Source organism: Leptodactylus fuscus, chromosome 5, assembly GCF_031893055.1.
Source record: "Leptodactylus fuscus isolate aLepFus1 chromosome 5, aLepFus1.hap2, whole genome shotgun sequence".
Classification (NCBI taxonomy): Eukaryota; Metazoa; Chordata; class Amphibia; order Anura; family Leptodactylidae; genus Leptodactylus; species Leptodactylus fuscus.
The window spans coordinates 205,261,883-205,333,971 of record NC_134269.1 but is presented as its reverse complement, the minus strand read 5'-3'; positions in this window follow the sequence as shown (position 1 = coordinate 205,333,971).

The window sequence follows — 72,089 nt, the reverse complement described above, 5'->3', positions numbered from 1 at the left end:
ATGTAAGAATCATAACATATAGACGATGTTGCGCAAACCTTGTCAGACTAATTTAGTGAATATTTTCCGGATTCTGTGATGGAGCCCAGGAGAGGTGAGTAAGACTGGTACTCACCTCTCCCGGGCCTGTGCTTATAAACCCCATAGACAGTAATAAGCTCAGCTCTCCCATATGAAAGGGATGGATAGTAGGTATCAGCAAAGCAGTCCTAAATGTTATGGTTCGGTGCTTGGAGAAACCCTCTTTGGACAGCAGGTTATAACTGGATCTACATCACTGCTATGTGTTTCGAGGCACTCGACAATGTCCACCAATGATAACCTAGATATCTAACTGGACTAACTTTATTAAAAAGAAACCCACAAATCCAAGCAGTGTCTTAAAGGCCTGATCTAGTGATCTAGATTTCTAGAATTCTGGGGTCTGAAGAGACCTCGCAATAAAATGATGTCACTTCCGATTCTGTCCAAACAAGTTAGGTCCTAAACTAACTGGAGGAGTCATTTGTCCGAACCCAAGATGAAACAAATCTCTAGAGGTTCACCCAGCTCTACAACATCCCTATACCCCACCTCTGAGGCTCCTTTAAGAGGGAGTTACCCCACCCCCGCCTGCCCTGAGTTGCTAGTTACACCCATGCTTATAGTTACTATTCCTAAAACTGATGGCAATTCAGGTACAGAGGTGATATGAGGGAATTCCTTATCAAGCTATCATCCATGTAGGTTTCCAAAAAAAAAAAAAAAAAATCTGATTATAAAAGGTGTTTAAGGGGTTAATAATCAATCCCCTAATTATTGTCACAAGTACTTCATCTATAAGAAGCCAAGTGCACACGAGGGTAATGCTATAAACCCTGCACATATGTAGTAGGAGGGGCCCCCCGGGTCCCTGAAATAATTAGTACAGACAACATCCGAGCCTCCAGCACCTAATAATACCCTATGAGGATATTATATAGAAGCCGAGGTACCAACGTGCCTGTAAATTATACATAACTAGAAGTATTAAACAGAATCCTATAATATGAGGCTGAGCCGGGGGGATATTCGCCCTATTAGGATCCATTACATGATGGCTATAATGAAGTTATCCTGAATTAATGAGTGGGATTCTATATTAGAATACATTATTATTACATGGATTGCCCTTCCTCGCTGGTTCGGGAGCAGAGGAGTAAGGTTTATGCTGGTAAAGAGGAACAGGAGACTAATGCCCCCCATTATACAGATCTGGGGGGGGGGGGAATCTTGTCATTGGGGTCCCCAGCCAAGTAACTAGTATCACTTAGTTGGGACATGATTGATGACCTATCCAATGATAAAGGAGGGGATAGACCCCCCCCCCATCCCCACACCCTTCTCCAGCCAAACTTTACCAGGTACAGTGCCATACATTTTGCATTGGCTGAGCTTGGTCTAAGGTGTAATACCAGGCATAACCAATACAAGATGTATGGCGCTGTATCTGGTTTATAGTGAAGAGGACAGCACTTTCAGGAGTTATGGATTGTGTCCTAAGGGTTGTTGGAGGGTGGGCATTCATTTTATTTGGTGGGCCGAAGGAACCTGAGTCTCACACTGCCTGTATATCTGAATATGGATAAATTCTACCAGCCCTGACCTTGGCCTGTTCCTTGACTACCCTCTTACCTGTTCTCTTGGTGCCATGCTCGGTCACCTACACAAAAACTACTCCTAAAGAAACAATATGGTGGTCCCTTGCAGGGAAGAGCGGATTCTTGTATAGGAGTTAAGGATGGAAAACATGGGGACCACTTAGACAACACCCTCAGGAATATCCAACTGTGAAGCCAGTCGGATAGCCACCACTATGCACAAGACATTTCTGTAGGTCTACATCAAAGACTGTCCTCAATCCCAGCCTTGTCTGGTAGACCTTAACCCTTTTGCTGTCTAAGGCAGGGGGTTTCTAAATGCTTCTCCTCGCCATTTCCTAAAGTTTACCCTGACCACAAACTGTCATCCATGACTTGCCACCAGAGCAACAATGGAGGCCAAATGGATTGTCATTATGGATGGGAAAACCATGCAATATTCATTTCTTGAATATTTGAGAAGTTCATCTATCCATTTTGTCTTGGGTCCAACTCTTCAGACCCCAAAGTATAATCTTTGGGTCCTCTTTAGTCGTCTTCAGTTGTGGCCTTTTCCAACCACCTGAGTGACCCAGGGGACCATTATGGACTGTGACTTGGTATCAGTGGTTGTGTGAAGCATGCATTTTAATACATGACATCCTATGGAACCACTGAGTACCCCGGAGCCTGTGACATCACGCAGGAGGCCAGTAGATTACTTAAGGGTGCATGGGATGCCATAGGGGAGCCCAGGAGAGGTGAGGGAAGATGAACCCTAAAAGTTAAAGGTTTACGTCAAATCCAAAGATTTTGTAAAATTTAGGTCAAATCCAGAATTGGATGGCTTAGTTCTAGGTATCAGTGTAAATATATACTGTATATAGAGTGTAATATTGTATATTTCGGCACCATCACGAGTCACTCTCGAGGTCCCATCTACCTGCACATATTCCAGCTGTATTAACTCACATCCACAGTACTTATATCGTAAGCCCCTTCTATAATTTTATTTCTCTGGCAGGAGGGGAGAGCCCACTGGGGTATATTTTGACTCTTGGTCCAAAGCCAAATTTTATTTTCCATCTGAAGTAATAGTCAGAGAAACAGGTGGCAAAAAGATTTAATATGAAAAGGGATTTTAAAAACTGGGGCTAAACACCTGTCTGAAACCAGATCCTTCCTGCACAAATCTGCCGATGAAATGGAGAAAATGCTGCGTGATTTCCCAGGGTTGTTCAAGGCTTGTCACAAATTGTAGCTGTGATAGAATAATTCGGCTGTAATATGGTGCACAAAATAGAGACATGAATGTAATGCTAATATAATATACCGTATGTATCCAGGGGTGGGCAGACCACTGGGGCAATCGGGTACAGCCCAAGGACCCCTGATATTTAAAGGATCCATGTCCTGCACTTAGAGAACACAACACACATCTTTACAGAGGTTGGGGTTTTATGGTTCTTATAAGGGGTGTTGAAATTTGTGTCTTCTGTATTAAAGGGGTTGTTCCAAGATTGACAATTCTCGCCATGCACAGGACAGGTCACACGTCTGGGAGTATTGGGAGAACCTTGCGAGATTTGGCCACCAGATTTGTATCAGGCCAAACTTGTTCAGTACAAAATGGATCTTCTGTTATATTTGGGGGTTCTCCTGGCATACAGTGTGGAGCCTCTTAAAGGGGTATTTCGTCGCATACTCACCAGTCTTCACTGCTGTAAAATCTTCTTTCTTCCTGGTTTCTTGCATCATTTGGTGGGCGGGGTTTCACATGCAACCTGCCGTTTAGCTCCGCCCACCGCATAGTCTGAAGGGCCTGTGATGTCATCAAAGGTCCTTAAACACTATATGCACAATATTGGACTATGAAATACAGGCAGCAGCAACTCCATTCTGTGTTACATACAGAGACTGCCTGTCTCTGCCATAATGAACACAATTGAATTAGCTAGCCTGATAACTGGGAGAACAGAAGACGAGTTCAGAAATGAATGCAGCTCCTCTCCCCTATCTGATAGCAGGGAGGTAGGCCATGTGGTGTAGACACAGGAATAGCTAGAAACACAGGCTCGCTCCCGTGCACTTAGCCCCTCCTCCCTCCCCTGAGAGCAGGCAGCTACATCACTTGACTTTTGAGCAGAAAAGTCAAGGGCTGTGTCAACAATGAATTGAATAACGTAAGATAGTGGACAAACAAAGAAGTGTTGCTGAAGCAATGTATTTAGGAAAAGTCTTACATCCACATTAACAAGCAGTATAGATAGGATCCTTGTGATGGGACAACCCCTTTAAGGCCTCTCCTGGTCTCATGGATGATGATGATGATAATGACTACGTCAGTGGCCACTGTGGACAGTGATTGAACCTCAGGTAGATCACTGTAGGAGTAAATACTAAAACATAACTTATACTAATATTTGTTTAAAATTGGCCTAAATAAAATGATAACACAATTGCAGTATGACTTCACTATTATCAGGCAACAATTAGTATTTTTATTGCCTTTCCTATACAGTCATCTACAAAATAACTTTTTCCCATATGTAGCTCTCAGATAGTTTGTTGAGAACCACACAGTTTACCCCTTGATATCTGGGTACTAACAAATGCAGAGACCAGAGACCCAGTTGATCAGGTAGCAATCAACATCTCCCACCAGGTGAATGAAAGCTCTGTGGTCTATTTACTACATATGCAAGGCTGGCTGTGGCACAACAGGTCCCAGCCAGACCTTAAATAGCTCCATTCATCACAACGTTTTGCAGTGATGTTCACATATGCTGCTAGGTATTTCTATATTGTGGAGCCTAGATTTAGCATTGCATCCACATTATACCAGTCACAACGTTTTGCAGTGATGTTCACATATGCTGCTAGGTATTTCTATATTGTGGAGCCTGTATTTAGCATTGCATCCACAGTATACCAATAATAAGGTCTGGAGCACTTCCTAGCACTGCAGCCTAGCCACAAGCCGTAGTTTCATCTCTCCCTGTGTAGTGTTAGTCAAACTGTCTACCTTACAGCCTCATAGGAGCCCAGATGCGGCACGGCCCCAGAGTTATTTAGTCTCCAATTACTCTGCTATACTAAGTTACCAGGTCCTCCCCATTTGCTTTAGAGGTCCCTGGTTTCCCCTCTACGCAGCGTTTCGCTAGGGTAACTAGCTCATCAGGAGGATATTGATATGGGAAACGATGTCTCTGCAGTTAAAACTGCAATTCCCGTGCCCCTGATGGTGGGACACGGTACCTCTGTACTGCCAGCGTGCGCGCCGACTAGCTCAAGGATTTAAGGCAAAGGCCTAGTTTAGTACCTTGAGTAAATTACCCGTCAGTGACTCAGTGATTGAACCTCAGTAGTCATGTGGGCACACTGACCTCATGATGCTTAGATGCAAGCCAACACTGCATGGGCCCTTATTCAACGTAATTTTCGATAAGTTGAGCAAATTGGATTTGACCCCAATATTCCAAATTGGTAGATTTTTAACAAACCTGTTACGAACTAAAAACCAGCCACCGTGAGTAGATGCCTGGACCACCGCTGCAATATATCAGCGGTGGTCCTGCTATGACAGAAGATAGTGGGACCACCGCCAATAATAGTGAATAAGAGACTCGAACCCGAAACTAAACTAATTTTCAAGGGTTCGCCCATCTCTAACTATCATTATAAGATCTATAATGGCTGAAATGACCATATTAAAAGTAGCATCACCCATGATGTGGCTGAATATGGGACAGCACAAGGACCCGTAAATGGTGATATTCCTTAAGTTAAATATAACTCGCTGTCCTAATACCAAATGTCCAGTCGCAGTGATTGATCTCTCTTACGTCTCCTGTCTAGGTTTCATTTCCGTAAGGCCCTGGACATACAGTAGTCTATCAGATATCTTGATATTAAAATAGATAAAAGCCAAAGCAGTATTTGAGAGACTAAATATAAGGTAAAAGTAATAGATATTTATTATGGCCCGAGCACAGTCACCGCAGTTTAACCATAACTCCAATGATCCACTTCCAAATCTGTTAGAGAATGCAAGTTTTTAATAGCAAATTGAGATCTAATATTCTGTTTATAGACGTCATTCACTTGCAGACTGACACAACTTATTTTAGCATGGGTCAGGGCTTGAATTCCAGTAGTGCAGACCTTTACTTTCTCCCTGCTCGTGCCAGCAGGAGGACCAGAGAACAGCAAATGAGAATGAGACAGACAGAAGGAGATACATGAGAAGAAAATAAGAAGACAAGATTGTTTCACTTTTTGTACATCCACAAAAGAGTGTGAGTTAAGGTTGTGAGATTACAGCAGCATAGGCAAGCAACATGTAGGAGAAGGGAGTGTTTAGTCTTATACAAGCTTGACTGGGTTGCAGCTCTAATGCATCTATAACATGCAAGACAATCTACACAAAATCTTGTTTTATGACTGACTAGCCTCTGCCCATGACTTCGTCTGCATTTTGTTGGCATTGATGATCCACCTATATTCAGCAAATTGCTGCCCTTGATGGTTCGCCTGCTCCAGCGTTTCAGCAGTTCTCAAGCTGTCCTGTTGCTGAACTTGTTCCTGACATTGTGTCTGTGATTGTTCCGGCATCTCAGCAGCTCACTGGGACGCCATATAATGAGCATGTTGTTGATGTTGACGATCTGGCTGCTCTAAGAGCCGATTGACGCCTACTTTGCTCAATCCTCCTGATCTCTGCTTGAGGAGAACTCTGTGACTTCTGGCTACCTTCATAGCTCTCATGGTATTAGAATTTTGCAACAAATTAGATTTTCTTTTTCCAGCATGTTTAAAATTGGCAAACTGCCAAATTGGATTAAATGTGTTTTCCCATCCAGTGTGTCAGCACTGGAGCAGATCAGATAATATGCAAATTTTGGACACAATGGACTTAGTGTTATCTGTGAGTTTACATAGAGAGATAACAGACCTGGCTTTATCCAATTAGCTGAGATTCCTGCAGGCAAGAGCAGTGTAATATAGTATATGAACATAAATTCATAACAGTCATGAAGCCATGTCATTTCCTTGGATAAAAAGTAGCTTATGTGCTAATCGAGGTTACAAACTATCTATGTGCCAAATTTCATCCAAATCCGTTCAGCCGTTTTTGAGTGATTGAGTAACAAACATCCAAACTTTCACATTATGAACATGAACATGAACATAAATTCATAACAGTCGTGAAGCCATGTCATTTCCTTGGATAAAAAGTAGCCTATGTGTTAATCGAGGTTACAAACTATCTATGTGCCAAATTTCATCCAAATCCGTTCAACCGTTTTTGAGTGATCGAGTAACAAACATCCAAACTTTCACATTTATAATATTAGTAGAGTAGATAGATAAATAGATAGATGAATAGAATAGAATAGAATAGAATAGAATAGAATAGAATAGAATAGAATAGAATAGAATAGAATATTAGTAGGATATTAGTAGGATGCTCCAGGGACAGAATCCAGACTGATAAAAAGATGTGTTGGAGAAAGTTCGTTAGAATTGTCTGTCTATCTATAAAGGAAAGTACAAGCTATTTGTGCACCCACAAAAATGTGAGCTAATAAGGTTGTGTGATTCCAGCAGCATAGGCAACCGCTTGTACCGGCAGAGGAGACGGGAGTCCTGGTCACTGCAATGTGAGCTCCAATGTATCTGTAACCTAGAAGGAAAACGTAACACTGATGTTCCATGGAGAGAATCCAGACTGGCAAGAACAATGTGCGGGAGAGGTTATTAGCATGAGGAACTTTGTACGTTTGCCAAGTGGCAATTTTCTCCAAATTGCTAGCCCCACAGCATGTCCATGTGCAAGGATGGTGCTGCGTCTAGTCTCCAGGCTGTATAAGAATCTTTAGGGACTATACTTTGACTCTACATTTTATCTGTATAAGCTTTTGTCAAGGAAATTACTGCAGGTTCTGTATTAACGGCTCTGCTGGACTATTTGCAATGCCCTGGAGATGGCAGGGATTTGGCTGGGATCCTATGATGAACATCTATGGTAGGACTAATTGACTATTGTGTCATGTATTAGAATTTGTTAGTATTAAATATTTATGTCGCTCATGTCCTTTTTTTCCCTGATTCTTTATGTATCATGTCAATAGGGTTAAATAATTAATTTACTCAACTGGTTCCTGCAGGTTAATGAAGTACGTGCATGGTAAATATCAGGACCTGCGGCGGATCGTGCATACCAAGTACATGTATACGCTGGGTTTGGCCTGCAGATGGTAAAATGAGGATATATTGGTAAATTGTCCAACTGTGTATAATGTAAACTAGACAAACCCACCACGTCTATGTGGAACCGTGAGCAACAGACTTAGAGTGGGCCCCGTAGCGCCCCCCAGTCGCAACTCTTAACAAGTATTTGTCCAGGATTTCGTGGACCCTTCTAACCTCGAGTCCTAGCATTACAGTATCTCAAATTGTATGCCCCGTCTTATTTAACCCAACAACACCCCAAAATCTACCATCAGCTCTAAAGGGAACTGTGGGGAGAACTGATTGTAAAAGGTTGAAACTCCGAGACTGTCAAGTTATCCGCCATCTGTTTTTGACTGTTGCTATAAGTTATGGTCGGGTCCCTTCATACTTCATACTGTATATCCAGTACTAGGCTAAAGTTTAGTATAGAACTATACAATACAATACAACAGTACAAAGAAGCTTTATTGGCACGTCTGAATAGGTATTTGGCATTGCCAAAGCAAGTAGAGTGGGTAGGGTTGGGGTAAGGCAGGGGGTGGAGGTGTTTGTGGATGGGTGGGAAGGTTGGTGGTTTGGGGTATTATAGTCCTTGGGGTCTCATCGTTCTCCTTGTTTGGTGGCAAGTGGACAATGAACATGTGATGGGTATGGGCGGGCGTAGAGCGGGTGGGTGATTTGGGGTATTATAGTCCTTGGGGTCTCATCTTCCCCTCATTTGATGGTAGGCAGACACATATTGGGCAGCCATCTCAACAATGGACTCCTCTTCTCCTAGTAGGATGTAGAGTTTCCTCTTCTCGTCTGCTGATGTGAAGTCTGGGATGTGGGCTGAGAGCCCTTGGTAGTAGGTGACCCTGACAGCTGAGTATTTGGTGCTGTGTAGCAGGAAATGAGCCTCGACTGGAAGTGTCCTGGAAGTGGTGATATGGCTTCTTTGCAGATGTCTTCAGTCCTCTTCCAAACTGCATGATGTCAGTGGCCCCAGGGGACCACTAAGATCTGTTATTGGGTCAAAGTGTCACAATGTTGGCTTTCCCCATGTGACCGCTAAGTCCCCATCATAGACTTCAGCAGCCCCCCAGGCTAATGACATCACCCAATAGGCTGGAAGAGGACTAAAAGACACTTGAAGGAGCACCAGATTCCTCAAGGTAGCTCAGGAGATGGGAGGGAGGGTGAGTATTTTTACCATATATCTGGTGCTCCCCTTATCATACTCTGTGGTCCAGAGAGACCCTTTTAGATTTGGCCCATACAAATTTGGTCCAAAACAAAAAATTTAGATTATTCATGAAACAAATCTTGCAAGGTTCGCCCATTTCTAGTGACCACTCTTCTGTAACCATCTTGTTGGCTGCCTGAAATCTCAAGGCACACCTGTAATATGCTGTATGTGCTGCACCGTCCTCAAGTGGGGTCCCAAAAAAGACCACTCATTGCACCAAAAACCTTGATGAGGACTATCCTCTTTACATTGTCTATTTTTCTGGAGATTGTCCACATTTTGGCTCTAGTTGGGAAATGTATCTCTTCGTCTCAAACTACAAGTACAAGAAGGAGTGATGGACATGTGTCGAGAGCAAACATCTACTTCATGCGGGGCCCGGAAATTTTTGCACCCTCCCAATGATTTCCATCAGAGATTCTACCGTGCACATACCTTCTGCCCTATGGAGAGACCATCTGCCTGGACGATAGTTATCGCTCAGGAGCCATAATACTTGCTTATATGGTTGAGTCTCTTGCAATGTATTTCATGTGAGTGAGTCGTCTCTCCATAACTAGAGCTGACATTGATGGATTACTGCACACCCAACTGCGCCAAAGGTTTTTCCCAGAACCCTGTACTTGTACCTTGAGCAGAACCTTGTTTTGACACAGTGCACTGGTTAATGTCCCCAGACAACAAAAAATGACTAGAAATCTATAGACTTCGACAAAACCCGAAGAACATGGACGGGAAAACAAAGTTACTAGATGAAAAACAGAAAAAAAAGGCTATTCCGAAAAAGAGATGGGTGGCAGATAAGTAATAGCCTTGCAGCTGCTAATAAATCATGCTTTGTACTTGTGGTCTTAAAGGGAATGTCTCATATATTCAATGTTAGTCTGGAGAAGAGAAAAATTGCAGAGAACGTGTTAAGATTGGTGTTCTGTCTGCCGCTCTTCGTCCATTCCCCCATTGGTGCCCATGGGTCAGAATGGAAGTGAATGGGGGGGCAACACGGTGACTCAGTAGTTAGCACTGCAGCTTTGCAACGCTGGGGTCCTGGGTTCTAATAATTACATTGTGATCCCTATATGGGGCTCACAATCTACAAACAAAAGAAAAAAGAATGGAAATGAATGGCAGTCTGGAACAGGCATAGATCACCAGTTCTCTGGTGTGAGTCATATTAAATTTGGCGTTCCAATCTCGGCCAGCCTTGGTCTCTGCCCACTTTCATAACAAGTGGCATGCAGGACAGAGCAAGAGAGGAAAGTGACACATCTTTGGAGTCCGAAAGGATCATGAGCCAAAGATCGATCACATCTATTGCCATCATGGATACTGCAGCCATGACCCTCTTCACCATGGCGATCTAGGGCGACCCCTAGTCATAATTTCCAACCAATATGTTCAAGACATTTAATAATCAGGGGGCTTCTAACAAACACTAGGCTCCTCCCATCTTCTAGAAACCCAAAGTGTAATCCAATCCTGTTCACACATCTGGGTTTTTTTTTCAACCGTACTATGTAACTCCAAAATGTCCTAGGAGCCCTGACAGTGTTCTACACTATGTTTTATAGATAGGTTCCTAGGAGCCCTGACAGTGTTATACATAATGTTTTATAGATAGGTTCCTAGGAGCCCTGACAGTGTTATACACTATGTTTTATAGATAGGTTCCTAGGAGCTCTGACAGTGTTATACACTATGTTTTATAGATAGGTTCCTAGGAGCCCTGACAGTGTTATACACTATGTTTTATAGATAGGTTCCTAGGAGCCCTGACAGTGTCATACACTATGTCTTATAGATAGGTTCCTAGGAGCCCTGACAGTGTTATACACTATGTTTTATAGATAGGTTCCTAGGAGCCCTGACAGTGTTATACACTATGTTTTATAGATAGGTCCCTAGGAGCCCTGACAGTGTCATACACTATGTTTTATAGATAGGTTCCTAGGAGCCCTGACAGTGTCATACACTATGTTTTATAGATAGGTTCCTAGGAGCCCTGACAGTGTCATACACTATGTTTTATAGATAGGTTCCTAGGAGCCCTGACAGTGTTATACACTATGTTTTATAGATAGGTTCCTAGGAGCCCTGACAGTGTTATACATAATGTTTTATAGATAGGTTCCTAGGAGCCCTGACAGTGTCATACACTATGTTTTATAGATAGGTTCCTAGGAGCCCTGACAGTGTCATACACTATGTCTTATAGATAGGTTCCTAGGAGCCCTGACAGTGTTATACACTATGTTTTATAGATAGGTTCTTAGGAGCCCTGACAGTGTTATACACTATGTTTTATAGATAGGTTCCTAGGAGCCCTGACAGTGTTATACACTATGTTTTATAGATAGGTTCCTAGGAGCCCTGACAGTGTCATACACTATGTTTTATAGATAGGTTCCTAGGAGCCCTGACAGTGTCATACACTATGGTTTATAGATAGGTTCCTAGGAGCCCTGACAGTGTTATACACTATGTTTTATAGATAGGTTCCTAGGAGCCCTGACAGTGTCATACACTATGTTTTATAGATAGGTTCCTAGGAGCCCTGACAGTGTTATACACTATGTTTTATAGATAGGTTCCTAGGAGCCCTGACAGTGTTATACATAATGTTTTATAGATAGGTTCCTAGGAGCCCTGACAGTGTCATACACTATGTTTTATAGATAGGTTCCTAGGAGCCCTGACAGTGTCATACACTATGTTTTATAGATAGGTTCCTAGGAGCCCTGACAGTGTCATACACTATGTTTTATAGATAGATTCCTAGGAGCCCTGACAGTGTCATACACTATGTTTTATAGATAGGTACCTAGGAGCCCTGACAGTGTTCTACACTATGTTTTAAGCCAGTGTAAAGTGGTTTGTACAGAACTTGTTCATCCCGAAAGGAACCAGAGTCCCAAGCCCGAACATAAAACCAATCTTGAGAGATTCGACCATCTCTAATAGTAGTAACTACAGGTAACTAGTACTAATATAATCCGTCTATGGAGACAAATTGCAGAGGCTGCGATATCCACGGCTTCATGTAACACATTATCAACACATTTTCAGACATGGCCTTTTTGTCACAGTAAATGTGTTGGCGTCAGCCATGCATGTGGTGACCATTAGCCCTGTAGCCCTAAAAAATCTATAGTTTCCATGATGTATGCTCCTTCAGCAGGAAGTATCACTGAGGGCTGACATATCTTCCAGTGACAAGCGACCTCGTGGCTGGAGGCCATACCATTTAGTACTGGGGAGTGATGACATTAGGCACCATGTCAATACAGAATGTGCAGGGCATTATTGGAAAGAAATGCTGGGAAAGCAAATTCTAAAAACCCTGAGCCTGCTAAACAGTCAGCATAAAACATTACCATGAAATATTTTTCTAATCAAGAACTAAGATTTCCAGAGACTTCCACCAGTTTTGGGTTTCTCGTAGAGACCTGAATTTTCCAAAAGTTTGAGGTTCCTGGCGCCCACTACCGTTACGCACAGTATAATGTCCCATAGCAGCCTCTTCAGCACGTATAATATCCCATAGTGGCCCCTCCACACTGTGTAATGGGTTTGGTAGAACCCAATTTTTTGGAGGTTTACCACCCACAAACTAGGAGGACTCTGGACCACAAGGTTGAAGAACATTTTAACTTTCCTTTGTCGATTACTCAATAACATTGCTAAAAGGGTTAACCATAATTTAAGATTATTACATTTATTCGCCTTGTGGTTTCATCCTGCCCATTCGCAGCATCCAATATTGTTAACACTGTTTAATTTAAAAGTTTCACAAGTCGCGATTGATGTGTCGCATTCTAAAAATATCACCAGGTTGATCACACTCGAGCAGGTGAACAGAACCGGGGGGCGATCCGTCATTCATTAGAGTTTTCAGTGTCTTCTCTTTAGGCTTTTGCTTCTAGATCAATAATTTCAGCCAAGCTTTGGAAATGGTTTCTCGCGTTCGAATGCAATAATAGGAAGACGTAAAAACATTCTGCAAATAATTAACTAGTGCAGTGCAAATAGATAGAAAGACCGGTGTAGGTCTACTTCTCCATGATATGGGGGCAGCAAAAATATCAATTTCCTCGGGATAATATACAGCAACCTGTTGAGGTTGGGAGTAGTAAGTGAAATGGCTTGAGAGTTAGTCATGTCCTCCTGGGCTGGTGCAATGTTGAGGGGGTCTATAGGGGGGCCTGATGGTTGAAGTCCTAGTTGTTGTTAGCCTTCTTGAGCCTGATGGAATTGGAGTGCCCATGATGGTCACACCTTGCACAATTCTCTTGGCACAAGTTGAGCTAGCATTATTCCCATCTCATGACATGAGTCTGATCTAGCTGGAGCTTCTACACACTACCTTGGGCTATGACTCTCCTCATGCTCCAAACTTGCTTCCTGCTCCAGAGAAGACTCCTGTCACCTCCCCTTGTTAAAACTTGCTTTTTCCATCTCTTAGGTCCATGATGGTCACACCTTGCACAATTCTCTTGGCACAAGTTGAGCAGGCATTATTCCCATCTCCTGACATGGTTCTGATCTAACTTAAGCTTCTCCAGGCTACCTTGGGCTCTGACTCTTCTCACGTTCCAAACAAGTTTCCTCCTCCAGAGAAGACTCCTGTTGCCTCCCGTTCTCAAATTTTGTTTGTTCCATCTCTTAGCTCCCTTTCAGCCCATTGAGGTAGCAGTGGATACAGTTTACTTAAGGTACACATTAGGGATACTCTATTGTGAAGTGCGACCAGTGGGACACTACAAATATTCCAATAACGACACTTCATCAATATGAACTTGACTTTGTCAAGTCAACATGACGCCACCTGGAAGTCAAAAGGAAACATTTAGAATTCCACTCTACAAGAAATGAGTCTTGTTGTAAATGACTAACCTTGTATATCAAGTGCCAAGAAAACTTTGGAGTTCAAGAACCTCAATGAAACCTGAAGTTTCCCATAGGTTTTATATTCTCCATACCTATATATACACCACGTCGTTGAACCCTTCTTGAGTGTTCCTGTTACCTCCTCGGGAAGTGACATCTCGGTTCACACTCTTCTCCAAATGAGCTAATTAGTGTGACTTGATAACGTTTTTATTTTACAAGTTGTTCTTAAGATGTCACATACTAAGCGCTAATGCTTTATCTGACGCAATTAACAACATTTTTGGTATACAACTTTTTTAGATCCTTCCGGAATGTCACATACTGACTATAAATACTTCCTCTGAATGTTATACCCTCTTCAATGGTAAACACTACCTTCTAAGGAGGTGACATTCGTAGGTTATGTTTTTGAAGGAGACCAAAATGCTCAATTTTCCAGCATTGTCTACAGACAACCACAAAGCAAGCAGAAGGTGAAAATGTTAATGGTGGCTAATGGATTGGTAGAAAATCTGGCCAATCTGTCCCATCCCTTGTGCGTTTGTAGGTTGATTTGCGTATCCATATGTTGTACAGACTTGGTTGATGATCGATATCCTGAGATGTCTACAGAAAGCCTCGGTCTGGACTGGTACATGGATTAAGACTGGGCCTTGTGACATGGGAGGGATGCAGAGAAAGGAAAGGGTTAATGGTTCTTTGAAGGGAAGTATTTTCGGCTGGAGGTTTAAGACATGGGTGCAAAATGTGGGAGGTATGGTGGCTCAGTGGTGTTTCCTTGGAGAGCTGAGGTCCTAGGTTTAAATTCAGCCAAGGACAACATCTGCAAGGAGTTTTTATGTTCTCCTCATGTTTGGTGGGTTTCTTCTGGGAACTCCATTTTTCTCCCACACTCCAAAGGCCTACTGTTAGGGAAGTTAGATTGTGAACCCTATATGGGACAGTGTTTACTATATTGTAGTTCAAGAATAGTTAGCCATGGCCAACACTTTATTTTGGACGTAGCTAGTGGGCGAAGGGGAAGGATGGTGGTTACTTGTTGGGGGTAGCCAACGAATAGTTGGTCATGGTCAAGAACAGACAACAGGATGTCAATGTAGAACACCATCGGGTGCTGGAAGTAATTATATCCATGCAGTTGATTGAGAAGGTATAGATGATCTAAGAAGGTATATAAGGTATAGATATCTGTTGTGCCATTGTGGTTTTGCAGTATCCATTTTCATGGTGTCAAGGGTTGTCTCCAATAATATCCATCCCTCACACCAAGACTCTTTGTAGATCATATGATGGAAGGTAAGAATCTGGAGACAACATCTTGAAAATTTTCCATTGAGTCTGTGCCCTAGTGGTGATGTCATGCTCTACTTTTGTGATGGGACATGACCCATTTTTGTTTGCGCTATGCCCATTTGTAACATAGAGATCCAATGTGCTGGCCATTCCCCTTTTTCCATGACGTGAGTGACGCATTACTTGCCAACATCACAAATAAAATGGCAGGGAATCTGGTGGATGGAAGGAGATGTGTTCGCTCTTCCATGATTCTGGAGGTGATCTCTTTAGGGGAACCTCCTGGGTTGGAATGTATGGTCTATATACAGTCGTAGTCGTAGAGGACAGCAGTCTTTAATCTACTTTCTAAAAATTCATCATAGTCCCAAATTTCATTGCCTTTAGAGTCCTTTTATTTTTATTTGGCTTCTAATGAGGGTCAGACTTACCCGTGAATATACCAAGTTATTCTCCAGCGAGCACAGGCTTTAATAGTCCTACTGGGACGGAGCAGAGGACAATCTATTTGGAGGTCAATCCCTTTCCTCCAGGGGCTTTCTCTTTTGAGAGGATTCACAAATAACCTATTAGATGTGATGGATGATTCGTCCTATGTATACAATCATCGCACAGTCTGCATAGATGGCGGCTAGCCTCTCAGGATCACTGCCTATGGCGTAAGTGCCCTCGTTCCTCATCGGCTCTAATGCTATTCATGTATGGATAGTTAGTATAATTTTATTACCGTATGACGGGATTTCTCATAACTTCAGGCTCCTGGGGACACATTGCTGTAAACCCTGCCAGTTACGGCCTGACATGTACAATCTATGAGACTTTTATGTTCAGTTTGTCAGAGATATAGACTTTTGGCCCTGTGGTGGGATTGTTTCCAACCTCATTGGGCCTTGTTAGTGTACTTGGAAGACGCTAACTTATCCGGACAGATGCGGCTCATCTGTAGTCATCCCCTGTCCACACGCTACAAACATGTGCAATAAAATCAATTTTAATGGATCATTATACGGCATCATGGTCCATTTTGGACCCTGCAAGCTGTGATGGGGCCAGTTGGCGGCCTTCAGCTGTGATTTGCAGCATTTATAACCATAATGTTATTGGGCCGGCTGCCTCCTATCCTTGGCATGTACCCATTTTATATAGTCAGCTTCGCCCTTCATTGCATAGACAACCACCATCAGTATGTCTTAGGGTAAAACGATAAGAAACTGCCTTGGATACAAGAATACGGTTATAGATTTAGTTCCACTCGTGTATTAATTCTCTTTAGTGCCGAATGTTTTATTTCTCACAAGTTTAGTGCAACATTAAAGAGGGAAAAAAAAAAAAACTTGTATAACTCTTCATGGCCTCTGAGCACAAAGCAATAAAAAAATCTTGAGACGTGTGTGTTAAATGATGCACAACGCGTTTCTGTTTTTTTATTCCATGTAAAGAAGTTACTTTGAATTAAGAGACTCCTTTGGTGGTTCCTTCAGCCATTGCGATAACTTTGATATCAATATTATGGCTCTTTTCACATCTGCATTAACTTCTGGATATAACAGATACCATAACCCGAGGTCCACCGAGGTTCCTGACATCTTGACGGGAGAAGATGGAGGAGAATCTTAGGTTAACCTAAACCTTATATGACCTTGCTCACCTTAGAAAAGGAAGGGCATCCTGAGTATCGCTAATTCAGCTGTACAGAGAGAGTGATAGTAGAAGTGAAGTTAGACTCATCTGACCCTAGTTATATTTCTGGACATACCCAGCTGAGAACAATAATCAGCCTCATCCCCATCCTACAGTAGAACTTCCATTGAGAACTTATGCTCAACTGCAATCGATTACTACACTTACAACCAAGGGCCTTCCGACTACCACTAGTCTCAGTAAACTGAAGACCACCATTGCAACTACCACCACCATCAAGTACCCTGGAAGCCTCCTCAGCACTGCACCAACGCAGGAGGCGGGTTGGAGGAAACGGTTTAGAGTTTTTGCCAATGTTGACGACAACTACTAATTCCATCCTCCAAATTGCTGCCCATAATGTGACCTTTCTATGGCTGATGTTATGTCTATAAAGATAACACTTTATTAGTAATTGTGGTGTCCCTCCTGATATCAAGTCATGTTGTCCTTGGTATTGTCATGTTATTTTCTTATAGGTCTAGTTTACGCTCCTGATAACCCACCATGATGTCCTTATTGTGGTTGAGTTATCTTCTCATACATGTAGTATCCTCCTGATAACCAGCCATGGTGTCCTTATTGTGGTCGGGTTATCTTCTCATACATGTAGTGTCCTCCTGATAACCAGCCATGATGTCCTTATTGTGATCGGGTTATCTTCTCATACATGTAGTGTTCCCTCCTAATAACCAGCCATGATGTCCTTATTGTGGTTGGATTATCTTCTCCATACATCTAGTATCCCTCCTGATAACCCACCATGATGTCCTTATTGTGGTCAGGTTATCTTTTCATACATGTAGTGTCGTCCTGATAACCAGCCATGATGTCCTTATTGTGGTATGGTTATCTTCTCATACTTGTAGTGTCCTCCTGATAACCAGCCATGATGTCCTTATTGTGGTCGGGTTATCTTCTCCATACATCTAGTATCCCTCCTGAAAACCCACCATGATGTCCTTATTGTGGTCAGGTTATCTTCTCATACATGTAGTGTCGTCCTGATAACCAGCCATGATGTCCTTATTGTGGTCTGGTTATCTTCTCATACATGTAGTGTCCTCCTGATAACCAGCCATGATGTCCTTAGTGTGTCCGGGTTATCTTCTCATACATGTAGTGTCCTCCTGATAACCCGCCATGATGTCCTTATTGTGGTCAGGTTATCTTCTCCATACATGTAGTGTCCTCCTGATAACCAGCCATGATATCCTTATTGTGGTCAGGTTATCTTCTCCATACATCTAGTATCCCTCCTGATAACCAGCCATGATGTCCTTATTGTGGTCGGGTTATCTTCTCATACATGTAGTGTCCTCCTGATAACCAGCCATGATGTCCTTATTGTGGTCGGGTTATCTTCTCATACATGTAGTGTCCTCCTGATAACCAGCCATGATGTCCTTATTGTGGTCAGGTTATCTTCTCATCCATGTAGTGTCCTCCTGATAACCAAGCATGATGTCCTTATTGGGGTTGGGTTATCTTCTCTTACATGTAGTGTCCCTTCCTGATAACCAGCCATGATGTTCTTATTTGGGTCGGGTTATCTTCTCTTACATGTAGTGTCCCTTCCTGATAACCAGCCATGATGTCCTTATTATGGTCAGGTTATCTTCTCATATATGTAGTGTCTGGTTGTGTTTTTCAACCATTCCTATAGTCATGATTCATGGTCTTATCCATTGGCAACCGATCAAGAAAAGATGTCACCATGAGAATGGTTAGAGGAAATGTTTAAAATTTTTACCTCACTTGTCTAGAATTTTAAACATAGTTATGTTCATGGGAAAAACCAGTTTATGATTGGTGGTGGTACTGGACACAAGATTAAGTGTTGATCCCCATCCTACTTATGGGATCTAGACCACACCTGACATGTATAGGAGAGACATATGGACTTCTATGGAAGTTTTGAGCCCAACCAAACAAGCAATTTACTTAGAAGTCAAAACTGCCATCCATATGCTTGTTTGGCCACCTTTACACTTCTTCTTGACCAAATATGGCCATCAACCCATCATCAGAAATATTAGGTACTGGAAGTCAGCATAGGCCCCAAAGTGTTGAAGGACCCATGTGGATCTACCTATAATCTGGTCCTTAGCACAACTACATACCAAATCTATTGGAATTTGAAGGGGTTTTAAGAAACTAGGGTTATGTAAATGTGACCCAAAAGTGGTTGTTCCCACCAGACCCGGGACACTCGTAGATGTCCAGATTTTGACAAATGATATGTTGGTATAACTATGAGCTGGTAATGATCTATGATATATTTTTGCACAGTTTATGCTTCTATAAAAGGTCACCGAGGCCGAATCTGAATGACGGCAGCCATAAATTGCTGCAGGTGCAAGCCCGTAGTCATTTCGCTGCCAAGGGTCCACTTTACATCGAACACCGCACCATAACGCCAACACACCGTGCTTAACCCTTGCAGAGTCAGTAACGTGCGGCTAATTTTAACCCGAGTCTCAAGTGCGTACTAATTGTGCTTTACTGACAAGACAAATAAAGTTAAGTTAATAATATGTTCAGATGGTGTTAGGCCTAGGTGATAAAACTGGTCGTCATGGTTACCCGCAAGCGCTGCGATGGCTAAATAATTCTAAATCAAATTAATAAGTGGAAAAAAAAAAAGAAACAATACACAAAAGCCATTTCCTCCGCCGTGATATTTCATCTCCGAAAGCTGGCGGGGTAATGAAAGAGCAATAAATACATTAGTCCCTCTAAATCCTCCAGATGTGGGATGAGGAGCGCAAACGCTTTCCTATAAGGAACGTCGCACACAGCAAAGAGCAGAAGAATAGTAATCGCCGCCATGGTCGGAGGGGGCTCGAGAAATAGCCGCTTCAGCAGGAAAAAAAGCATTACGTGACAGATGTGGCAACACGCGATGTGACAGATCCACAGGAAACGCTGCATGGATACATGGAGGAGCGACAAATGACCGGCGAAATATAGTACAAGATAGAACCGAGAATGATTGTCTGTAGTATAGTCTGTATTGTGTCTCAGAGAGATAGATAGATAGATAGATAGATAGATAGATAGATAGATAGATAGATAGATAGATAGATAGATAGATAGGAGATAGATAGATAGATAGGAGATAGATAGATAGATAGATAGATAGATAGATAGATAGGAGATAGATAGATAGATAGATAGATAGATAGATAGATAGATAGATAGATAGGAGATAGATAGATAGATAGATAGATAGATAGATAGATAGGAGATAGATAGATAGATAGATAGATAGATAGATAGATAGATAGGAGATAGATAGATAGATAGATAGATAGATAGATAGATAGATAGGAGATAGATAGATAGATAGATAGGAGATAGATAGATAGATAGATAGATAGATAGATAGATAGATAGATAGGAGATAGATAGATAGATAGATAGATAGGAGATAGATAGATAGATAGATAGATAGATAGATAGATAGGAGATAGATAGATAGATAGATAGGAGATAGATAGATAGATAGATAGATAGATAGATAGATAGGAGATAGATAGATAGATAGATAGATAGATAGATAGATAGGAGATAGATAGATAGATAGATAGATAGATAGATAGATAGATAGATAGGAGATAGATAGATAGATAGATAGATAGATAGATAGATAGATAGGAGATAGATAGATAGATAGATAGATAGATAGGAGATAGATAGATAGATAGATAGATAGATAGATAGATAGATAGGAGATAGATAGATAGATAGATAGATAGATAGGAGATAGATAGATAGATAGATAGATAGATAGATAGATAGGAGATAGATAGATAGATAGATAGATAGATAGATAGGAGATAGATAGATAGATAGATAGATAGATAGATAGGAGATAGATAGATAGATAGATAGATAGATAGATAGATAGGAGATAGATAGATAGATAGATAGATAGATAGATAGATAGGAGATAGATAGATAGATAGATAGATAGATAGATGATAGATAGATAGATAGATAGATAGATAGATAGATAGATAGATATAAGATAGATAGATAGATAGATAGATAGGAGATAGATAGATAGATAGATAGATAGATAGATGGATGGATAGATAGATAGATAGATAGGAGATAGATAGATAGATAGATAGATAGATAGATAGATAGATAGGAGATAGATAGATAGATAGATAGATAGATAGATAGATAGATAGATGGATGGATGGATAGATAGATAGATAGATAGATAGATAGATAGATAGATAAATGGATGATAGATGGATAAATAGAGAGACAGAGAGATTGAAGAGATAGATATAGAGATAATAGATTAGATAGAAGGATAGAGAGGGATGAATGGATGGATAGATAGATAAAGAGAGAGATAGAGAGTTAGAATAGATAGATATAGAGATAGAAGATAGATAGATAGATAGATAGATAGATAGATAGATAGATAGATAGATAGATAGATAGTAGACAAAACAGGCAGCACTGAAAAAAAAACAAAAAAACAACTCCTTTAAAATCAGGTGAATTTATCCCATATGTGACATCTTGGTCCCCAATAAATGGGACCTTTCTCAGGTACGTGTATAATGGACTAAAATATTGCACTTGAAATAAATCCACTTGATTTTTAAGAATTTTTTTGCAGGGCTTCCTGTTTTGTCCTTTATCTACCTGGGATTAGTCAGGTCTTTGAGGCTTGCACCATTACCTATAGGTAGATATGGGGGTGATAGATACTTTAGAAGATGGCAACATATTGCAGGATTTAGTTTTGTGTGGGCGCTATAGGGGGCACTGTCTACGTGACCACTCTGTAGCGAAGCTCTGTGTGAACACTGCCTGGCACTGCATGACCACTCTATAGTCGTCTGTTCACACTGCTGGGCACTACGTGACCACTCTATAGCTCTGTGTGAACACTGCCTGGCACTACATGACCACTCTGTTGCTCTCTGCGGACACTTCCGGGTACTATATGACCACTCTATAGCCCTCTGCATACACCGCTTGGCACTATATGGGCGTCTTGTGGTATAACTGAAAATACGTAAAATCTTCGCCTTTTGTTGAAAACCTGAATACAAGTCTGATTTACAATCCTTCTGCTTTCTGTAAAATTTTTGCTAAGTTTTTTGTGCCCTTACACTATTTATACGTATTGTCACATCACTTAGTGTACGGTTAGATGGCCGGCCCACTACTATTAAAGACAATGCGCAGAATTCCCCGGATTTGGCGATTTATCCGGCCACCTGTAAATAACATCATGGCTCCGCTACAGGGCTAAACACTGCCTGCTCTTAGAAATGAATCAATATAGACGGATTTGTCTTCCACTGCAGATAAGCACCGTGGGGCAAGTCAGCGCCTTCTTCAGCCCCCGTCGGGGTTAACCCCATGTGAACCATCCTACAAATCAGAGACTAATCTTTGTAAGTTGGAAAGCAGGCGCTGGCATAATCAATTTCCGCTGATTCTGCGACCTGTTGGATGTGTCAGATACACAGATTTGCAAGCTGCTGCCTAACAGAACTACATTATGGATCCTCGGAGAACTGACATCCACATAGTAATAGCAATTTCCTAATATAAACCTGTTAGCAGAATGAAGCGGGGATTTACAGATACCTTACGTTTCCTATAGGACTGGAATGTCACAATTTTCACACTTGGTGCTGATCCTGCTCTTTGTACAACAGGGGTTAGGGTATCTTCACTTGGCAAGATCACAATGGAAGTTAACACCTCCAGTAAAAATCAGGAGTCAGATAACCCAAAGGATAACAATAACGGCTCCAATTTTTGATGTCAACATTTTGGTGACAGATTTACAGTGGGGCCCCTTATGCTTCAACCTTATCCCCCCCCCCCCCCCCTTATAAAGCAGGGGCTACATGGGAATTTCAGTATCAACACGTCGTTGCTCAGATCTTCTTCCTCTACTGAAAATGTGCGAGTATATACAGATGTACCGGTATATACCAGACTGTAAAAAAGAATACAGTTGAAGGGTAGGCTGAGATAATCCTCCCATAGATAACAGTTGAACCTGTAGCTTGATAGGGCCCAAAGGGTGGCGGACCCAGAGGATGGCGGACCCAAAGGATGGCGGACCCAGAGGATGGCGGACCCAGAGGATGGCGGACGCAGAGGATGGCGGACCCAAAGGATGGCGGAACCAAAGGATGACGGACCCAGAGGATGGCGGTCCCAAAGGATGGTGGACCCAAAGGATGGCGGACCCAAAAGATGGCGGACTCAGAGGATGGCGGACCCAGAGGATGGCGGACCAGAAGGATGGCGGACCCAAAGGATGGCGGACTCAGAGGATGGCGGACCCAGAGGATGGCGGACCCAGAGGATGGCGGACCCAAAGGATGACGGACTCAGAGGATGGCGGACCCAAAGGATGGCGGAGCCAGAGGATGGTGGACCCAAAGGATGGAAACCCAAACTCTACTGTGAACCTAGTGTTGCCAATATACATGCTGTCTTGCCAATTCTGGGCATTTTCTAGACCTACCTGTGGGTCCGAAATCTTCTCGGCCAGTTCCTGTAAAGCTGTACCAACACTGGATCACGTGACCAACCCCACTTTACTCCACCTGCCTATAGAGTAGAGCAGGGTTGATCACATGATTCAGAGTCGGTACATCATTACTAGGGATGGAAGAACCTCCCAAGATTTGGGCCAAAACAGTTTGGATAGAACTGAAAATGAAATTATACTCTGGGATCTATAGAGACCCTAGAGTATAAAAAGTGGAGGTCCAGGGGAGGTGTAAAAAAAATAAAGTATTCTCCCCTTCACTCTTTTAGACCCCATGTGGTCCAATCATAGGCTTTAGCGTTGACGCTGGGTGCATGACATCACGAAGGATCTGCCACCCCCCTACGCTCCGCCCCCTCCTCCCGGGGGGGGGGGCGGCTTTCTGTAGTTCGCTTCGGGCGGCGAAAGGGGTAGGTTCACTCCTGCGACCATGGACCCTGGATCCTTAACATGACTGGATGAGAATCCCTGAGTCCTGTCCTCCGTGTGCCCTAATATACAGGTACAGTATAGGTCCATAGATTTCCATTACAGGCTGTGTGCAGGAGCCCATAGAAGTCTATGGGGCACGGTAACATCTCAGGCTTAGATAACATCAGGGCTCATTTACAACGATCATTTCGCGCTGTAATTACCTAATGAATTGAACAGAACAAACTCATTCATTTGGCTTTAATGATTTTTTTGTTTTACACTGATGAGTCTGAAAATCTCTGCACAAAGCTTCTGTGTAAAGACCTTCCCAAAATTAATTTAATGAGCTAAAATTAATACTAATGTTATCATCGCAAAGACCGAAGAACATTCTAACCGTATGCTGGAAAATATTAGGAGAATTTAAAGGGGTATGCGGGGATTTGGTTTGTAGATGACTCAGTGGGCATTCGATGAATAGGCTGCAAAACTCCAGCCCTAGGTTATATTATTTACTTAGGAACAGCGCCATACTGGAGAGCGTGGCTGTGTCTGGTACTGCAGCAAAGTCGCAGTCACAGCTTTATTCACCAGCATTCTGCTCAGTAGGAGAGGATCAGGACATGAGATCTAGAATGAATGAATACGGGCCTTATATTGATAAAGGATATAATCGTGGCCTCATGGAGGTATCACTATGGGGATCTGGATATGAATGTAGGTATACAGATAACAATGTGCATTCTTCACCCTTAACGGGAACCTGTCAGGGTGATTTGGGTCCTCATGGACTGGAACCTTTATATTTGCCTAAGGAGTCTCATCTCTGGTGCTCCAGACACCTTAGCAATTCTGTACACCCAATCTTCACTACGCATGCGCCCAAGATTGGGCGCATGCGCACTGAAGCTGAGATGTACTCTTCCAGCTTCACTGCGCCATTGCTGGGAGTACAAATAACAGGTTTTTATTTTTAGTGGCAAAATTTGCCATTTTTTTATGTTAAGTGGCCCAAATTGCCTTGACCCTTTAAAAGGCTCTCCCAGTCAAACTGGAAAACTATGGGAGAATCAGAGGTGGAGTAAAATTTAAAAAAGGGGATACGGGATATCCACTGGCCCCTAGTCCTCTATTTCTGTGTCAGATCTCTCGTAATATCCTATGCCTGTACTTGCCGATCGGTACGTGAAAAAGCTCAGATTTCAGCAGGCAATCCCTACCTTCAGCAGTCACTTGTCGGATACCAGTGATGTATTAGTGATGTCATCGGTACTCTACATGGGAGTGCTGAGCCCAGTGATTGGCTGAGCCACCACCATCCCGGATCACCAATGTGAGCATAGGATGGGCACCTGCTGCCACAGCAGAGGGCTAGGAGTAGGTAAGTATCCCTTCTTTGCTTATTTTACCCTTCCCCTGGCCTTCCCTGGGTTATCTAGTTTGACTACACCCTAAAATAGGAACCCAGAGTGAATGTATGGTCTGCCTACATTCTGGGCAAGCCACTCAAAATTTAAAGAGGACCTCTCACCACCTCCATCAACTGAATCACTTTTCATCCATTAGTGTATCATTACGCAAGGAAAGCATTTCAGTGCTGGTACTTCCCATGAGGATCCCTACAACAGATAAGTGCTCCTCCCACTAGGAGCCCTATAATAGATAATTGCCCCTCCCACTAGGAGCCCTATAATAGATAAGTGCCTCTCCCACAGGAGGCCTATAAAAGATAAGTGCCTCTCCCACAGGAGGCCTATAATAGATAAGTGCCCCTCCCACTAGGAGCCCTATAACAGATAAGTGCCCCTCCCACTAGGAGCTCTATAATTAAAGGCACCTCCCACTAGGAGCCTTATAGCTAAGTGCCCGGTCACTGGCAACAATTTACAGCTATTTGGTCATCGAGGCATCACAGGAGATGGTCAATACATATCACAGGGGGTCCCTTCTACCCTTTCAGCTTCCTTATCCTATATACAGTGCCGTCTTATGTATGGTATAGATGCTACTCTCGTCTAAGCAGGACTCTCATCGATAGGCAGTTGCTTCATATGGAGGATATAGCATATAGGATAAGAAATGCTTTTGCATGTATATACCTAGCACATATATTTTATTATAATTCCCCCCATCTCATGTTTTGTTACTGGATGAGAAGAACAATAAATATATTTCCAGATAAAATCATAGAAATAAATCATTTATATAGGACACAAGCTGCCCATAGATACATTGAATCTATCTATATACTGCCCATACAGCCTAGCTGTTGTAAACAAGCGGAGTGTCCCAAAAGGATATTCCACGGGGTAAATAGTTGTGTTTGTGTGAACTGATAAGGGTAACTATGGGGGGCTTTATACTGCGTGAAGGTCTCTGGGGTGGGCATTACATTGTTTGGGGGCCACTGAGGAGGTATTATGCTGTGTTGGAGCCACTAAGGGGGCATAATACTGTGGTGTTATACCATGTGGGGGGCAGTGCAGTGTGCGGGAGCCACTGAGGAAACATTATACTGTGTGGGGCCACTAAGGGGGCATTATACTGTATGTTGGCATGATAGATTGTGGGGCTATTAAGAATGCATTATAGTTTGTGTGTGGGAGGGGAGCACTAAGGAAGGATTATACTGTGTGGGGACCACTGATGAGGCATTATACTGTAGGACCACAAAGGGGGCATTAGTGTATATGGCCACTAAAGGGGCATTATATTGTATGTTGGCATAATAGTGTGTGGGAGCCATTAAGGAGGCATTATAGTATGTGGGGACCACTGATGAGGCATTATACTGTAGATCCACTAGGGGGGCATTATAATGTGTGGGGCCACTAAGAGGGCTTTATACTGTGTTTTTCCACTTATATTGTTTTGGTGATTCTATTTGCGGCTACTTCAGTTTTGTAAAATGGATGTGGTCTCGGACCCTTGAAGGTGTGAGAAGATAGATGGCACCCTCACAACCCCTTCCGGCCAGTTTAGGCCTGTTAGTTAGCACCTTTATAGGTGTATGGACATAATGTCTCCCCAGAAACTAGTGATTGGCGAGTGGTCATGTGAGCCAGCAACATGACATCATCACTTCCAGATGTGTGGGATTTGAAGTTTTTGGGGACCATTAAGGCGGGTCCATGACATCATCATGTCTGGTTGGGAAGGACATGACGCCTGGGGGAACGCTTGAGAAGGTGAGATGTTTATTGAGCCATCAATGTGACCTCATCGCTTTTGGTTGGGGTAGGACAGGAAGACTCAGGCAAATCTACAATGGGGGAACGTGTGTGTTAATCCATCAACATGACCACTTCTGGTTGGGTGGGACTGCACATATAGTCATTGGGCCATACCTATTCTTCTTAGGTACCCCTTTTTTTTAACCATTCGAACCCCCAATTAATATTTTTCCTTCTTGCTGTGCTCCAATCTATATATAAAAAAGCTTTTTCCGTTGCTTCCTTCCATTCTGCATCTGCAATATTTATACAGGGAGATTTCATGAAAGTGAACCATATATTTGCTGTTTTATTAATGCAAATAACTTTTGGAAGTGTGCAATGAAGCCGGAGGCGTGCGGGTTTGCCTACGACCGCGGCGATCACTGAACCCTTCAGAGCTAAATGTGTTCTTGTGCATAACAATTCTCTCACCTCCGTATTCATTCCAGGCAATGGACTGGATTATGTATTCTCCAATACAGTAAAAGGTAAGACGCCATTAATATCATGCAAACACATTTCTTCAGCTTCAGGGAGCCGTGTTTGCCATTTTTTATGAATGAGATGAGCAGAGTATTTAGCCGCCTGGTAAAGGATACGTCTGTGAGAAAGATGCTTTGTGCACGCAACGGCGGATACTTCATTAAACCGGCGAATAAATAGATGGTGTCTTTTTATTCTTCACATATACAATAGAATATACTATAGAGGGGGGAGATCAAGAGCAGCTCTAGAACATCCACAAGTGCAGTAATAAAAGGTCCACTGTTGGTAAGCTCTTCATCCATTACGAGTGCGGGTTTTCTATTAGAAGCATGAAAAAAAATTGTGTGATTATCCATAAAGAAAAAAAATCATGACATCCTGCAGTTTTCTGCAGCTCATTTGTCAGCTTTGCTGTACAGACTGAGAGAGGTCAGCAGAGTCATCTCATAGAGAGCAGGGAATTTCAGGACACATGACAGCGCTATTGTACCGCTGGATAGTAACAGTATTACAGAGAAGTCACATATTTTCCAAAATCTTGAGTTTGGTCAAATTGAATATTTTTGGAGTTTGCCCCCCATAGACCCCTATGATACTCCATGGTCTCTTTAGACCCTCAAGTATAATAAGTTTGACCCAGAGGAGTTGTGTTAACATAATAAACACTGATATTTACCCTCCCTCACTTCTCATGGGCTCCCTTGCAGTGTCAAGATGCGAACTCTGGGACCTCCGGTGATCCAAACAATGGACAGGGCTGGGGTGATATGCTGGTTCTGGTGACAGTAACCTATCTATCTGCATGGCTGGGGTGATATGCTGGTTCTGGTGACACTATCCTATCTATCAGCAGGGCTGGGGTGATATGCTGGTTCTGGTGACACTAACCTATCTATCTGCAGGGCTGGGGTGATATGCTGGTTCTGGTGACAGTAACCTATCTATCTGTAGGGCTGGGGTGATATGCTGGTTCTGGTGACACTAACCTATCTATCTGCAGGGGTGGGGTGATATGCTGGTTCTGGTGACACTAATCTATCTATCTGCAGGGCTGGGGTGGTATGCTGGTTCTGGTGACACTAACCTATCTATCTGCAGGGCTGGGGTGATATGCTGGTTCTGGTGACACTAACCTATCTATCTGCAGGGCTGGGGTGATATTCTGGTTCTGGTGACAGTAACCTATTTATCTGCAGGGCTGGGGTGATATGCTGGTTCTGGTGACACTAACCTATCTATCTGCAGGGCTGGGGTGATATGCTGGTTCTGGTGACACTATCCTATCTATCAGCAGGGCTGGGGTGATATGCTGGTTCTGGTGACACTAACCTATCTATCTGCAGGGCTGGGGTGATATGCTGGTTCTGGTGACAGTAACCTATCTATCTGCAGGGCTGGGGTGATATGCTGGTTCTGGTGACACTAACCTATCTATCTGCAGGGGTGGGGTGATATGCTGGTTCTGGTGACAGTAACCTATTTATCTGCAGGGCTGGGGTGATATGCTGGTTCTGGTGACACTAACCTATCTATCTGCAGGGCTGGGGTGATATTCTGGTTCTGGTGACAGTAACCTATTTATCTGCAGGGCTGGGGTGATATGCTGGTTCTGGTGACACTAACCTATCTATCTGCAGGGCTGGGGTGATATGCTGGTTCTGGTGACACTAACCTATCTATCTGCAGGGCTGGGGTGATATGCTGGATCTGGTGACAGTAACCTATCTATCTGCAGGGCTGGGGTGATATGCTGGTTCTGGTGACACTAATCTATCTATCTGCAGGGCTGGGGTGGTATGCTGGTTCTGGTGACACTAACCTATCTATCTGCAGGGCTGGGGTGATATGCTGGTTCTGGTGACACTAACCTATCTATCTGCAGGACTGGGGTGATATGCTGGTTCTGGTGACAGTAACCTATCTATCTGCAGGGCTGGGGTGATATGCTGGTTCTGGTGACAGTAACCTATCTATCTGCAGGGCTGGGGTGATATGCTGGGTCTGGTGACACTAACCTATCTATCTGCAGGACTGGAGTGATATGCTGGTTCTGGTGACAGTAACCTATCTATCTGCAGGGCTGGGGTGATATGCTGGATCTGGTGACAGTAAACTATCTATCTGCAGGGCTGGGGTGATATGCTGGGTCTGGTGACAGTAACCTATCTATCTGCAGGGCTGGGGTGATATGCTGGGTCTGGTGACAGTAACCTATCTATCTGCAGGGCTGGGGTGATATGCTGGTTCTGGTGACAGTAACCTATCTATCTGCAGGGCTGGGGTGATATGCTGAGGTCTGGTGACAGTAACCTATCTATCTGCAGGGCTGGGGTGATATGCTGGGTCTGGTGACAGTAACCTATCTATCTGCAGGGCTGGGGTGATATGCTGGGTCTGGTGACAGTAACCTATCTATCTGCAGGGCTGGGGTGATATGCTGGGTCTGGTGACAGTAACCTATCTATCTGCAGGGCTGGGGTGATATGCTGGGTCTGGTGACAGTAACCTATCTATCTGCAGGGCTGGGGTGATATGCTGGGTCTGGTGACAGTAACCTATCTATCTGCAGGGCTGGGGTGATATGCTGGGTCTGGTGACACTAACCTATCTATCTGCAGGGCTCTCTTTAAGCTAAGGTATTGATAGAACCTTCAACTACTTTGTCAGTCCAACAACCCAACAGTCATGCCTGCACAGATCTTGGCATTGAAGGATCTCAGGGTGCTTGCCCATAGATGCCCATTCACTTTAGTTGGTGCCAGGTCATCTACCAACAGTTGGGTGCTACCAGTCAAGCAACTAGACATCCTTTTTTTTAATGTTCTTGTGTCTTTATCCTCACAGACTCATATCTGGGTTACACATTTGGCAAAGGCAGACTCTCTTTGGACCCCACCAAAATAATATTGCCATGCCAACACATCAGCAGAATTTGTAGCATGGATCATAAAATTTGCATACGGTTTACAGCATTCATGCATGTATTTTTAATAGGGAAAGTTTTTTTTTTTTTCAAGACTGAACTTTCATCATTTTGCCGGAGACACTGCTGAGAATGAGAAATCTCCGCTTCAGAGACAACTATCTTGGGACTCTGAATATCTGAGAATAATTTAATCAAAAACATCCCCTCGCGCAGGAGAGAGCTGTGATTCTGCACAATGTACATACCTTTAAGGTTACCAATGCATTTTCCCATTAACAATTAAACCTTAACTGGATGTTTAGGGTGAAATCTGGAGAATCCAATTTTTTGCCCCCTGAGCTACAGTCCTATGAAAAAGTTTGGGCACCCCTATTAATCTTAATCATTTTTAGTTCTAAATATTTTGGTGTTTGCAGCAGCCATTTCAGTTTGATATATCTAATAACTGATGGACACAGTAATATTTCAGGAGTGAAATGAGGTTTATTGTACTAACAGAAAATGTGCAACATGCATTAAACCATACTTTTGCACTGGTCAAATTTTGATTTAATGCATATTGCACATTTTCTGTTAGTACAATAAACCTCATTTCAATCCTGAAATATTACTGTGTCCATCAGTTATTAGATATATCAAACTGAAATGGCTGCTGCAAACACCAAAATATTTAGAACTAAAAATGATTAAGATTAATAGGGGTGCCCAAACTTTTTCATAGGACTGTATTTATATGGTTAAATTGCAGGAACCCCCATTTGGATGACATCAGTCCGGTCTATGCCATGAATGTGCTTGAGCCTTAAAGGGAGTGTGAAATTAATGAAAATGCACTGTGGACCTCAGATCCCAGGTTCATGTCTCCTTGTGGGACAGGAAAAAAGGTTTTAAAAAAAAATTAAAAATTAAAGTCGGCAATAAGAATAAAAACAAACAAAAAGTTGGAGAAAAAAAAACACCTTTAGATTTATAAAAACACATGAAACGTGAAAAAATAGATGTTAGGTATTCGCATGTGCGTATAAGCCCCCACTATCCAAAAATATCCTTATTATCTTGTAAGTAGGGTCGGAAAAGATCAGATCCCAATCGTCGATCGAGCAAATTTCATGATCAGGATCGGTTGGAAAATGATCGGATATCAGATTTTGAAATCTCAAGATTGGCTCAACCCCACTGTATATATAATATTCAATTAGGGTTGAGCGATCGGGAACAGGAAAAATCGGATCCTGATCGGCGATTGAGCAAATTTCATGGGATCGAGATCGGCTGGAAAATGATCAGAAATCGGATTTTGAAATCTCAAGATCGGCTCAACCCTAAATGTGATTTTTACCATAGAGAAGCATTGACTAGGCTTAAGCGATCGGGATTGGAAAAGATCAGATCCCGATCGGTGATCGCAAAAATTTCATGATCAGGATTGGCTGGAAAATGATCAGAGATCAGATTTTAAAATCGATCCTGAAATCTCAAGATCAGCTCAACCCTACTCGTATACCCTTAACCAGCAAAATTCCATTCTGGATCCCGGATCAAGATTCATTGCTTGCAACTGACAGACCCTGGTGCAAAAACTACTCCTGGAACTACGACTTGGCCTTCATATTTGATGCCACCATGGTCCCCAACCTGCGCCTTGTTGTAAAATTGCAACCCTTGAGCATGACCATGGGATGACCGAGCATCCTGGGAGTTGTAGTTTTAGAGAACAGAGACCGCCATGTCTTAGTATTGCCATAAAGGGCCCACGTTGCGATTTCGAATCTTACTGCAATGTTTTGTACAAAAAAAATTCTAAAATATTTATAAAGACACAAAATCCCTAAGAAGGATAATAGATGTGGGACTCTATTAGCATGCAGTTACGCATCTGCATTACCCAAGGATTTATCGCCGTGTGATGCGCCGTAGAAAAGACGGAATTGCTCGGTTTGACAACTGGACACATTTGACAGTCCGATATTATGGAAAGCGCTGTTATCCATACAAAACTTATTGTGCCGATGTTCAGGGACATTGTTCTTAAGTTAAGCACTGAGACATTGGAAAGCCTCATGTTTATTCTGGAGATTAATGGGCAATGTCCTAGAGAACTGTCAATCATTGGTTATGGATAGCATATAAAACAGCGGAGAACCGCAGAACGAAAAAAAAAAACAAGCATTTGTTTATATGTATAGTGGAGCGGCCGCCGGAGGATAACACATTATCACACCCGTACACCTATTTACAAAGCGTGATGGGAAATGAGATGAAATGACACCTGCAAAAAATATTAAAATCTTAAAGGGAACGTACACTATTTAACACTATTTTATAGGATAAATCTTCACGTGTGACCAATTTATCGATATAGATATAAAAAAAACTGAAGAAAAAATAAAAACTGAAATTTTTTTTATTAAGTACATAGTTTTTCCACTCCTATTACAGTGATTTTTTTTTTTAACCAGTTCGGCCAGTACTGGTCTAATATATACCGGCTTATTATTATTATTATTATTATTATTATTATTATTATTATTATTATATTATTTATTATTATTATTATTATTATTATTATTATTATTATTATTATATTATTATTATTATTATTATTATTATTATTATTATTATTATTAATATTATTATTAATATTATTATATTTTTTATTATTATTATATTTATTATTATTTATTTACTTATTTGTTTATTTTTATTATTTTTTTCATTTGGGTTGTGCAACTTTTTTTTGGGGGGGGGATAAAACGGGTTTTATTTTTATGTTTTTATTTATCCATGTTTTTTCATTATTTTAGTAGCCATAAAAATGTAAACAAAAAAGGGATCGGTTTTTCACCTTTGTTATGTTTGCGTTAAAGGGATCCTATCATTCAAACTCTTTTTTTTCTTCCTAACAAGTCAGAATAGCCTTAAGAATGGCTATTGTTCTCCTACCTTTCGATGTCTTCTCCGCGCCACTGTTTGGTAGAAATCATGGTTTTTGTTGGTATGCAAATGAGTTATGTTGCTGCACTGGGGGCGTCTCCAATGCTGCCAGAGAACTCTCTCCAGCGGCGCCTCCATCTTCTTCAGCAACGGCCTCTTCACGCGTCTTCTTCCGGCGCGTGGGGGGTCAAAATACAATGCATGTGCAAACCGGTTCTGCCCACGGGCCTTGGACAGAGCCGACCTCACATGCAGGTGGCCATTTTTTTGTGGTCACTTACGCGAGCATACGCAGTACGCTCCTGTAGTTCTAAGGCTGCCCGCATGTGAAGTCGGCTCTGCCTGGGGCCCACTGACAGAGCTGACTTGCGCATGCGTTGAATTTTGACCCCCCGCGCAGAGAAGATGGAGGCGGCGCTGGAGAAAGTTCTCTCACAGCATTGGGGACGCCCCCAGTGCTGTTTGAGCGCTGAGGACCACGCCCCAGAACTTATTTGCATACTGACAAAAAACGGGTTTTCAAGCAAACGGCGGCGCGGAGAAGACATATAAAGGTAGGAGAAGAATAGCCTTTCTTAAGGCTATTCCGATGTGTTAGTGAGTTTGAATGATAGGATCCCTTTAATAAAAAATAAAATCCTCTACAATTTTTTTTTAGAGTATTTCCATTCTTTTATGGTCATTTTTGAATTTTTGAGGTGGGGCTTGAACCTGTGACTTGGGCGTTGTAGTGGCATTTTTTTTTATTTTATTTTTTTTGTTAAACATATTTTTTTCCCCCATTTTTTTTCTTATTGGAACAGTTAAAAAATAAAAATGCCTTAAATTTTTTCTTATTTTATTTTCCTCTTTTGGAACTGTTAAAAACGTCTCTTTTTTTTCCGATTTGTCCATTTTACGAAATAGACCAATGAGGTCCATCCATTATTTTTTTTATTTTTTTTTTACAAACACAGACATTCAAGAATGTATAATGAATGTTCAAAACGGACAGATGGCCAGAAAATGGATGAAAGTATGTTACACGCTGATAGAAAACGGTTTATTATCCCTCGCCAAGTGAATGGATCGGAGCTGAAATTGCAGACTCAGACCATGGATAAGAGCGTATCTATTTCTGTAAAAAAAAAAAAGCAGATTCCTTTTAAGCATGGACAACCGATTTATAGAAAAAAACACATTACCGATGCAAATACTTTATGTGACCATGGCGCTATGCGACGTAACAAAAAACGTGAATAAAAGTTCCATACGCCTCACTTATATCATCACCTCTATCAGCTGGTTCCCTATTGTCCTTGACTGAGGCCCGTAAGATTAGGGACCTGCGACCCCGTCCCTGTACTATAGATAAGTCCATGCCGTCATGGCGGTTACTGATCTGATCTTCGGAGCTCTGACAGTGAATTTCATCTCCACAATAACCGTGCGGGTCACAAGTCTGTTACTACATAAACCTGTCCGCTATTTATGTGCTATATAAAGAGCAAAAAAATATAAATGATATAAAACCTAAGGCGGCCGTGAAGATTCCAGGTCTAATTCATTTTATATCGATGCACTAAGGGAACAAGCCATTAAAAAAAAGGCTATCCTGACGTAAACCATGGCTTCAAGCAATGGGATAGTAGCAAGGTAACGGGCTAGGAGAAATGGCCGCATGCTTGTTTTTAGAATTACATAGTAGATGAGGTTGGATGAAGACATCAGTCCATCAAGTCCAACCTATAACCCTACAATCACTACAGTGTTGATCCAGGGTAAGGCAAAAAACCCCATGAGGCTTATGCCAATTGCCCCATTTCAGGGAAAATATTCCTTCCCGACTCCGACTTTTGGGGCCGAATTCACCGTTTTTGCCTACAGCTGTAATACCAGCCTTTAATATTACCTTTAAAGGGGACCTTTCACCAACTCCACCAACCTGACCTCTTTTCATCCTTCTATAGACGTCGCTCCACTGATTCTGGCACAGTTGGAATTTTTTCTCTAGCCCTCTCTGTTCCCGAACAATCATTGCTGTTAGTTTTAGCACTAGTATGCTCTGTGCTGTCACGTGGGCGGTCTATGTCTTTCTATTCCAGTCTAGGACCGCCCAGCTGTTGACAAAGCGCATAAACGTGCTGAAACTAAGAGCAATGATTGCTCGGGAACGGCGGGGGCTAGAGAAAAAAATTCCAACTGCTCTAGGGTCAGTGGAGAGGCACATATTGAAGGAAGCAAAGAGTATGTGCAACACTTATACTACTTGATTAACTCTTTGATAGCATCCTGTATTGAGCGGCACACCTATGGGGAGGAAGTCTCCCTCTCCTCCCATACGTAGTCTACTCTTTGCAGGCATGTGCAACAGAAAGTATCCTAAATTGAAAGATTTGTCAAACTTGGGGGGACTTGTTGGTAGAATATATTAGACTACTAGATTCTATATAAAAAGTTCAATCATTGGCTTCAAAAACAGCCATCGCCTGCTTAATGAACCGCTGGGGCTTTTCCTTGATTGGGTCCCTCCCCCAAAGAGCACATAACAGCTACAGTATGAGTGACATGTTCTTCTCAAGAGTCCTAAGCTAAGTGATATTAAAAGAAGTCCAACCAAGTATTCATTCCCATCTTGTGACAGATTCACGTCTTAGGGTTGCATCAGTCAACGTCCATGTTGGTGTTCTACAGATCCAAGGGGTTGAAGACTCCACAGAGCTCTCCATCCTGATCTTGACAAATAGTCTGTTTAACCCACAAATCTAAAATAGAATTTTTTTTTGTCTTGAGTCCTAGATCCCTCTCTATGGTCTCTTTACGACTAATACCTCCTAGGTAGCTTGGTTGGGTTTCACTAACTTTTATGAAACAAACTTCCCTCTTTGACCCTTTATAGGGTTATCAACCCCATCATCCTTGCAGATATCAAAACCTGGTCCTCGTATTTAGTAGGTCTTCAGATTAGACAGCAATTCACAAAGGGCAAGATGGCCGCCTATTGGAAGTGTTGGATCTTTCATCTGGTATTGGCTCACGTATAAAGCAATAACTCAGGGGACCTGGCAAACAGTCAGACTGAAGGAACATAATACATATTTTAAGAATTTGCTGCGCCCATGAGATCAAAGAGTTCTCTTTGCTCTGTCTGACCTGGCATTCAGCCTGTTTAGCTGGATGCTGGCAAACCTCTTTAATGTATTCCAAGCATGGCATCCTAACAGTAGTCAACAACAGTGACAGATACGGCGCTGCCCTGGATAGCAAATGCACAGCAGAACATTTTCAAGAAAGGACGATGATGCTTTGAAGGTTTTGACATTTTAAAGGAATACTACCCTGCGTGTGGCTAGCTGGGTAAAAAAAAATAATTCTGAATTTTTTGCACTTGTTCAAAGAAGCAAAAGAGCAACCTAGTTCCTGGTGTTCTTCTAAGGACATTCCATTCGTATTTGCACATCTCATGACTTTCTTAGGTGTTAGGTGTCAAATGGGGATACTATGGATCCAAAGGAAAGGGTAAGTTGAGGACCTTTCAGTACCTCCACCAACTTCAGTTATTTTCCTTCTTAATAGCCGCCCCTCTGCTGATTCTGCTGCAGTTGGAATTTTTTCTCTACCCCCAACCGTCCCTGAGCAATCAGTGTTGTTAGTTGTAGTGCCTGATATGCCAACTAGACTCCCTAATATCAAGTGGGTGGTGTCAGCCTGGAGGAGGTAAGGGGGTGTGTCTCAGGCCTCCAATCAGAAGCAGCCTGTGTCACACACCCCTTGCCTTGTACAACCCACTGGTCATCAGGGAGTCTAGTCGTTATATCAGGCACCACAACTAACTTCAACGATTGCTCGGGAATGGTGTGGGCTAGAGAAAAAATTCCAACTGCGCCAGAATTAGTGGAGGGGCAGCTATTAAAGGATGAAAAGAGGTCAGGTTGGTGGAGATGGTAAAAGATCCTAAGAGACCAAAGTCATCTAAATTTATAGTTACTTCTTATGTATTGACAATATAATTGCTTGTGAGTCTTAATAGCTTCTGTAACAGAAGTTTAATTACTTTTTTCCAGAGCCTGTTGCAGGTTGGGTAATCTGTAAGGGATAATGCCAATGCCGGTCTATTGTTTATATAAATCCTAAATAACAGATACAGATCTACTCCGAGATTCGCTGCCTAACAACGAGCAATTATCCGCTTAGTTCCTCCTAGTTTACGAGACAGACTGATTAAAGTGCAAACACTTTTTTTCGCAGATCCACTTGATGAACATGTTGAGAGAACATCATTTATTGTGTCTTGTGATATGTGAGACTAAATTCATGTCATTCTCACCATATGCTGCCCGCCACTCTGTAAATGTCACACTAGTCTTTATGCAAATCAAATCTGTCTATGTATTAAAAAGTCAAATAAAGATTATCGGGAGGATGTAATGTCTTTGTTTACGGAGGAAAAGAATACTCCCATAGGAACGGAATACAAATGTCACTGAATGTGTGTTAAAGGGGCAGTGTCACCGATTATTTGTCATGGGTATAGTGAGTGTCGAGCCACTGGTATTCTCCGTTTGTCCCTTCTATAGGGATCTAGACTTCACTGCCGATCGTCGCCATGAGTGGTCTCCTTTGGTTTACATAACACTAGCTTCTCACACAGTCACATTACAGTATCAGAATGCCGCAGTTGTAGTCAAGTGGGTAGGTGTCAGGACTGGTAGCGTTCAGGCACTACAGTATAAGAATGCAGTAGTTGTAGTCAGGTGGGCAGGGGTCAGGACTGGTAGAGTTCAGGCAATACAGTATAAGAATGCCGTAGTCGTAGTCAAGTGGGCAGGGGTCAGGACTGGTAGCGTTCAGGCAATACAGTATAAGAATGCAGTAGTTGTAGTCAGGTGGGCAGGGGTCAGGACTGGTAACGTTCAGGCAATACAGTATAAGAATGCAGTAGTTGTAGTCAGGTGGGTAGGGGTCAGGACTGGTAGAGTTCAGGCAATACTGTATAAGAATGCAGTAGTCGTAGTCAAGTGGGCAGGGGTCAGAACTGGTAGCATTCAGGCAATACAGTATAAGAATGCAGTAGTTGTAGTTAGGTGGGTAGGGGTCAGAACTGGTAGAGTTCTGGCAATACAGTATAAGAATGCAGTAGTTGTAGTCAGGTGGGCAGGGGTCAGGACTGGTAGCGTTCAGGCAATACAGTATAAGAATGCAGTAGTTGTAGTCAGGGGGGCAGGGGTCTCAGACTGGCAGTGTTCAGGCAATACAGTATCAGAATGCTGTAGTCGTAGCCAGGTGAGCAGGGGTCAGGACTGGTAGCGTTCAGGCAATAGAGTATAAGAATGCAGTAGTTGTAGTCAGGTGGGCAGGGGTCAGAACTGGTAGAGTTCAGGCAATACAGTATAAGAATGCAGTAGTTGTAGTCAGGTGGGCAGGGGTCAGGACTGGTAACGTTCAGGCAATACAGTATAAGAATGCAGTAGTTGTAGTCAGGTTGGTAGGGGTCAGGACTGGTAGAGTTCAGGCAATACAGTATAAGAATGCAGTAGTCGTAGTCAAGTGGGCAGGGGTCAGAACTGGTAGCATTCAGGCAATACAGTATAAGAATGCAGTAGTTGTAGTCAGGTGGGCAGGGGTCAGGACTGGTAGCGTTCAGGCAATACAGTATAAGAATGCAGTAGTTGTAGTCAGGGGGGCAGGGGTCTCAGACTGGCAGTGTTCAGGCAATACATTATCAGAATGCCGTAGTCGTAGCCAGGTGAGCAGGGGTCAGGACTGGTAGCGTTCAGGCAATACAGTATAAGAATGCAGTAGTTGTAATCAGGTGGGCAGGGGTCAGGACTGGTAGCGTTCAGGCAATACAGTAGACAAGCAGAAGGTCAAGGCAGTAAGCAGACTTAGGATGTGCTCAGAAAACGGAATGAGGATGCTGGGGCAAGCAGGACACCTTCTTGTCCAGTAGACCATGATATTACATATTTGTTGAAATGGATATATAAGGAGAGATGACAAGTCTTCCTTAAAGGGACTGTCTGCTTTGGTCTTCACCACAAGGCATCCCCAAGAGTAGTCTTCATTAGAAACAATTGACATCACCCTATCTGGTTATACCAAGTCTTAATACAGAATCAGAATGTTGTAATCGTAGTCAGAGATCATAGAAAGTGGAGTTAAGGTAGGAAACGGACAGAGGAGGTGTTCAGGAAACAGACTATGGATATTGGGGAGATCCATGGTGAGAGAAGGACGTCCCTTTAGACATCAGACCATGACATTATCAAGTAATAACTAAAACATAGATGACAAGTCCTCTTCAAAAGGATTGCCCATTTTGGATTTCACTGCCTGGTATCCCCAGGATAAGTCTCCATTAACAGTAGTTGTAGTCAGTTGGGCAGTGGTCAGAGCTGGAGCAGTTCAGGTAATACAGTGGACAAGTAGAAGGTCAGGGGAGAAAGTCAACAAAAGACATGGAGAGAAATGGGGAAGTCATGCAGGACCTGGGGGATGAAAATGGGATGCCCACTTGGCCAGTAGGACTGTGATACGGGATGAAAATGGGATGCCCACTCAGCCAGTAGGACTGTGATAGGGGATGAAAGTGGGATGCCCACTTGGCCAGTAGGACTGTGATAGGGGACGAAAGTGGGATGCCCACTTGGCCAGTAGGACTGTGATAGAGGATGAAAGTGGGATGCCCACTCGGCCAGTAGGACGGTGATAGGGGATGAAAGTGGGATGCCCACTTGGCCAGTAGGACTGTGATAGAGGATGAAAATGGGATGCCCACTCGGCCAGTAGGACTGTGATAGGGGATGAAAGTGGGATGCCCACTCGGCCAGTAGGACTGTGATAGGGGATGAATGTGGAATGCCCACTTGGCCAGTAGGACTGTGATACGGGATGAAAGCGGGATGCCCACTCGGCCAGTAGGACGGTGATGATATTAAGTATTTACTATATCAGATATGTTACAGTAGGTGAGGAGCCCTCTTTAAAGGGATTGGCTGCTTTGGACTTCACTACAGGGCACACCCAGGGGTAGTCTCCATTAGTAAGAGTTGACATCACGTTAGCTGGTTACACCAAGTCTCAATGTAATAAGACCGCAGTAGTCGTAGTCAGATGGGCAGCGGCCAGACCTGGAGGAATTCGGACAATACAGTAGACCAAGAAGAAGAAGAAGACCAAAGAGGTGATCAAAAAACAGAGTGAGGATACTGGAGAGAAAGGGGGAACCAGACGAGTGGGGAGGGGGCTGACTGTATTCACTGATCATTCCTTAAATGGGTATATAACATTTGGGTTTCTACACTATACAATCCCTTTAACAAGAACAGAAATTTCTGACTATGATTTAAAATTTTTGATCATAACTTTAACATGTTCCAACTGTAAAATTCGAAACAAAATAGTTGTTTTTTGCTTTTTGTATTTTCTTTATTTGCTTTTGCAGCTGGAAAGGCGACAATCACATTTATTATACAAAACACACCGACTACAAGAGGTTTGTTCAACCAGTTTTTGTAATACGCTTTTCAGTGGTTTGAATGGGTTTACTACCATGACAACAGTCTTCAAATGTTCTGCCTCGCTACTCGGAAATAGACGTTTCTAAAAAGCTGCAAAATTGTTTTGTAAAGTTTCATCACGAACCAAAGGAAACACATATATTAAACAGGCTCTTTGTCTTCTGTCGAGTTAAATCTGTTGTCGATAAAGCTGAGTAATAACCAATATGGCTGCCACTCGTGTTTAAGTAAGGTCACCCCGACCTCAGATGCCGCACATTTTACCATAAGAAAAACCTGCTATGAAATTCGACGTTGACCAGTAGATTCCTGCTGCAAACGTTTAGGTGGACATGACGGGAATCCATATGTGTATTTACCGTTGCAGCAACGTTCCAGTGCAGCCAAGTGTAGCTGTTGGCTCCCCCTGGTGGCCAGCAGCAGCCACAATGCTTGGGCTCAGGAGTGGAGTGATGCCGGATGGACTACCCGATCTGTGTGTGAGAGCCCGGCTCTACCGGTAGTCAACCCTTCGTTGTGGAGATCTCACTAGTGCCATCTTGTACAGATAGCTCCCATAGGGTCAATGTCCAATTCTTTTGGGGGTGTCTGATTTCCTTGATGAAGGGTTTACTGTATCTATCCTACTTTTTTGGGGGACACACGGTACAAGTAAATGAAGATCCCACCATGAACTTAAATAAATAAGACATTTCAGGGATCCAAAAATTCTAGCCTGCACAACATAGCAAATTTGTAGAATTGTACATCTGGCCATTAGCCACCAGTAGTTTACTGCCAGGTCTGTACTAAGGAGGTAATAGGAGAGGGACCATCATGATGGAGATTGGAAGACTAAGAGATTTTGGAGAAAGGGGGTTAATCTATTAGGCCTATAGAAGGGGGTCTCAACAAAAACTGGATTTGTGATGTCCCAATGGACGGATATTTAGTATCCAAGACAAATTTGCCCTGGTTTTTTGGTGGGCAACATGGTGGCTCAGTGGTTAGCACTGCAGCCTTGAAACACTGCCATCCTGGAGTTTGAATCCCACCAGGAACAACATCTGCAAGGAGTTTGTATGTTCTCTCCATGTTTGCATGGATTGCCTCCCATTCTACATTGTGAGCCCTAAATGAGACTCACAATCTACATTTTAAAAATTGCCCTGGTTTTCCTTATGGATGATACCATTCTAAAAGTGACCATTCTTTTAGATTATTCCATTGGGTCCTCAACTTTTTCAAATTAAAGTAGTAAGTTGCAGCTCCTTTTTGCTGTGTTTTTGTGACTAATAAATGAAGACTCCTACTATATAATGCATAGATTCCATTCTGTCAAAAAGTCGTCAGCCATGTTACTTCCTCTTTTGATCTCTAATAGAAGGAAGAACTACATAGACATGACGACCACCTTAGTCAGACACAGCGCTAATGCTAAAAAAATCCATTTGACAATGCAATAGAACCCATGGTTGACATTGTGATACTGGCAGTGGGTGCCCCTTTTGGTGGTCCCCTTCACCAGGTTACTGTGTTGGAGTGTACTCTTGCGATGCTGATGTTTCAAGCTCCCCGACTGTTCTCCCCGGTGGTCATGGGTCCAATTTATTCCCCTTTGGCCCCTCCTTGCTCTGACTCCTCTCCCTTTGGCTCACTTATCGTGAGCATGCACTCCATTGCTTAATCTTAAGGGGCCAGTGTGCACACTTTAATCTTCAACAGTCAATCTCTGTTGCCTAGAACATATTGAAAGTGTACCTAATGCCTAAGTAGATTTCTGTGAGGGAATATGCATTCTGACTGTTTTCCTGTGTACCGACCCTATGCCTGATGCCTATCACCAACTTTGGCTTCTGAACCTGCGCTGCCTGCCCTGATCTTCTGCCTGGCTCAACACACACTCCGCCTGCCCATGAACTCAGCCAATATTTGACCATCCATTACCAGTGAAGTTCTGATCCCGGAATGGGGTTAAAGGGTGAAAAATGAGAAGCCACTTTGACAAACACTTTGTCCCAAAGTAAAACTCTTAAAGAGGAATTTGCAACGAATTTGGGGGCGTATTTCACCCCTGAATCCAGAGCAAATTCCTCTCAGAATCTGCCTCCCATTGTTTTCAATGGGAGGCAGAGATCACAGTAGGATGCAGAAAAAAGAAGCATCTTGCTCGATCTTGTCGCGGAATCGCAGGGTCCACGGCTCAAGACCCCCTCCTTATTAATTCCATTCATTGGGCATCCCATTGCAGCTAGACTGCAGCGAAAATGCCGGTGGCAGAAAATAGAGAGGAATTCCTCTTCATTTTCCACCATGTGAACATACCCTTAGGGCCCCTTCACACGGCGTAAGCGCGCCGCTCATTTAGACCTGTACACGTGAGCACTTCAAAACACATCCCATTCACTTCAATGGGAGCGGGCGTAAAGCCAGCTTCACGCGCGCTTCCATTGAAGTGAATGAGATGTGTTTTGAAGCGCTCGCGTGTACGGGTCTAAATGAGCGGCGCACTTACGCCATGTGAAGGGGCTGGGTTTTTTGGACCGGATTTTAACACATCGGCTGTCTCAGCATCCGGTCCAAAAAACGGCTCGCCGTGGCTGGATGCCGGTGCAGTGCATACACAGCACCGGCATCCAGTCGCAGTATTCCACTCCGGATTAGGCCCAAATGAATGGGCCTAGTCGGGAGGGAGTGTCGCGCCCCACAAGTCCGCGGCTATATCATCTACGGAAACCGCCTCAAGAAAGGGCATGTCGCTTCTCTTTTCCGCGAACGGGAACAAACCGCTTGTGGAAAAAGGAACCCATTGAATTCAAAGGGAGGCAGTTTTTTGAGACGGATTTTGAACGTGCAGCGTGATCTGGCACGTATACGGCGTGTGAGAGTTTGCACGCCGTAAAATCTCCCATTGATTTCAATGGGAGTTAGGATCATATACATGGGGCTTTAGCCTAAGAAAGGAAGTGGGTCCTGAACCTATGTAAGATTCAGCTTGCCATGATAGGGTTAATCCCATTCTTTTGAGCTCTGTTTGCCTATGGACTCTATAAAGACAGATATTGTGACCTCTGATGATTTCTATGTGGCTGTATTCTGTATATCCTCCTCCGATGTCTCACACGTCTTATGCCGCAGCTGAGCTATTTATAAGAAACAAGAACAGAGCCTTTTGTGCTGCAGCTTAAGATCTTGTCGCAGTTCGTAGGAAGCCGACCAGAAACCACAATTTAATGGGATTAAAAGCAAATAATTGATTAACTTTTTTTTTCTTCTGTTAATGGGAGAGCAGATTTGTCGAGAATACATTCCGTCAAATTGCTGTTTATTTTACCTAAATTAACCCTGAAAGGTTAATGAGGAGACTCAATCACAGATTCCATCACTGATGGACACAATGATGGAAACTCGGATGACCTTGCTGGCTCCACTTGAACTTCAACCAGAATAACATAATCGCCAATGCGGCGCCCCAGGGGCCGGCAGTGAGGAGATGGAGCAGTTATGGGTAGGCCCAAGATGGCAGCTATAATGGTCATGGTGGCTTTTAGCACCAAATTCTCTTGCATGTCTCAAGTATAGGATTGAGCCGATCTTGAGATTTCAGGATCGATTTTAAAATCTGATTTGTGATCATTTTCCAGCCGATTCCGATTGTGAAATTATTCTCCATCGCCGATTGGAATCTGATCTTTTCCAATCCCAATCGCTCAACCCTAGTCAATGCTTCTCTATGGGAAAAGTCACTTTTAGGGTTGAGCCGATCTTGAGCTAACCTCCGACCTTGAGCTAACCTTCGACCTAAATCCCACTGGATAAGATCAGGATCGGAATTCCAATTGCGATCGTAAAATTTACTCGATCGCCGATCGGAATCCAATCCCGATCGCTCAACCCTACTCAGGTATCGTGAGGAGGGGGTCGCACTGAGGCGACGGTGAAGGTTCCCACGGTGTACCCATACAAATTTATTTTTTTGTTAAATGTAGATTGTGAGCCCCACATAGAGCTCACAATGTACATTGTTCCCTATCAGTATGTCTTTGGAATATGGGATGGAACTCCATGCAAACACGGGGAGAACATACAAACTCCCTACAGATGGTTTTTTGCCCTTGGTGGGATTTGAACACCAGGAATCCAGCGCTGCAGAGCGGCAGTGCTAACCACTGAGCCACCGAGTGGCCCCTTGTACCCATACTATTTGTAGGGTTGTCATTGTATAACAGCCTTTAGTAGCCCCCCACCACCACCACCACCACCACCACCACATAGTATAATGCAGCCCCCACACAATATATTGCTTCCTTAATGGACCTTACACAGTACAATTCTACCTTACTGATCCCCACACTGTATAATCCTCCCTTAGTGATCCCCACATAGTATAATGCTCCGTTAGTGGTCTCCACACAGTATAAAACCCATTAAGTGGTCCACACACAGTATAATACTGCCTTTGTGATCTGCACACAATATAATGCTCCCTTAATGGCCCTCATACAGTATAATGCTCCCTTAGTGGTCCCCACAGAAGTATAATGCTCACTTAGTGCTCCCTGCACAGTATAATGCTCACTTAGTGCTCCCTGCACAGTATATTGCTCCCTTAGTGGCCCCCACACAGTACATTGCTCCCTTAGTGATCCCCACACAGTACAATGCTTCCTTGGTGGTCCCCACACAGTATAATGCCCATTAAGTGGTCCCCACACAGTATAATGTCCATTAAAGGGATTCTACCACTAAAACACTTTTTTTTCTAGTTACCACGTCGGAATAGCCTTTAAAAAGGCTATTCGTCTCTTACCTGTGGAAGTGCTCTCCGCCGCGCCGTTCGTTCAAAATACCGGTTTGTACCGGTATGCTAATTAGTTCTCTCGCAGCGATGGGGGCGTCCCCATCGCAGGAGCAGCGATGGGGGCGTCCCCATTGCAGCTCGAAAACTCACCGCAGCGCCGCCTCTCCGGTCTTCGGTGTCCTCCCCTTGCTTCTTCAGCGTCTGTCGGACGCCTGCGCAGTATGCTCTCTGTTCGGCGAAGATTGCCGAACGTACTGCGCATGCGCGAAAGTTCGGTGCCCGCACTATGGCTGGGATCGCAATTTCGCGTATGCGCAGTACGTTCGGCAGAACTAATTAGCATACCGGTACAAACCGGTATTTTGAACGAACGGCGCGGCGGAGAGCACTTCCACAGGTAAGAGACGAATAGCCTTTTTAAAGGCTATTCCGACGTGGTAACTAGAAAAAAAAGTGTTTTAGTGGTAGAATCCCTTTAAGTAATCCCCACACAGTATAATACTGCCTTAGTGATCCCCGCATAGTATAATACCCATTAAGTGATCCACACACAGTATAATGCTCCCTTAGTGGTCCCCACACAGTATAATGCTCCCTTAGTGATCCCCACACAGGATAATGCTCCCTTAGTGGTGTCCACACAGTATAATACCCATTAAGTGATCCCCACACCAATGCTCCCTTAGTAGCCCCTGCAAAGTATAATATTCCTTTAGAGGTCCCTGCACTTCTTTAATGGCCCTTGCGTAGTATAAGGCCGGGTTCACACGGAGTATTCTGGCTCGTCATTTGGTACATAGACGCCGCGGGAGGATTTGCGGGCCGTATACACTCCAATTGTTTTCAATGGGAGCCGGTACCGTACAAGCGGCGCTATTTTGCAGTCGTGATTTTGAACCCGGCCCAAGGCTCCCTTAATGGGCCAAGCACTTTCAATAATCCGTGAGGTACTGGAAGTCACCCCGCCATCCCCAGCGATCTAATACCCAGAAACCCCCTTTATAGGTAAGTATGGAGGATTATGCCGGATCCTAAGTGATCTCCTTATCCTCCGTACCTCTCCTCCATCCAGATATACATCTCTACCTCTCCCTGCTTTGTACGTGGCCTTCGTATAACATGATGGAGCCGCTTTAATAAGCGAACAGCTGCCAGCCAACATGGAGTTGAATTATTGATGCTGGAAGGGGATTTTTTTTTTTTCTGCAAATGACGCAGGAAAGACCGGAAGCGAAACTTCATGTAAAGCGACGGCTCTGCTAGAATTACTTGCGTAGGATTTATATACGGCCCGAGTACTATTGCTATATATTATATCAGCCAGGAGAATATATGGCGGTATAGATGGAGAGAATAACATTTTTTGTTAATTATTATTTTATCTAAAATTTATCTTTCAATAACTCATCAGAACGGCGCATTTCCTCAATATAAAAATACATTATTTCTCCAATTATTCGAAAAATTATCCGGCCTGTGGGATAAGGAAACAATTCGGAGGACGGAGGGCGGAGGGGGGAGATGTCAAAGAGAAGTCTGACGATTTATTTTTATTGTGCTTACGTGAATAAACGGTTATTTTTGTTAACAATAAAAAAACAAATCATAAAAATGTGCCTCTCGTTTTGTGTCTATAGCTCCTGTATAGACCTATGTGTCGCCATGGTAACAGACTACAAACAGTGTTATATCTTATGTCAAGACCCCTGCGGGTTTTGTAGCGTCTAGTAAATGCTCTTAGTAAGGGAAGTCATACGTTACTTTACAGTGTGTGAACGTCCTCATATACATTACTATATACTGTATGGACACTCTCATATACATTACTATATACTGTATGGACGCTCTCATATACATTACTATATACTGTATGGACACTCTCATATACATTACTATATACTGTATGGACACTCTCATATACATTACTATATACTGTATGGACACTCTCATATACATTACTATATACTGTATGGACACTCTCATATACAAACATATTTAATGTCTGATTGCACTTGTATACATTACTATATACTATCTGGAGGCTCTCGTATACATTACTATTTATTATCTGGATGCTCTCGTATACATTACTATATACTATCTGGAAGCTCCCATATACGTTACTATATACTATCTGGAGGCTCTCGTATACATTACTATATACCAGTCTTTCTCAAAGTGGGCGATAACGCCCCCTTGTGGGCGCTGGAGGCCTATAGGGGGGCAGTAAAGGGCACAGAGAAGATTGGGGGGCGTTGAAGCGGTTTAGGGGGGCGATGGCTAATTTAAAGGGGTGGTATCATAACAAGGATCCTATCTATACTGCTTGTTAATGTGGATGTAAGACTTTTCCTAAATACATTGCTTCAGCAAAACTGCTTAGTTTGTCCACTATCTTACTTTATTCACTTCATTATGGACACTAGCACCTGGCCCCCTGCTCATTGCTGAGGGAGTCACATGACGTAGCTCCCTGCTGTGTGGGGGGAGAGAGGGGGGGGGCTGAGTGTACGGAGCCAGCCTGTGTCTGCACCACACATACACATCACATACATCACATACACATCACATACACATCACCTAGCTCCCTGCTGTGAGATAGAGGGGGGGGGGGTGGAATAAGTGCTGCTTTCTTATATAAAGCAGTCTAAATCCTACTGGGCTAAAGGATCTGGTCTCTCTGTTCACTAGGATAAAGCTTTATTATATAGAGCAGGCTGCTAGTGGGCAGAGGAGCCAGGTCCTTTAGGAAACTCCGTACGAGGTAAATCCAAGTCTACAGGACCTTTTGATGACATCACAGGCCCTTCAGTCATCCCATAGGATCACGCTATGTGGTGGGCGGAGCTACACGCTAATTTGGGGCGGGGCTAATTGACGCGAGCAAACAGGAAGAAAGAAGATTTTTAGGCAGCTTAGAAGTCAGATCAAGCTTCATGAGGCTACCCCTTTAAAATTGTTTTTTTGCTTTTAACACAAACTTTACCGCTCATTTATGCTTAACTCGCGTTTCCTCGTGTAACGCCATCTAGGGGACTAGACAGTAACTATTTCCTGTCCAAAAGTTGTCAAACTGTACCATAGATGGCGGTAAGCTCCAATGCGAAGCGAGAAGTTTCTAGTCCATTCTCGAAAGTGCTAGGCCTGCCCGCTGCCTCATATAAAAGCGCACGCGCCATCATGTCACAGCCAGTCAAAATTTGGGGGGGGCGCTAGAAAATAATTAATTCTCGAAGTGGGCGGTAGACAAAATAAGTTTGAGAACCTCTGCTATATACTATCTGGAGGCTCTCTTATACATTACTATATACTATCTGGAGGCTCTCTTATACATTACTATATACTGTCTGGATGCTCTCGTATACATTACTATATACTATCTGGAGGCTCTCGTATACATTAGTATATACTATCTGGACTCTCCCATATACATTACTATATACTATCTGGATGGTCTTGTATACATTACTATATACTATCTGGAGGCTCTCGTATACATTACTATATACTATCTGGACACTCTTGTATACATTACTATATACTATCTGGATGCTCTCGTATACATTACTATATACTATCTGGAGGCTCTCGTATACATTACTATATAGTATCTGGAGGCTCTCGTATACATTACTATATACTATCTGGAGGCTCCCATATACATTACTATATACTATCTGGAGGCTCTCGTATACATTACTATATACTATCTGGACTCTCCCATATACATTACTATATACTATCTGGAGGCTCTTGTATACATTACTATATACTATCTGGACACTCTTGTATACATTACTATATACTATCTGGATGCTCTCGTATACATTACTATATACTATCTGGACACTCTCGTATACATTACTATATACTATCTGGAGGCTCTCGTATACATTACTATATACTATCTGGAGGCTCTTGTATACATTACTATATACTATCTGGACACTCTCGTATACATTACTATATACTATCTGGAGGCTCTCGCATACATTACTATATACTATCTGGAGGCTCTCGTATACATTAGTATATACTATCTGGACACTCTCGTATACATTACTATATACTATCTGGAGGCTCTCGTATACATTACTATATACTATCTGGACACTCTCGTATACATTACTATATACTATCTGGAGGCTCCCATATACATTACTATATACTATCTGGAGGCTCTCATATACATTACTATATACTGTCTGGACGCTCTCATATACATTACTATATACTGTCTGGATGCTCTCGTATACATTACTATATACTATCTGGACACTCTCTTATACATTACTATATACTATCTGGATGCTCTCGTATACATTACTATATACTATCTGGGGATATTGTCACTCCTTAGGGAGAGACCACCATATAGGTGTGTGGAGACTTGTTAAGCCTTTAGCACTCCACTTTGCAAGGAACTATGGGAAGAATATGCAAATCCGCCTTCCATGATGTAATTAGGAAGACAGTTGCTGCCTCATTGTTGCAAACCAATAGAGGGCGCTCACTGGAATGTGCAAGCCTGTCTTAAGACAGGATTCCAGTGAAATAACCCAATAATGGCTGCTCCCTTTAGCCTCATGCCCGACCTTCCAGGAGGCCTTTGTTTAGCAATGACGCTGGGATTATTACCAGGTTATAGTCTCTCAATCGAGGACAGCTGTTTCGATCTGGTTGGATCTCATCAGCCCGATGTAGAGAGGACTATAACCTCTCTATATACTATCTGAACACTCTCTTATACATTACTATATACTATATGGAAGCTCTCCTATACATTACTATATACTGTCTGGATGCTCTCCTATACATTACTATACGGTAATTCCTTACAGCTTTTCCACTAGTCACCATGAATAATTGATATCTTGTGGATGTTATTTAGGTTTAGCGCTGGGTTACACCTTGTACCAAGGGAAACTAATTGACCCAAATGGAAATCTGAATTTTGAAAACAAATTAAGCAATGTATAGGAGCCAGAGCAGCGCTCGTTAATGGGGCACATTCTAATTAGAGCTACATGGTAAGTGCATCCCTGACAAGCTAAGACTATTGTGCTGCACCTAACCTGTGTACTAATGACTTAGAAGGGATCCTGAAATGGAAAATTCTCCATTTTTGCAAATTAAGGCATATCGGATGGCATTGTGTAGATTCACCCTACGACCCATATTGGTGGAGAAGTGCGCCATACAAAACGTGTTAGCGTAGACAAGTAATGGTGTTTTTGCATTAATGTAAATAATTGGATGTAATATGAGGACACATACATCAAACAGATATAACAAGTGCACAAGACGGAAGGTGCGGAACATTAGATGGAGATAGTAGGGACCCCGAAGATGAAAAGATGTTGTCAGGAATAGAGCAGACGAGTCCTCATATATCCTGTAGTAAATGAATGGACAACAACCGACTTGTCATCTAAGGAATAAATTAGAATTTGAGGAAAACCAGTTCACAATGGATGGGACTTGACCCAAATTTTCAAAAAAATTTCAGGTTGGACCAAACCAAAAACTTTTGCGGTTCAGATGTTTAGTCATCTTGTGGCCTCTTCCAACTTCCTGGGTGACATTAAAGTGCCATGACGTCACAGGCCTCAGTGGTCACCCGGGGCCCGAGGCATCTCTCAGGGATCGGGAAGACAACCAAAGAGGAACCCAAGGGTGGTGCAGGAGAAAGATAAAGAAAGATAAGGGAAGGTGAGTATTCATGTTTGTTTTGTGTCCTCTGGTTATCATATATTTGGGGTCTGAGGACATCCTATAGCATTTCCAGTTGGGGACAACAAAGTTCCTCCTGAAATAAAACGGGCAGCTAAAACCTGAAAATATTAGCAAAACGAATCTCGTGAGATCTCTAAAACATGAGGGTCCATGTGCAGAGATGCCCGCAAAGGGGCAAATCCATTCAACACCCTTTTGTACTTGGTGGGGTACAGTCTCTACAGACTTTGGCGCCATACACCACAAACTCGAGGCAATTGTTTTAGAGATTGAGGTTGAGGCACTTGCACCCCAGACTCCTACTGATGAAAAAGTTTGACGTCACAATTTGTTAAAATGACAGGTACCCTGTAAGTATTATGTGAAACCAATGAGTCTTGCACTTACGATATAGGGAAGTCGATGTGCTCTAGAGAAGGAGACATTGTAATAGTCTCTCTCCACTTCAGTAGAGCGGGATCTGGAATGGGGTTCTCCCTACTATTACACTGATACTCTGATAGAGGTCCATTAACATATGACCGCTGGGTCCAGTGGCGTGACTACCGCCATAGCAGCAGAGGTAGCTGCCACAGGGCCCGGGACATTAGGAGCCCGGTGACAGCCGCTACCACTGCTATCATTATACTCGGGGGTCTTTTCTCCACTCAGCGCTCTCAGGACACGTTCTCTCTCCCCCCCTCCCTTTCTCTGGCTGTCCTCTGCCCACCAATGAGAGGGCTGAGGAGAGCCCAGGAGGGCTTACCCCTGCCGAGCTCCTGCCGTCCTGCACACAAGAGAAGGAGCAGAAGAAGCTCCAGGAAAGTGACACTAAAAAAAGAAAACACAGGGGATAATACTGTGTGCAGGGGCCACTGAGGGACATAATATTGTGTGCAGTGGCCACTAAGGGTATAATACTGTGTGCAGGAGCCACTATGGGAGATAATAGAGCAGGCAGGAATGCGTAGGAGAGACTTGGTCGAGATCTTCGGGAGGGGGGGGGGCCGCCATTCCTAGTTACACCACTGCCCACACAGTATAATGCTCCCTTAGTAGCCCCTGCAAAGTATAACATTCCTTTAGTGGTCCCTGCACTTCTTTAATGGCCCCTGCATCTGAGAGGTATTGTAAGTTGCCCCGCCATCCCCAGCGATCTAATACCCAGAAAACCCCTTTAAAGGTAAGTATGCAGGATCCTAAGTGATCTCATTATCCTCCGTACCTCTCATACATCCAGATATAAATCTCTATCTCTCCCCTGCTTTGTACGTGGCCTTCGTATAACATGATGGAGGCGCCTTAATACGTGAACAGCTGCCAGCCTCTATGGGACATAATACTACGTACAGGGTCCACTAAGGGACATAATATTGTGTGCAGGGGCCACTATGGGGGATAATACTGTGTGCAGGGGCCACTATGGGGATAATACTGTGTGCAGGGACCACTAAGGGACATAATACTGTGTGCAGGGGCCACTATGGGACATAATACTGTGTGCAGGGGCCACTATGGGGATAATACTGTGTGCAGGGACCACTAAGGGACATAATACTGTGTGCAGGGGCCACTATGGGGGATAATATTGTGTGCAGGGGCCACTATGGGACATAATACTGTGTGCAGGGGCCACTATGGGGATAATACTTTGTGCAGGGGCCACTAAGGGACATAATACTGTGTGCAGGGGCCACTATGGGGCATAATACTGTGTGCAGGGGCCACTATGGGACATAATACTGTGTGCAGGGGCCACTATGGGGGATAGTACTGTGTGCAGGGGCCACTATGGGGGATAATACTGTGTGCAGGGGCCACTATGGGGGATAATACTTTGTGCAGGGGCCACTAAGGGACATAATACTGTGTGCAGGGGCCACTATTGGGCATAATACTGTGTGCAGGGGCCACTATGAGGGATAATACTGTGTGCAGGGGCCACTATGGGGGATAATACTGTGTGCAGGGGCCACTAAGGGACATAATAATGTGTGCAGGGGCCACTATGGGGCATAAAACTGTGTGGAGGGACCACTAAGGGACATAATACTGTGTGCAGGGGCCACTATGGGGGATAATACTGTGTGCAGGGGCCACTATGGGGGATAATACTGTGTGCAGGGGCCACTATGGGGGATAATACTTTGTGCAGGGGCCACTAAGGGACATAATACTGTGTGCAGGGGCCACTATGGGGGATAGTACTGTGTGCAGGGGCCACTATGGGGGATAATACTGTGTGCAGGGGCCACTATGGGGGATAATACTTTGTGCAGGGGCCACTAAGGGACATAATACTGTGTGCAGGGGCCACTATTGGGCATAATACTGTGTGCAGGGGCCACTATGAGGGATAATACTGTGTGCAGGGGCCACTATGGGGGATAATACTGTGTGCAGGGGCCACTAAGGGACATAATAATGTGTGCAGGGGCCACTATGGGGCATAAAACTGTGTGGAGGGACCACTAAGGGACATAATACTGTGTGCAGGGGCCACTATGGGGGATAATACTGTGTGCAGGGGCCACTATGGGGGATAATACTGTGTGCAGGGGCCACTATGGGGGATAATACTTTGTGCAGGGGCCACTAAGGGACATAGTACTGTGTGCAGGGGCCACTATGGGGGATAGTACTGTGTGCAGGGGCCACTATGGGGGATAATACTGTGTGCAGGGGCCACTATGGGGGATAATACTTTGTGCAGGGGCCACTAAGGGACATAATACTGTGTGCAGGGGCCACTATGGGGGATAATACTTTGTGCAGGGGCCACTAAGGGACATAGTACTGTGTGCAGGGGCCACTATGGGGGATAGTACTGTGTGCAGGGGCCACTATGGGGGATAATACTGTGTGCAGGGGCCACTATGGGGGATAATACTTTGTGCAGGGGCCACTAAGGGACATAATACTGTGTGCAGGGGCCACTATGAGGGATAATACTGTGTGCAGGGGCCACTATGGGGGATAATACTGTGTGCAGGGGCCACTAAGGGACATAATAATGTGTGCAGGGGCCACTATGGGGCATAAAACTGTGTGGAGGGACCACTAAGGGACATAATACTGTGTGCAGGGGCCACTATGGGGGATAATACTGTGTGCAGGGGCCACTATGGGGGATAATACTGTGTGCAGGGGCCACTATGGGGGATAATACTTTGTGCAGGGGCCACTAAGGGACATAATACTGTGTGCAGGGGCCACTATGAGGGATAATACTGTGTGCAGGGGCCACTATTGGGCATAATAATGTGTGCAGGGGCCACTATGGGGCATAAAACTGTGTGGAGGGACCACTAAGGGACATAATACTGTGTGCAGGGGCCACTATGGGGGATAGTACTGTGTGCAGGGGCCACTATGGGGGATAATACTGTGTGCAGGGGCCACTATGGGGGATAATACTTTGTGCAGGGGCCACTAAGGGACATAATACTGTGTGCAGGGGCCACTATGGGGGATAATACTTTGTGCAGGGGCCACTAAGGGACATAGTACTGTGTGCAGGGGCCACTATGGGGGATAGTACTGTGTGCAGGGGCCACTATGGGGGATAATACTGTGTGCAGGGGCCACTATGGGGGATAATACTTTGTGCAGGGGCCACTAAGGGACATAATACTGTGTGCAGGGGCCACTATTGGGCATAATACTGTGTGCAGGGGCCACTATGAGGGATAATACTGTGTGCAGGGGCCACTATGGGGGATAATACTGTGTGCAGGGGCCACTAAGGGACATAATAATGTGTGCAGGGGCCACTATGGGGCATAAAACTGTGTGGAGGGACCACTAAGGGACATAATACTGTGTGCAGGGGCCACTATGGGGGATAATACTGTGTGCAGGGGCCACTATGGGGGATAATACTGTGTGCAGGGGCCACTATGGGGGATAATACTTTGTGCAGGGGCCACTAAGGGACATAGTACTGTGTGCAGGGGCCACTATGGGGGATAGTACTGTGTGCAGGGGCCACTATGGGGGATAATACTGTGTGCAGGGGCCACTATGGGGGATAATACTTTGTGCAGGGGCCACTAAGGGACATAATACTGTGTGCAGGGGCCACTATGGGGGATAATACTTTGTGCAGGGGCCACTAAGGGACATAGTACTGTGTGCAGGGGCCACTATGGGGGATAGTACTGTGTGCAGGGGCCACTATGGGGGATAATACTGTGTGCAGGGGCCACTATGGGGGATAATACTTTGTGCAGGGGCCACTAAGGGACATAATACTGTGTGCAGGGGCCACTATGAGGGATAATACTGTGTGCAGGGGCCACTATGGGGGATAATACTGTGTGCAGGGGCCACTAAGGGACATAATAATGTGTGCAGGGGCCACTATGGGGCATAAAACTGTGTGGAGGGACCACTAAGGGACATAATACTGTGTGCAGGGGCCACTATGGGGGATAATACTGTGTGCAGGGGCCACTATGGGGGATAATACTGTGTGCAGGGGCCACTATGGGGGATAATACTTTGTGCAGGGGCCACTAAGGGACATAATACTGTGTGCAGGGGCCACTATGAGGGATAATACTGTGTGCAGGGGCCACTATTGGGCATAATAATGTGTGCAGGGGCCACTATGGGGCATAAAACTGTGTGGAGGGGCCACTATGGGGGATAATACTTTGTGCAGGGGCCACTAAGGGACATAATACTGTGTGCAGGGGCCACTATGGGGGATAGTACTGTGTGCAGGGGCCACTATGGGGGATAATACTGTGTGCAGGGGCCACTATGGGGGATAATACTTTGTGCAGGGGCCACTAAGGGACATAATACTGTGTGCAGGGGCCACTATGGGGGATAATACTTTGTGCAGGGGCCACTAAGGGACATAGTACTGTGTGCAGGGGCCACTATGGGGGATAGTACTGTGTGCAGGGGCCACTATGGGGGATAATACTGTGTGCAGGGGCCACTATGGGGGATAATACTTTGTGCAGGGGCCACTAAGGGACATAATACTGTGTGCAGGGGCCACTATTGGGCATAATACTGTGTGCAGGGGCCACTATGAGGGATAATACTGTGTGCAGGGGCCACTATGGGGGATAATACTGTGTGCAGGGGCCACTAAGGGACATAATAATGTGTGCAGGGGCCACTATGGGGCATAAAACTGTGTGGAGGGACCACTAAGGGACATAATACTGTGTGCAGGGGCCACTATGGGGGATAATACTGTGTGCAGGGGCCACTATGGGGGATAATACTGTGTGCAGGGGCCACTATGGGGGATAATACTGTGTGCAGGGGCCACTATGGGGGATAATACTTTGTGCAGGGGCCACTAAGGGACATAATACTGTGTGCAGGGGCCACTATGAGGGATAATACTGTGTGCAGGGGCCACTATTGGGCATAATAATGTGTGCAGGGGCCACTATGGGGCATAAAACTGTGTGGAGGGACCACTAAGGGACATAATAGAGTGTGCAGGAATGCGTAGGAGGGACTCGGTCGAGATCGTCGGTGTTGGGGGGGGCCATGTCACCACGGCGCCATGGGGCCCCACCATTCCTAGTTACGCCACTGGCTGGGTCTCCAAACCAGGAAACATGACTCTAAACTTGCTGATTCATGATAGGGGGCCTAGGGCAGGAGAGAAGAAACCGTCTGAGCCATGATCGCTTTGTACGCCACACTGCCTTCCGCAAGGTTATTTGTAAATAGATTTCCCTCCTCTGAGGATAGTTGGCACCCGGCTAACAGAAGCAATGCCATGAGAGTGCAACCACCTCAGACTTGAGGGTCTGCCTAGTCCTAAGATTGGCCTTTATGCCATGTGATAACCTAGTCATAGTTCGCTAGCTGATCCTATGGTCCTGTATTAAAGGACATTTACGGGGATTTCCATAGTAACTGTCCAGGTGTTGTACGATGAGAATAGATCACAGCCAACACCATGGACTAATGAGCGACTAATAATTAGGTAATTGTGAGTGACATTCGTAGCACCGGTGTCCCGTAGAAATGTCTTCACGTCTCATGTCTTCTCTTCTTCTGCATTGACCTGCACCCTTATTTGACATGAGACGCCTCAGGCATGACCAATTACATTGTGACAGATACTCAATGTAGCGGGAAATGGCCATGTACAAAAGCCGCCCGCCATCACTCACAAGTGCACTGTCAGCGACATACTGAAGACATCTCCGTATGTTCAACTAAAATTGTAATATTCAATTCCAGCTAAACCTATTGACTGTTTAGGGGTTGTTCGGGGAGTTAGACTTACCTCTGGTGGTTTCTTCACGTTGGACCCCAGGGTCCGATTCCCCAGTCACATGATCAGAACCACCCTCTGACTCCCGGTTCAATTCTCCCACTCCATAAATGTTAGTAAATGGGTTTTCCTGGAGTTCAGTATTTTTTTTTATTTTATTTTTTTTTAAATGTAGATTGTGAGCCCCACATAGAGCTCACAATGTACATTTTCCCTATCAGTATGTCTTTTTTGGAATATGGGATGGAAATCCATGCAAACATGTGGAGAACATACAAACTCCTTGCAGATGGTTTTTCTGCCCTTGGTGGGATTTGAACACCAGGACCCAGCGCTACAAGGCTGCAGTGCTAACCACTGAGCCACCGTGTGGCCCCTCTGGAGTTCAGTATTGATAGCCTATCCTTAGGTAAGGTCTTCAAGTGGAGAACTGCCCCCCAGGACCCAGAAGAGACCACCACTTCTGAATGAGACCAAACACAGTGCCATACATAGGACCATATAAAAGTGCATGGCTTGTCAATTTGGTAAAGGGGAGTAAGTCGCTGCCATTCACCTAATTTTGAGAAGATTTGATTTTATATTTTTTCATATGAAAACAAAAAGTACTACATCCTGCAATTTTGACTCTGATGACTAAACCTAATAATAGATTGATACTTGCCAATTCTGTAGGTGTTTTCTTTACCGCAATCACCTTATTTACATAATATATATAACAAACAAGATTGTAATAGAAGATACCACCGCTATACCTAACACCGATAGTGACCCATCATTGACAATAGAGGAGGAGGAGATAAACTGTGACATCATCTATGCACTGAGGATGTCTAGAAAACTCTCCCATAGACCTCAGTGAGTTGTCTCCAGGCTATTGCTGTCTGTGGCCATGACCATGATCACTAAATGCTGTTATAGAGCAGAGGAAAAGCATAGGCAAGATGGCCGCCCCCATAATCATAGACAGAAAATAGAATTTTAAAAAACCTACATTTAGAAATTAAAAACAGATTAGAAAAAAAAAAATGAATTTCTACCTGGTATGAATAAAAAAAAATTCAAAAAAATTTGGTGACGCTTTCCTTTTAAGTCCGCTCCGCTTCGACCTAATTGTGACTCTTATTTAGAGGAGGAGGTACGCTTTAAAGATAGAACCAAAGTAGGAAAAAAAAAACTTGGCAGATGCAAAAATGAGAAAAAAATAGAGATCACACACATCCAAGATGGGAAAGAAGAAGAGAAGAAGATCTGGCTCTCCGGAGACTCTTTGAAGGAATTAAAATATTTTATTCAGACGCAAATTTGAACTTGTAAAGAAATGAAAGAAGCGATTTTACTTCATCATTGATTCTATTAGTTTAGATAAAAGGCTCCGAAATTTCCCAAGAAGAGATTATGCAAGAGACGCAAGGCAGGCGTTTTGCTGAGCAGAATTGACTCGATCTTGTAAGATGTTCCTCTGCGGCTCATGTCTTGACTGAGTGTTGCAGTAACGAACTATAAGTTATACGATGGGCTAAGGGAACCTTGTTAATGAGAGAACCTACCTTTACATTACAGCTTACCAATTAGAATTGTCATCAGTCATCGAAAAATAAGAACGAGGAGGGAGAGGAGGGGGATGCAGCTGCAGAATCACACCGAATGTGTCTCTATGTAATTCTGATGAAGAGAAATTCGTAGATTTAGTATTCTAAGAAATATACAGTGCTATGTAAGAGTGTTAGGCAAAAATATTGCAAAGTAAGGCTGGGTTAATATAGGTGACAAATTCTGTGACGCAGAAACCACCAAAAATCAATGGAGAGAGGAAAGCCGCAGGTTCACATCTGCACAGGGCTCTCCACCATTCGGGTCCACCAAGGGACTCAAATGACAGAGAGCTGGACCTCTAAAACAGAGGTCCAGCTCCCTCTAAAACAGAGGTCCAGCTCTCCGTCATTTGAGACCCCTGGTGGACCCGAACAATTGAGAACCCGGCGCAGATGTGAATCTAGCCTTAGAATGTTTCTTTATTTTCTTTTTTTATTTAATGTAGATTGTGAGCCCCATATAGGGATCACAATGTACATTTTTTACATTTTTTTTCCTATCAGTATGTCTTTCATAGATTGGGAGGAAATCCACACAAAAACGGGGAGGACATGCAAACTCCTTCCTGGCGGGATTCGAACCCAGGACTAACCACTGAGCCACCGTGTTGCCCCAGCCTTAGAATGTTTTCAAAAATAGACATATTATTAGTTTATTAACAAAATGACAAGAAATGTAAATCCCATCAATATTTATTGTGACTTTAGCTCTTTGGAGGAGGAGTCCTGGAAGTGATGATCCGGCCCCCGCAGAGCCCTGATTTCAACATCATTCAGTCTTTCTGGGATGACATAGTCAGAAGGATTGGAGTAAGCTTAGATCTACAGAATATCTGTGCTGGGTTCTCAAAGATGTTGGGGTGAACAACCTCCCCACTGAGTTCTGCCAAAAACTGTACGAGAAGTATTGATGGAAGGAAAAGGGCAAAGGTCACACCGAATATTGATTAAGTAACTATATCGGATTATTTCCACCCTCCACTTAGTATGATGAGACCCCAGAGTATAATAATCACTTCCATTTGGTGACCAACAAGTCCGACCCCCATCGTCTCTTCAAAGGTTCGTCCATCTTTAAAAAGTCATCAAATCCCAGACCATGTAAATCTAATTTTGCAAATTGTATCCACCGATTTGATCCAATTTTTGTGTCTTCTGATACTTTTTCACCCAGTTGATAAAACACACAAGGTTTTTTTCTACGTCGTACATTTTCATCTTGTATCCGAACAAAAAGTCTGACATTATAAAACTTTATGGCTTAAACTTTTATAAGAAGCCGCGGAGCTTTAAAATGTATTATTATTCCTGGCCAATAATCCCGGTGAACGGCACATGTGCACACTTATGGATGGTTTGTCTTGTTTTTTTTATTGGAGAAAACATAAACTGCTGTACAGCATGTGGAGCCGGGAAAGGACAAAGCTTTTTAAAGTCAGGGTTCATTTTAGGAGAAACCTGCACTCAGAAAATGGATGTCTGATAGCGGTGCTAAGATTAAGAGACGCGTCTACCGTACCCGTGTGCAATTCAGCATCAAGGTTACACCGCACTATTCTTGGGCTATAACTCAATTATTTTTAGTAACTTGAAACGGAGAAAAAAAAGCTGTCAAACCTCATTTTTGAGGACATTTATAAAGGCTCAGTTATACCTACCGGAGCCCACTGAGGTCCAATGGCCTTGAATGTATGACCCATTGGTAGTACAGTAGGTACTCACTGGACCAGATGACCCTGGACACAACAGGTCCTCAACTCCCCTGTCATGTACAGACCATCCATGTGACGTGAGTGTGGCTGTCAAGGGTTAATTCACCCCAATCTTGCACTCACCCTTCGCTCAGGCTGAAAATTGAGCGTAAATTGCACCCAAATACCATCCACGCACCCTGGGTATACACCGTCACCTCTACCGATTTTAATGGGTTCAATAGAAATTAGAGATGAGTTTGTTCCAAGAATTCCAAATTGTATGTTTTTTTGTAAATTAAACCAAATAAATGGTTATTTGTCTAGGATCAATTAGAATGGCTGCCTTGATAGGCATTGTGGTCACTTATTATACTATGGGGACTTTTAGACTGTAGAGGATAATAGATGGAGGCCCAGAGGTGCAAAAAAAACAAAAAAAAAAAAGCAAGAAACATTAATACTCAACTTCCCTCACCTCTTTTGGGCTTCCTCATGGTATCTGGCACTCTCTTGGTGGCGTCAACGAGGAGGCAGAGACAGCGCTAGATGCCGCAATGAGGCCCAAAAGAGGTGAGGGAAGGTGAGCGTGAGCCTCCATCTATGATACTCTGGGGTCTGAAGATTACCTATAGGACCTACCTATTGTGAGTTAGGACCTAGTCATAGGACCTACCTATGGTCAGTGAGGACCTAGCTATAGGACCTACTTATTGTGAGTGAGAACCTAGCCATAGGACCTTCCTATTGTGAGTGAGGACCTAGCCGTAGGACCAACCTATTGTGAGTTAGGACCTAGCCATAGGACCTACCTATGGTCAGTGAGGACCTAGCTATAGGACCTACCTATTGTGAGTGAGAACCTAGCCAAAGGACCTTCCTATTGTGAGTGAGGACCTAGCCGTAGGACCAACCTATTATAAGTTAGGACCTAGCCATAGGACCTACCTATTGTAAGTTAGGACCTAGCCATTGGACCTACCTATTGTGAGTTAGGACTTAGCCATTGGACCTACCTATTGTGAGTTAGGACCTAGCTATAGGACCTACCTATTGTGAGTTAGGACTTAGCCATTGGACCTACCTATTGTGAGTTAGGACTTAGCCATAGGACATATCTATTGCCATTGAGGACCTAGCCATAAGACCCATTGTTACGATACTGATATATATGGCTGGAATCCGGTGGCCAGATGGAATAAGCAAGGAGCAGATAGATACTGAAGAGTAGTAGTCCGAGGTGCGGCTTGAAGTGTAGATTGCAAGGGTAATGCAGCAAGGAGTAGAAATAATCTGGGAAAGACAGTTCTGAGGAGCAGGAGACCGGAACAAGTCACAATACTTGAGAAAAGGCTGTACTGCCTCATGGGTGTAAATAGACCGAAACAGAAAACAAGATGGCTTCTCATTGGTACAGATTGGTAAGGCAATTCCTAGGATGAACACTGCAGTCTCCAGTGGTGTGGAGTGGAAGTGCAACAATATTTCAGAGTGAGAGAACTAGCGCCACCGGTGGTAGATTAGGAAAGTACAGGATTCTGACACCAACCTACTGTCAGTGAGGACCTCGCCATAGGACCTACCTACCTATTGTCACTGAGGACCTAGCCATAATCTCCCACCTATGATCATACTTGTGGAAAGTTGTGACTTCCACCACCTTACACATGCATGTTCAGTTTGGCCACTGAGCACACCCCATACATATCAGATAGTAAGCCCAATGTGTCTAATGTGAATGGGTACCTCCACTGTATGTATTAGCCTGACCTCTAGAGCACTATTGTAGGGGAGGGGGCTACTAGCGGTGGTCATTAGTATATAGGACCTGTTTATATCTTCATAGTTCTGCTGCATCTCATATCTGGCTCGGGCTGTCAGATATAAACAAAACAACTCCATAGAGCGTTAGTACTTAATATTTCATGGACTGTGATGCATTAAAAATGAGCATTAATATTTTATTAATCCCGTACAAGTATTGTTGACATGGTGGACCACCCACTCCTACCTCTCACTGAGCATCGGGACTATGATTTGACTAAGGGTCATCCAAAGTGGGTGCAACGTATTAATGAAGGAAGCGCAGAAAATAATCTGGATATTGAACCTGGACCTATACGGAGACTGTCTTATATTACAGTGCCTAACACCTTAAAGGGATTGTCGATACTTGAGATATAAAATGTTGCACTGATGCATACATCTTTATAGCATTCAGTGCTCAGTTTTCGTAGTACTGCATAGATGTAGATAAATGGTAAAATTCGGCCTGTTGATCACCACCACTAGAGGGAGCTCAGGAGCTTTCTGTCTACTGTTTATATATTGAAAACGCCTAAGCTCCCTCTAGTGGTGGATGTTACTAGACAGAATTTTATTATTCACCCAACATAGAGGACACATAGAAAAATTAAAAATTAAAGCCAGGACAGAAATTTTGACTTTCCCCTCCTTTTTGCTCAAGATACCCTCAGATGGAAAGATTGGAGAACTGGAGTCCTTACAGTAGCATTCCCACAAATTTTTTTTTTTTTTTAACCCTGGCCCATTATAAAAAAAAAGTATGTAATGTCAATATTAGTAAAAGAAATCTTCATATAGGTGGCTGTATTTGAGAGTTATCCACTTCATTCTGGTCCTTAGTAGGGTTGAGCGATCGTGTTCGGAAAAGATCGGATTCCGATCGGTGATCGAGAAAATTTCAGAGAATTCCGAACACGATCTTTTTAGGTGGGATCGAGATCGGTACTATTTCCCACAATGCTTTGCTTAGCCTTCACACTGAGTATACACTCCGCTCATTCTGAGTGGAGTGTATACTCAGTGTGAAGGCTCTGCTGTGGTTCCATAGGAATGAATGGAAGCAGCCGGCACACAGCCTTAAGCCCCTGCGCGCCGGCTGCCTCCATTCATTCTAATGGGAGACTAAACTAACATCTCTAGTAGCTACTTACCTGCAGAGATGGCTGCTCCGGTGCCCCAGTGTTCTCCTTCTTCTTCGCCTCGCTGCCGCTCCATGCTGCTCTTCTTCGCCTCGCTGCCGCCGCCTCCCGGGTTAGTGTTTAAAGAGCTAGGAAGGCGGGGCTTGAGGCTTAGGAGAGTGTGGGCGGGTACAGGGCGGGTAGACGTGATGTCTCCCCTCCCAGTACCCGCCCACACTCTCCTAATCTGGGAGACGGGGGCAGCGAGGCAAGAAGAGCAGCGTGGAGCGGCAGCGAGCCGAAGAAGAACACCAGAGCAGCCATCTCTGCAGGTAAGTAGACACCAGGGGGGACTAAGTAGCCAGAGGATTAAAAAAAAATCCTCTGGCTACTTAGTGATTCACTACACAGCGTGGATTCTAACAATTAAAGTGTTCAATTGTTAGATTCCATGCTGTATAGTGAATAGGATTGCTTTTAAAATCCGATCTCCGATTAATAAAAAAATCCCATTGACTTGCATTGGGATCGGAATTGGGATCGAGATCGGGTTCGAGTGAAAAATGATCGGATATCGGATTTTAAAATCGATCCTGAAAAGTCAAGATCGGCTCAACCCTAGTCCTTAACTATATCATGTGCCCTGGTGAGTCGCCCCAGCTCGGCCTATGTAGATTCACGGTGCGAGCAGGCCCGACACCGGGTGCGGCAGCGCCTTGAAAAAGGGGAGTTTTAAGCAAAAATGGATTAAAGAAAAATAAAGAAAAATAAAAGTTTGTCGAGACACCAGTTGGGGTTTCGGCTTGAGGTGAAGCTGGGCACTGTAGACAGGGCCTCTGGGAATAGGTGGTGATGCAGTGCCAGATGTTATACCCTCCCCAACCAGGGCAGGTCCCAGGGCCAGATTATATAGGTGAAGAAGGGATGTTTTCCAGGAGGAGTAACAGAGGATCGATGAAAGAATCCAGTCCAGACAGGGGTTAACCAAACACTTACAGTCTACTTCTGTAGTCAGCAGGAGATAACAGATGTTACAGGAGGATTCACCTTGCTCCAGTATAGTGAGATGCCAGTCCTCCCTTTTACCACTAGTATGATTCAGCCTTCCACTGCTGCTCACACTCTCTAATAGATTTTTCTCTGGTCCTGGGTTCCAGGAGCTCAGAGGTTAAGTACAACTGGGTAGATCCCCCTTCTGGACAGCAGGTAACGCAAGTTCTTTGGGATGCTGGATACACTCATCCCAACTCTGTATGTTACTGAGCCTCCAGGAATCTTGCAATCACTAGGCCTGGGTCCAGTGAGTCTCTCAATGTTCTTAGTGTTTCTCACACTAGTTAGGAATTGATGGTCCTATAACTGCAGCTCCGTGCCTGTGAGGTCTCATCTCACCTCTGCAGGTCTCCGGCCTCCTGTGCTATCACACCATGAGGCTTGCAGCACACACTGCACCTCCACACACCTGCTCCTCTCTCCTGCACTCTCCTGCACTGGAACTGAAAGAGAGACCCTCTTCCAGTCTGTAGCTCCACCCCTTTTCCTAAAGGGACAGTGTCTGTGGAACTTTGTGTATGCTAACAGGTTGACTGGATCTCGCTATACCTTCACAGTACACAGTATAGATTACATAAGATGACATTTGTAGTGACACACTCTGTGGGGCGCTACACTGGCATAGCGCCGCCTGAAACGGTCGCTTCAGGTCGCCTCATGAGAGGTGCGGTGCTGCCCGCCCTTACAAAAGAGTTAAAAAGTTAAAAAGAATTTCAGAATTTTTGTTCCGTCCCTTGAAATAGAATTTTTCATTCTTTGTTCTAGATTTCATTCTAAAATACATATCTATATGAAAGTCTATAATTTTTCACATGATGAAATTACAGAGCTGTCAGTGAATCTAATACACTGTTTCTATCTAGCCCAAGGGGTCCTGTGCACCAGTTATTGGAACCTTGGGTCCCCAATAGAATTTGTAGCAGTGAAACCTGTACAACAACCTCGGTGAGAGAGTAACTTGTGTTCTTTGTTCTCTAAAAATAACTCCCCTTCTGTCTACCGCGTCCCCGGTGTATCCTCATTCTCCTCCATGTTACAAAATACTGCATATATTTTTATCGCTACATTAAAAAAAGTAGACACCGACCTATAAAGAGAGAAAAATGTGCGATTTTCAAGGGAAATAATATGATTATATGCCAAGAACAATAACCCGCTTTATAGACCCGTAGCTACTTGCAAAGTTTGGACGATATAAATTTCATTGTGTCTGATTTATGACTACAAAGGCCTAGGTGAGCGGGATAGGCGATATATATGGGGGGGGGGGGTGAGGCTTGTTCTGGGGCCGTTGCTGTACATTTAGGGTGTAATTCGCACCGGTGGCTTGTGTGTGGCTATTTTTAATCATCTGCTAGAACAAGAAGTTCAACACGTTCTCGATTCTCCCCCAGTAGAACATTGGTCAACCTGTCACCGCTACACTTTGTATAATTATTCATCCCGCACGCATTTTTTTTTTTTTTTGGCGAAAGTCTTCGGAGATCTCGTATCTTATCACTTTTCAGAACGGAAAGGGAATTTCACCGTTTTATAAGTTACCATTTTTCTTTTTACAGTATAGACTTTCATAAACTTTGGTAAAACTTTTTTTCCGAGTCCTTGTTAGTACCATTATTGAGGATTCAGAAGAAAGAAGTTGCGGCTCGGTCTAGAAGTCGACAGTCTTAATCCCTTACTCAGGGGAGTGACTACAAGTTAGGCTTCTTGGCCTAACTTGACTGAGTGTAGGAGGTCACACATCCCAACTTTCAGAGGACTGAAACCGGGATTATGGTTTCATTTACACAACAGAGTGCTTGGCCCCAGGGGGTGTCCTGATGCCCCATTTCAATCTATAGCAGGTCCTATAAAATATTGGAATGGAGCAGTGGTACCGCCTCAGACTGCACACTTCGTTGCACATATGAAGCCAAAATCCGCGGTATGCACAGGATGGCATGGTAAATTTTCCACAGCTCCATCCCCACCCCTTTTGGCCCTGCCCATTCCCAACCCGTCCCCTTGTGCCACCACATAGTATAATGCCTCTTCAGTGGTCCTGAGATGGTATCATACTCCCTTGTGGCCGCCACACAGTATAATATCCCCCTTTCTGTAATCTCTATAGTATAATGCCCTCCCTTATCTTGGTCCAACAGTACCATGTCCCCTCATTTTGCCCCCCACAGTATAATGTCCCCTTCATTAAGGCCTTCACAGTATAATGTCCCACTCAGTGTGGCACAATGATATAATGCCCATTTATTGTGGCCCCCCCCCCCCCACAGTTTAATGCCCCCCTTATTATGCCCACCGCAATATAATATCCCTTTCATTAAGACCTTCACAGTATAATGTGGCACTGCAACACAACAGTATAATGCCCCCCTTATTGTGGCCCCCACAGTACAATGTGTCTCTTACTGTGGACCTAACAGTATAATAGACACCTCATTATGGACTTCACAGTATAATTCCCCCTTCATTATGTCCCCCACTGGATAACATCCCATTTATTGTGGCCCCCACAGTATAATGTCTTCCTTATTGCAACCTCTACAGTATAATGTCCCCCTCATTGTGGCCCCCACAGTATAATGTACCTCTCACTGTGGCCCAAACAGTATAATGCCCCCTTTATTGTCAGACCCACTGTATAATGGTCTCCACATACTGACCCAATGCTATAATGTTCCCTTCCATTTTGTCTCCCACATAATAATGCCCCTCTTCTTGTGGCCCCCACAGTATAATGTCCCTTTCATTGTGGCCCAAACAGTATAATGCCCCTTATTAAGGGTACCCACTGTATAATGGTCTCCACATACTGGCCCAATGCTATAATATTCCCATCCATTTTGTCTCCCACATAATAATGCCCCGCTTCTTGTTGGCCCCACAATAAAACGCAGTAAACAAAAACAATCCCCTCACCCCAATAGCAATCCACCCCGTGTGTGTGCTGTTGGTGGTTTCAGGTAGCAGCAGGTGCCATGTTGTGATGCCGCTACATCAATCCTTCCCACTTCCCAGCCACCAGCAAGAGGGACAGAGGCTGAACGGAGAAGCAGTGGGGTATAGTACAGGGATCCAATGCGGCCCCAAAAAGCTTATCCATGTGGGGCCAATTGTTGGCCCTCCACCATATAGAAATGTAAGGCCTAACCAGATCACAGGGTGTACAATCTGTGCTGTGCAATATGTTCTGACTGCAAGAGCTCAACTACTCTGCAGCACCTCCACAGGAGAACTGAAGTATTACACACTGTCCATTGAAATAAATTGGCCGTCCCTGTAATGGTGGACATGTTGGCTCCTCCAAAGCAGAAAATATTCTTTCTAGTCGCTATAAAATATAGGGCCCAAATTCTCCAAATCTACCACCATAATGTATTGCTAAGGGGTACCCCAATCCCATATCTCTGACCCCGTATAAGGGAAGTGACTGAGCGATGGATTTCTGACAATACATTTTTACAATCCTATATTTCCCCTCCGTACAGCAGATGTTTAGGAAATAAGAGATTACAAGAAGCCTCCCTATGGGGCTATTAATAGTTTCTAAGTAAAGGGATCCACAGCGAAACATGTCGGAACGTATCAGTCAATAGATGGATGGAACAAGCTCTTTTATGAGAAGAAAACCCATAAAGAGCGCCATTGTAAATATGGAATAATGAGATTCAATTATGTCATCTACACAACAAGGACAAGGCTTGCACCTGAGGACGAGCGAGCAACAAAGACCCGATGCTTAGAAATCCGATTATTTACGAGCTATTATAAGATTGTTGAATGACTACGGTTTCGGACGACATTGATAGAATCCATCATGGTGACGCGCAAGAGTAGAACATCAACAAATACACTCAAAAATTGTCACGCCCAGACAGAGATGTCGATTGCTGCCAAACACTTACGATGAGGTTGTGTCTCAATTGTTTGTGAGCTGTCTTAAAGGATGTTGAACTACGGCGGAATCGGACTACATTGATAGAATCCATGATGGTGACGCGCAAAAGTATCGCATCAACAAATAGACTCAATGATAAAAAATTGTCACACCCCTATAGAGATGTCGGATTGCTGCTAAATACTTGTCATGCAGTTATGTCTCAAGACAGATATGGAAAAGCGTAGGCACTAGGTGATAAAGAGGTTACTTTTGGGTAGTGTACCCCTTGGTGAGACATCGTTGACTGCTAGACAAGCCTCTATGAAGCACTCGAAGACTTGGGACGGGGTAGATCATTGGACTGAGAAGCAGGATGGGCCTTTGGACACATTGCCCGCCATCTAGAACCTTCTGATCTAGCTCTTAGCAGGTGTGGGCACAGACGGTGAAAAGGCTCCAGGCGACCCAGAGAGATACCCAGTAGAGAAGACTGTTTGATCCACCAACAAGCACGAGCAGCTCCTTGACCATCATTCAGACATGGGGGACACTTCCATTACACCCCTTTGCTCTGCCTGGAACATTTCTAGGCGCCCCCAAAAAATCAGATCAGATAATGAGCGGGGAGCCAAAAAAAGGAAGTCATGTGTTGTGTTTCAGCCCCACAAAAAGGGGAGTTGTATACAGGGGTGAACCTAGTCTTTGTGCCGCCTGAGACGGAAGTCAGAAAGCCGCCCCCCCCCCCCCCCAGAGGAGGGACGGAGCCGAGCAGTGGGGGCGGAGCGAAGGGGTGGATCGGAGCGGAGGGGGCGAAGCGGGCGGCGTTAGCAGGCAGAGAGCAGGCAGGGATAGGACTTGCTCTCTGCTAAGGGTGAGGGGCGGCCGCTGGAGCAGCGCTGCGTCCACAGGGCCACCCCAATCCACCGCTCGGTGACCGTGACACTAAGCCAGTCCAGTACAGCTTGTCCTGGACTGGCTTAGGACAGCAAAAATCCCCCCCCCCCCCCCCGGAGCCCCAGCATAGCGCCGCCTGAAGCGGTCGCTTCAGGTCGCCTCATGGGAGGTGCGGCACTGGTTGTATAGCATATGGTGGGCCAAATAAGGGGATTTTTTGATCTGCCAATGGATGTGTGTCCTAATTAAGGTGGCCCCCATCACGCTATCATAAATACCCTGGTGGGCAACAGAATGAAAATCTACACAACTCAGAATCTGGTGCCGATTTCTTGTGTAACTTCTTTCTTTGGTGTGAGTTAGGCCAAGGCGTTCCCAACTGGCCCGCCTTCAGTCCAACCCATGCTGCCCAATTTTGGCAAAAAATAGCGAGTGAGGCGCCGAACAATGATCTAGAACATTTTTGGATGAAAGGATAAATCAACATTTCTCTTTTCTTCATTCCAAAAAGTAAACTATTAACCCTTCTACTTCTGAAACCATTCTTACTTTGCAGCATTTTTCCATGCCTGCCTAAAACTTTTGCACATAATGCGCCTCTTCACCTTGTATAGGTGTACTCCTAATAGTAACATTCTTTCCAGAATTCTCTAGGTAAAGAATCTACTTTCTCAGCCCTATACCTTAAAATTACATTATACGACCTACCCCTGAGCCCCGTCCCCATGACCATGAACTACAGGCAAATCTCACGTAATGTCAACCTTAAAATTCACACTAAAGAGGGGGGGGGGAGTGGACCCTGTTACAATGGTTCCTACGGCACTAACTTGATGTGCCATTGATGTAGATTGTCATCTCTACAGTCCATAAAAAGGGCTTAAATATCATCCAGTCCATAAAGCCAATGAGGTCACGACTGGCGCCACGGGCATTGTACGGCCAGGACACCCATAAAGTTTTAAGGTGAAGAAATTATAGGACAATGTGACTGGAATACAGATAAATGAGTGGCCTATATATAGACCGGGGATGAACTCTTAAAGCAAAAAGTTGACAAGCAAAAAGTTTGTTGTGATATCATTTCTATCATTTTCAATTTGTATTACTGCTTATTATATTATAGTTTATTATATTAAACATTCTCTCTATAGATCTTAGATAGATAGATAGATAGATAGATAGATAGATAGATAGATATGGGATAGATAGATAGATAGATAGATAGATAGATAGATAGACAGATAGATAGATATGAGATAGATAGATAGATAGATAGATAGATAGATAGATAGATAGATAGATATGGGATAGATAGATAGATAGATAGATAGATAGATATGAGATAGATAGATAGATAGATAGATAGATAGCAGATAGATAGATGATAGATAGATAGATAGATAGATAGATAGATAGATAGGAGATAGATAGATAGATAGATAGATAGATAGATAGATAGATAGGAGATAGATAGATAGATAGATAGATAGATAGATAGATATGAGATAGATAGATAGATAGATAGATAGATAGCAGATAGATAGATAGATAGATAGGAGATAGATAGATAGATAGATAGATAGATAGATAGATAGATAGATAGATAGATAGGAGATAGATAGATAGATAGATAGATAGATAGGAGATAGATAGATAGATAGATAGATAGATAGATAGATAGCACACAGTTCAGTGCAAACATTTAAGGCAAAAAATTTAGCAAGAACAAAAGAGAAATGTAAATCCCATCAATATTTGGTGTAACCTTTGCCCATTGGAGGAGGAGTCCTGGAAGTGATGATCCGGCCCCCGCAGAGCCTTGATTTCATCATCCTCCAGTCTGTCTGAGATGACATGAGGAGACAAAAGGATTGGAACAAGCCTACATCCACAGAAGATCTGTGCTTAGTTCTCCGAGATGGCGGCAGGAACAACCTCCCTGCCCAGTTCTGTCTGTAAGTGTTCCCAGAAGAATTGGATAAAGTGAAGACGGCCCTATAGGACTTCTCTTGACACAAATCAGGGGGCCATGGTGTTCACTTGATCCGGCTGATGATAACGAGGAGGCGGAGGAGTGTGAGGGTTGGGGACGCAGTTAGCAGAAGATTAGGGTTGAGCGATCGGGAAAGATCGGATCCCGATCGGCGGTCGAGCAAATTTCACAATCGCAATCGGTTGGAAAATTATCGAATATTGGATTTTAAAAACGATCCTGAAATATCAAGATTGGCTCAACCCTACCTATGACTTTGCATTTAGGGTTGAGCAATCGGGATCAAGAAAGATCAGATCCCAATTGGTGATCGGGCAAATTTCATGATCGGGATCGGCTGGAAAAACGGCTTTTAAAA